General features: G+C 43.1%; 3 protein-coding genes across 5 annotated transcripts; 2 read left to right on the forward strand and 1 right to left on the reverse strand.

The window, feature by feature from the left end:
• Positions 1-28,160: 28,160 nt before the first annotated feature.
• Positions 28,161-33,937, forward strand: LOC128120564 (zinc finger and SCAN domain-containing protein 25-like). Its single transcript, XM_052754725.1, has 3 exons — positions 28,161-28,183; positions 30,489-30,893; positions 33,641-33,937. Exons 2-3 carry the CDS (start codon positions 30,507-30,509, stop codon positions 33,935-33,937), a joined length of 684 nt encoding a protein of 227 aa, XP_052610685.1. The 5' UTR covers positions 28,161-28,183; positions 30,489-30,506.
• A 1,088-nt stretch (positions 33,938-35,025) lies between these two features.
• Positions 35,026-43,954, forward strand: LOC128120565 (cytochrome P450 3A25-like). The gene is made up of 5 exons (XM_052754726.1): positions 35,026-35,032; positions 35,896-36,056; positions 38,613-38,824; positions 40,631-40,793; positions 43,726-43,954. The coding sequence occupies exons 1-5, from the start codon at positions 35,026-35,028 to the stop codon at positions 43,798-43,800; spliced, it is 618 nt and encodes a 205-aa protein (XP_052610686.1). The 3' UTR covers positions 43,801-43,954.
• Positions 43,955-47,639: 3,685 nt separating this feature from the next.
• Positions 47,640-59,924, reverse strand: Rnf6 (ring finger protein 6). Of its 3 annotated transcripts, none has more exons than XM_052754486.1 (5): positions 59,655-59,924; positions 58,922-59,004; positions 57,157-57,352; positions 54,775-54,870; positions 47,640-50,407 (listed from the first exon to the last, which is right to left on the reverse strand). In XM_052754486.1, exons 3-5 carry the CDS (start codon positions 57,332-57,334, stop codon positions 48,660-48,662), a joined length of 2,022 nt encoding a protein of 673 aa, XP_052610446.1. In that variant the 5' UTR covers positions 57,335-57,352; positions 58,922-59,004; positions 59,655-59,924; the 3' UTR covers positions 47,640-48,659. The 3 variants fall into 3 exon arrangements, with proteins under 3 accessions (XP_052610446.1, XP_052610449.1, XP_052610447.1); XM_052754489.1 differs by lacking the exon at positions 59,655-59,924 and adding an exon at positions 59,437-59,550; XM_052754487.1 differs by lacking the exon at positions 59,655-59,924 and adding an exon at positions 59,355-59,477.
• Positions 59,925-67,702: the final 7,778 nt, after the last annotated feature.

Consider the following 67,702-nt stretch of genomic DNA (forward strand, 5'->3'; position numbering starts at 1 on the left):
CTGTTTTGGGTAAGGCTTGAAGCCAATTATTGTATATGCATACAATATACTTCAATATACATGACTGAAATCTGCACAGAATGGTAGCAAGAGCATGACAGCAAGAAACTTGATATGTCAGTGATGAGGTGTCTAGCAGATCCTTTAAAATTGCAGTGTTCACTGGGTCAGTTGTGTATATCCGAGGTAAGGGTGTGTGTCAACATTGTCGGATACCTAGCATGTCATGTGTGATGGAGTCTGTGTTCATGAAATCTGAGATATCCCAAGCAATCTAATGATGCTCTTCAAGGATATAAAAATACTAGAAGAACCCAAACTCAAAACAGTGGATGAGGAATCACAGGAAAGATCCGAGTTGGTATAAGTAAAGTTGGCATGCAAAGAAAAATCCTCAGATCCCTGAAAGAATGAGCTGCTTCTGTTCAAGGATGTGCCACAATGCAAACCCCTTAACAAAACTGATCAAGAGAGATCAGATACAAATTACACTATAGAAAAGTTAATGTTGTAACTGATACAACTGCAGTTCAGAGGGTCTTTCAGGGATGTTACAGTTTTTATGACCCCGGAAATTGGAAAATATGAAAGGAATTCCTAGACATGTGTGAATATTGAATTAAGATAAAATAAAAATGCTTAAACACCTAAGTCATAAGCAACAAGTTTGGATTTGCAACAGAAACAGCTCCAAACAAGGCAGAGCCCAGATCTCATGGATTCCCTGAATCATTCAAAGATTTGTAGAAAAATGATGACCAGGGTTATAGAAAATACTTCAAGAAAGAGAAAGCAAAGGAACACATCCAAACTCATCCTTGTGGCAGTGTTAGCCTGATCCCACCACCAAGTAAGCTCAACAAATGGAGCAAGTGTGAGCTCCTTTCCTTGATGAACATAGATGTGAAAATCATTCACGAGAGTCCCTGAAACTTCACTTCCATCATCCAACACAATAAGGAGCCCGCTAATGGCAGAAGTAACATTTGTAACAAATGGAACAACAACATAGCACATAAGGAGACTGTGGGGAGAATCCACACTCAGCACATTGACTAGAGAACTCTTGTGTTATAAGGAAAGTAGCTAAACTAGATAGAGTTTACAGGAGACAAAGCAGGTCTACAAACAGAAACAGGATCTACTTTGTCTCTCCTGGTCATGAGGAAGGAGAGGGCTAGGCTTGTGTAAAAGTCACAGGATCAGTCACAAAGATATGGTGGGGGACTGACGCCATGCAGGGGAACATGATCAAGTACAGTCTAGGCATGTGTGGAAATGTATCGTGCAATTGCTTATGGGAATGTGTGTATAGTGTAATGTATTATACTTACTGTATGAGTGTGATGATTAAAACTATGATTATCTAATATAGTTCATGAATTCAAACTCTAAACTAGTAGAACTATACCTTATAATATTATACTCAGCATATATTATAATATACACAGTTATAAATATTATATTAAACATATATGTTACCCATAATACACATTATGTGTTTTATATATTTATTTAGTCCAGCCAATTAAAAAATGTTTTCTATAAAGGAGAAAAGAAACCAAAGGGAAATAAAAGACGCAATTTTCAAAAGTGAAAATTGTGTAACACTTATTGAGGAAATTGATAAAATAAGTACAAATTATCACTAAAACAAAAACAAAAATTTAAATATAATCTTATTGCATCTTGTTATTTCATGTTCAGGTGCTCTTCCTTGGGGGCCTGCTCTTTTCTCAAGGGAAACAGAGGAGCATTGGATCTGGTGGAAAGAGGAGCTGAGGGGCAACTGGGAGGAGTGGAGGGAGGGGAGGATGAAGTCAGGATGTAGTGTACGAAAGAAGAATAAATATAAAGAAAAACTGAAAAACATACACATAAATACGACAAAGGAAATCTAAATCCCAGGAGCCAAAACCAACACACTGGAAATCAACTTTCCAGTCTCTACAACTAGCAACAGTGATCTGCAAGTATTTCAGTACTCCATAAAACGGAGGGAAGGCACAGTTTCAAGCAAATTTCATAAAAGAGTTACTCCCCTAATTTACAAACCATATAAGACATTTCAAAATGATCCTAGTATCAGGCAATATCCTTGATGACAGATTGGAAAAACCTGAATGAGGGTAATTGATAGGTCACCTCAAATTCAACACCATGTTAATAAGACGAGACTTTATGCTCAAGACATCTTTAACCAGGAACACTCAAGATTCATCAACAGCCAAAGAGCACAGCATACACACAACATTGAGGTAAGTCCTAAATCAGACATCAGTGGAATGGAATGCCTAATTCAGGCAAAAACTTGGAATTAGTGAAAGTGTTACTACAAACATGCCAGTTCCACAAACATGTGTCACATTTTGTTCACTCCAGGTCATGAGGAGGCAGGGGCATAGCCTTTGTATAATAGGAAGTAATTGTCCAATTTAATGGGCCAGGAAGTGAAGTATAGCAGATAAATATGATCAAAGTAGAGTACAGCCAGATATCAGTCATGATCAAATTCCTCATCCTACGCATTTACTACATAACATTAAATTTGTAAAATACACAAGAACACAGCCAAAAATGACAAAAGAAGTTGATAGAAGGAAAATCAGTTGAAATGAATAAAAAGGAATTACAGGGAAAAATTACTACCCAAACCAATAATGTAAATAAATAAGTAATAGACAATTGCCAAAAGTTCAAACTGAGAACTTGGGAATCAAACTCACTATGTCCTGATACAACAGGTCAGGGAAAAGGTCAAGTGTATGGGAAACAACTGAGTCCAACTGCTCTCCCAACAACCAACCGCTTCTCTGAAGTACAGACAGAACCCAGCCTCAGGCAGTGCCTTTTGATTGGCTAGTATCTAGCTTACCTCACAAGGACTCCATGTGATGTCACATGCAATGGACCAATCATGGCTTGAAAACAACTAAAGTGATTTTTAAAATTATTTTTCATTTAAATTATTAAATTATTTTTTCCCATCCACATTCTTGCCCCAAGGACTAATGCCCTTAGCAGAGAGAGCTGCTATGTATCCCCACCTCACTCCTGTTACTTTCCAAGAAGCCAAGATAGATTTATTGCTGTCACACAGTCACACATTGACCATATCCCTCCCACCCATCCTGTGAATATAATCAATGAGCTCTTCAAGTAGCCTAAGTTCCAGATCCCATTTTCTGTTATGTAGCATAGGTCTCATATTAACAAAGCCTGCTTCTTGGTGTTGAAGCAAATCCTTTCCCCCAAATACCATGAAGTTCATGAAGACACTCTTGGTCTGGTGGGAATAATACTCCCTCAGTTTCCAGTGCATCATTACTAATGACATTTTGTCTGAAAAGAAGATCTGTCCACACATAACTGTCCTTCTGCAAGCTCTGGCCATTCCCTCCTTCCCCTGATAAAAAATAAAAATACATCCAAGAAGGAAGGAAATGATAAGTCAAAATGAAAATTAAAGTTTGGGAAATAAAACTAGATAAAACACTCTGAAAGTATTGAGTATCAAGAAAGACTCATACAGTGACCAGGACAATTCATTGATGAATTCTTTCATCTCAACATCTAACAGCAATGTTCTCCAGATATTTCAGTATCCTATAAGTCTGAGGAAAGGAACATTTTCAGATTTTTCTCATAAAAGATGCATTACCTTTATTCTCACACCAAGTAAATAAAACTTAAAAAGAGGCCAGTATCAGGCAATATCCTTGACTAACAGATTATAAAAATCCTTAATGAGAGACAGCTCACACCAAATTCAACAACACATTAAGAAGACCATACTTTGCCAGGCGGTGTTGAAACATGCCTTTAATCCCAGCATTCGGATGGAAGAGACAAGCTGATCTATGTAAGTTCAAGGCCAGCCTGGTCTACAGAGTGAGATCAGGACATGCACCAAAATGACACAGAGCAACCCAGTCTTGAAATAATTATAATAATAATAATAATAATAATAATAATAATAATAAGAAGAAGAAGAAGAAGAAGAAGAAGAAGAAGAAGAAGAAGAAGAAGACGACAACCATACTTCATTTTCAGGATTCCTTAACCTAGGAACATTAGGACTCATCCACACATACAAATTGACACAAAGCAGAACATACACACAACACTGAGGTAAGTCCTATAATCAGACATCAAAGGAATGGAATGCCTTTTTCAGGAAAACTTTTGGAACTAGAGAAAGTGTTACTTCCAATATTCCAGTTCCACAAACACAACTGTCACAGTTTGTTTCCTAGGAATCCTGAACAAGCAAAGGAAAGAACCTTAGATCATTTTGAAGTACTTGTCACATTCAATGTGTGGTTATGTGAAATAGAGCATGTAAATATGATCAAAATACAAAATAGTCAGATATGGGAAGTCATGATCAAATTCCTCATGCTATAGAGATAATATATACCACTATATGTGTGAATTACACAAGAACAAAGGCAAAAATGACAAAGAAAGAAATTGATAAAAGGAAAATAAGGAAAAAGCATTTAGAGGCAAAAATCAAAACTCAAACTAAAGATGTAAATAAAGCAATGAATAGACACCAAATGACAAAAGCCCAAACTGAAAACCTGGGAAATATACTCACTAAGTTGAGATCTGACAGGCTTTGAAAAGTCCAAATCTAGCAGAAACAACTGAATCCAACTGCTCTCCCATCAACCAACTGCTTCTTTGAAGTACAAAGGCAAAACCCAGCCTTAGGTGGCGCCCTTTTGTTGGCTGATATCTAACTTACATCACTTGGACTCCATGTGATGTCACATGCAATGGTCCAATCAAGGCTTGGCAAACTCCATAGTGATTTTTCATTTTTTCTCTCACATTCTTGTTTCCAGCCACTCAACTACTAATTTTTCTCATGTGTGGTCTAATACTTGGCAAAGATCTACTTACAGGAGGCACAGTTTATTTAACTTCAGATTTATAGAAACACAAGTCAACCCAATAGAAGGAAATAATGGCGTAGACATGAGCAGAGTTGTCCAGTTAGTCATATGGCATTTGTCAACTCAATATTCTTCTGACATGTCTTTGTCCTATCCAAGTAGTTAATGTGATCTTAAGCATGTGTCTCTAGTCAGGCAATGTCAGGTTACATTTTAGGTGCCATGACTGATACAGTCAATCTGTGGTTCTTTCTAGCCCTCTCTCATTTACAGTAAAAAGCATGGGATAAATGACCTTGAACTGACCATGTTTAAAAGTGTCATGTCCTCGTTCAATGAGCATATTCCAAAATTGACTCCAATCTCAAAATATGTAGTTGCCTCCAGATTAAATCCCTACAGTTTCTATGTTCCAGAAGACACTGTCTTCCAATCAATCTCCCCACTCTGCTGAGTTTTCATTTCCAAAGAGTTCTCACGGTAAGGATTCCATCTGTTTATTTCTGGTGGGCAATGAATCAGCAATGAACAGATCCCATAGTCATGAGTGCCATGCCACTTGCCCTTTGGCCTTGGTCTTTAACTTCATTCTTACAATCCATAGACGATCAACATCATTTGGGTGTTGTTTTCCATATGAGATCTTGGTCATTAACATATGACACTGAATATAATTCAAAACAAAGGTGGGAAGGGAGGTATGCTGTGGCCAAGACACAGCTGAAGGTCAATGGTCATGGCATTCCACGTTGCTTTACTGGGGTTTGCATCACTGTGGAGCTGTCCTCCTTAAGTCTCACCAGGTGGTTTCCATAGCCCACTGCTCTCAGAGTGTTTTAACTTTCCTGGGGCCCCAGTAATAGACAAGCTGGGGAGTAAGGTTCTGGGTGAGGTCAGGAAAGGCATGGATAATAACAAGCCTTACCTATCAAGGACAGTTTGCTTCCACAAATGGAGCATCACTCCTTCCTTGACATGGTCCCTGCCATGTGGATTATCCTAATCACCACCCAGATCTTCAAAAGTGCTCACACCCCACAGCCCACAGCCGACAACAGTATCAGCCCAATGACACCAATATATTTCCAGAGTAGTAGCCATGTTTTCTTCTCCATCTGCACACCTCATCTCAGTGTTCTCTATCCTTCTGTGAGTCAGGACTTGTCCAATTGGGATTATACTGAGCAGTACATGTTGGGAAGCAGAGCGGTGCACAGCGGGGACTCACAAATAGGTTCCCAAGAGCCAGCCAAGCCCAAGGGACAGACCCTGCTTCCATTGTTAGGAGTTCCACAAATAGACCAAACTACACAGCTGTCAGATATATGTATAGGGCCTAGTCAGTCTCATGTAGGCTCTCTGGTTGTTGGTTCAGACTGAGTTCATATGAGACAGGTTAGTTGTTTCTGTTATCTTGGGATGTTCTTGACCCCACTGAACCCACAATCCTTCCTCCCCTTCTCTAGCAGGATTCCCTGAACCCAAAGAGGATTAATGTTTTGTTGTGGGTCTCTGCATCTATTTCCATCAGTTACTGGATGAAGACTCTCTGATGACAATTGGGGTAGTCAACAGTCTGATCACAGGAGATGACCAGTTCAGACTGTGTATCCTCTATTATTAGACATCTTAGTTGGGTTCATCCTCATAGATTTTGGGGAGTTCCCCTTGCATCATGTTCTACCTGACCCCATTATGCTCCCCTGTTCCAGTCATCTCTTTCAGTAGAGTACACCTTCATATACCTCCCAAGCAAATCCTCATGTTCCCATCCTCACCTGCCCCCAGTTCACCCAGGAGATCTCTTTTTTTCCCTTTCCCAGGGAGATCCATGCATCTACCATTGGGCTTTCCTTGTTACCCAACCTTGAATTTGGATGAAGTCTCTCTTACTGTTGGCCACTACTTTGAGATTGATCATTTTGGGAGGAGTTATGTTGAAAGGACCAAGCAGACGCCATAACAGGCTGTCAGTCTTCTCTCAGAGATCAGGCCTCAATTTCAGTGTCCTGAGACTTGAGCAAGCAGTTTCTAGGAGGGCCATGACATAGTCCTTGCAGTAGCTCCCCTTCTGCAAGTACTCTAACTGCTCAAGGTTCAGCCAGTTGTTTACTGTCTGGGACCCCTCACCAACTAAGAGATACATGCATGGGTCTATCTGAACCTGTGAGGCCAGCCAGCCTCCATGGCATCTCAAGGACAGAGCCTGGCCCACTGAGTCAGCCCCCATAGTCAGTACATGCTAGGCCAGCCAACCCCCAAGGAAGCTCAAGGACAAAGCCTGGGACTTGTCCATGCCTGCCCCCAAGATGATAACTGTAACCCCCAACCAGTAAATTCAAAGGTTACCCACCCTTACCCAATCATATGATGCCAAGGCTTGTGCCACCCTGCTTGCGGTTTTTCCCTTTAAAAACCCCTCACCCTGAGAGCTCAGGGCCGTCCTCCTCCACCCGCTGTGTTGAATGTTGGACATGGACCAAGCCTGGGCTTGCTTGCTATCAATAAACCCCTGTGTGTTTTGCACCAGATATCAGCTCTGTGATGGTCTTGCTCAGGGGTCTTGAGACACAGCCACAACAACATTGTCCTGGGTCTTTCATGTTCTGCTTTTGTCATGGGCTCGTCTGGATTTAGTTTGTTACTTGAGTGTCTTTGTTTCCTTTGTGTTGGGGAATGTTTAGATTGATGTTTGGTGTTCAGAGTTTGGTTGTGCTTGGCTCATCTGTGTTCTGCTTGAGCTCAAGTGTGGAGACACATGGTGTTGGTTTGTAGGTGGGATAACTTCCTGATGGTGGATGATCTAGAAATGCTATCCCTTCTGACCTCACCAACCAGGCTGCAGGAATTGAGATGAACTGTGTGCTGGGGCAGGATTCAGAATGCCCCACATCCTCTGATCTCATGAGCCAGGTTATGTGTATTACAATGGTTGTGTGTGCTGGTCACAATGTGCTAACATGTATTCTGACCTCATGAGCCATGTTCCACAGAGTGCAATGGGTACATTCACCAACATTGGATCCAGAGAGTGAAAAAGCCATGGTGTTGTCACACTTCTGCCAGCCTCCTAAACTGACCTTCCTAAAACCACTGTTGCTGCTTATATGTCCCATGATTAACTATCTCAAGTCATAGGATTTTACTCCTGTGTTTCTACCCTCTGATTGGTGCTTACCATATTAAAATTACACTCATATTCATCCCCTGTCTCTGTATATATCATCAGGCACTATTTGTTGTATCTACCCAATTCAGCAGTATTTCTCCAATCTGGCTGCTTGAGATGTGTTCTATGATTAACTTAATTTAAATAACCTCACTCCATGGAATTGTATTGTACTGGTCCTTGATTTGTTTTCTCCCTGAGATCTAGTCAACCTTAAACTTCCATTTGTTCATACAGGTTTATATTACATTCTGAAAGCCAGCAGTCAGTAGGTGAAGTTTGGAGGAATACAAATTGAGGCCAGTCCTGCGATTCTGTCCTAGTACACTTTGTATTGTTGATAGACAGGTCCTGACATAACTCAATGTGGTTGAAAGTGTTTATTTGGCCCCATGTCCTGTTCAACGTCCATCATTAGGGAAGTTTTCTAGGAACTCTAGCAGATTCAGAGGACAGCTCTTTACTGGCTTGCTCTTCACAGTTACTTCGGTTTACTTTCTTACACAATTCGGGACCAACACACAGGGGTGGAGGCACCCACATTGGGCCTGGAACTCCCACATTAGGCCCCACATTAATAAAGAAATGAGTCCTGTAAACTGCATGCAACTACAAATCACAGGCCTAGTTTCAGGCACTCAGCACAACAATTCTCTTTGTTTTTAAGTCATCTCGCTGTGTATTGGATGGATGTGGAAAAGATGATCTTGAGTGAGAGAACCCAGATCCAGAAAGACAAATGCCAGAGGTCATCTCCATCAGCTGTTTCTGGCTCCCAAACTTCTGAAGTGAGTATAAAACATAGAGGTACAGAGAGGGGAGGGGATACCAAAAGTACCTGACATCTAGCTTTTTGTGTCTAGCTTTGGCTGTATATATATATATTCCTCTTCCACAGCTAGATACCATGTCCTCTTAGAGGTTCTCCTGAGATCCTTCTAGGGAGATTGTACCTAGCAGGAGTAGAAACCTAGCCCATTGAAATCCTGAATAAGTATCAATGGTGTGGTGTACATATTTCAATTTTCCAAATTCTGCAAAGTGAAACACATCCATCTGCCAGATTTCATTCCTCTGAGTACCCTTTGGGTTACATCCTGCTGGTAATGGAGTCTCATTGTAAAAGGAACAAGTAGGACATTCCCTTACAATTTCCTTGGCTTGTTGCCGGGTTATGGAAAAATTCTTTTTTAAACCTTTACTATTGACGTGATGTTTTTTATGAAATTCTGAGGCCTCCAGCACATTTCCTATCAATAATTTATCAACCTCATCATTACCTTGTGATAGAGGGCCTAGCAGACCCATATGGGATGAGATGTGAGTTATATGTAAGGGATGATTCCTGTTCCTGATTATATCTTGTAACTGAGTAAATAGTGAAGTTAATTCTGACTCCTCAGGGATACATTCTGCAGTCTCAATATATAATACCACTCTTTCAGCATACTGAGAGTCAATAACTATGCTGAGAGGGTCTGAAAATCCATTAATACTAACAGAATAGCATACAGTTCTGATTTTTGAACTGAATTATAAGGACTTTGAACCACTTTACTTAAATTTTCTGATTTGTAATCTGCCTTTCTTTGTTTGTTTGCATCTGTATAAAATGTATGAGCTCCAGATATGGTTGTTTCCCATACAATTTGAGGCAAAATCCAATCAGCTCTCTTTATAAATTCAATTCTATCGCTTTTGGGATATTTGCTGTTAATCTCTCCCAAAAAATTACTGCAAGCTCTTTGCCAAAGTTCACTTTCTGCCCATAATTTTTCAATGTCCTCCTGAGTTAAAGCTATGACAATTTCTGCTGGGTCTATTCCTGCTAATTGATGAAGTCTCTATTTTCCTTTTAAAATCAAGTCAGAGATCTTTTCCACATAAGTTTTTAATTTTTTACTCTGTTTATTTGGTAAAAATATCCATTCCGATACAATATCTTCCCTCTACTTTAAAATCCCTGTAGAAGAATGCCTAGAGGGTAAAATAACCAAAATGCAACCCAGCTTTGGATCAACACGATCCACGTGTCCTTCCCGTACTTTCTTTTCTACCAAGGCCAATTCTTTCTCAGCTTCAGGTGATTCTCTTGGACTATTTAAGTCCTTGTCACCTTCTAAGGCTTTGAACAAATTACTCAGTTCATCATTTTTTACCCCAACAATAGTTCTTAGATGAGAAATGTCTCCAAATAATCTTCGAAAGTCATTAAGAGTCTGTAATTGATCTCTCCTAATTTGTACCTTTTGGGGTCTAATTTTTTGTAGACCTATTTTATATCCTAAATAATTAATAGGATCTCCTCTTTGTATCTTTTCAGGAGCAATTTGTAATCCCCAACAAGGCAAAATTTTCTTTACTTCTTCAAACATTCTTTCTAAAGTACCTGCATTTGAGTCACCTAGTAAAATATCATCCATATAATGATAAATTATAGATTTATGAAATTGTTTACATATCACTTCCAATGGCTGTTGTACAAAATATTGGCACAGGGTTGGGTTATTCAACATTTCCCATGGGAGAATCCTCCATTAATATCTCTTAACCACTTGAGAATTATTATAAGTAGGCACCATGAAGGCAATTCTTTCTCTGTCTTTTTCTTGTAAGGGTATTGAAAAGAAACAGTCTTTTAAATTGATAACTATAAGAGGCCATTCTTTAGGTAACATAGTAGGCAAAGGAATCCCTGATTGTAGATAGCCCATTGGCTGAATTACTTTGTTAGTTGCTCTAAGGTCTGTTACCATGCTCCATTTACCAGATTTCTTTTTAATAACAAATACAGAAGAATTCCAAGAGCTTGTTGATTCTTCAATATGCTGAGCTATTAACTCCTCTTGTACCAGCTCTTCTAAAGCCTGGAGTTTCTCTGTTGTTAAAGGCCATTGATGAACCCATACAGGCTTGTCTGTTAACCATTTTAAAGTTAACCATTTAAAGAGCTGTTGATGTCTTTGGAAGATCATCAGTTGTTGTGCCCTGTTCTTGTATAATATGGATGGCTGGTGACCACCCATTAGAATAATACCTACTAATATTTCTCTCAGAAACATGTGCTAGCTTATGATTTGTTTCTGAGGTTTTGGGATGTTAATCTGAGTATTCCATTGTTGTAATAGATCATGGCCCTATAAATTCATAGCTATGTTACCACGCATGGCTTTAATTTTCCTCTCTGTCCTTCTTGACCTATACATTTGAAACTCTGTTTCACTTGAGATAATGTTCCAATTCCTAACAGCTGAACAGTTACCTCCTGAAAAGGCCAAGTTGGATGCCAAAATTCTGGTGCAATTATTGTCACATCTGCACCTGTGTCTACTAAGCCAGATAACAAAACATCATTTATTTTTATTTTTAATTTTGGTCTTTGTTCATTTATAGAAGTTTGCCAAAAAATTTGCTTTATGGATTTTCCTCAATTTTCTATTCTCTCTGTCTCAGCTGTTCCATCACCCTGAGCAGCCTGGTTTGTTCCAATAGGCATTTGGTTATTTAATTGCTCTGAGTAGGGGTTTCCTCTACAACTGGAGGAAAGGTCTGAACTGGATTTGCTGTGGGGTCCTGCTTGAGGCCCCTCTGGGAGTTTCCTGAGGACAGAGGCAAAGGATTACCTTGTCTGTCCCTTGTTGGTCTACATTCGTTGGTCCAATGTTTACCCTTACCACAACTTCTGCATACTCCAGAAGGGAGGGACATTCTGTTGCCATTGCTACTTGAAGAAACATTGTTTCTAGGAATGCCCTGTTTACAGTCCCTTTTCAAATGACCTTGCTTTCCACATCCAAAACATCTGACATTCCTCAAACCTCTTGATATTGCTTCTCCTATCCACATATCATCATGGTCATGAGACACAACATTAATTGTGTCTCTGATCTAATCCTCCATGGGTGCAAATCTTGCCTTTAATGACCTGATTGTTCTCTTGCATGCTGCATTCATGGTCTCAAAAGCCAAAGATTCTATCATTATCTGGCTACCTTTGAATTCAGGATGATTATATTTACTGCTGAAGACAGTCTTTGTAAGAAATCCATGAAGGATTCTTTTGGGCCCTGTATAACTTTTGTGAATGACTCAGTTTTCTTTTCTGCTTCCTCAATTCTGTCCCATGCATTCATGGCTGCCATGCAGCATAGAATTAAGGTTTGGTTATCATATAAACATTGTCTTTGTATTTCAGCATATTGACCTTCTCCAAGAAGCTGATCCTGGGAGATTTCCACACCTCTAGCTCTCCATTGATTTTCTATGGTCTTAGCCTCATTTCTGTACCACATGCGCCACTGCAGCTGTGCTCCAGGTTTTAGGACAGTGGTTACTAATTCCAGTCTTGAGGAATAATTGATCCTATTACAGGTTGACCATGAGTTTAACATTTGCTTTACAAATGGAGAATGTATGCCATAAGAGACTGTCACCTCCTTAAAACTTCTTAAATCTAACATTTCAACTGGAGTCCAATTAGTTTGTACATGCCCTTGATCAGGTAGTTGCTGTGTGGTTACCAGATAAATTAAGTTTGATTGTTTGAAAACACGCTGTCTTTCTGTAACCTTATAATCCAATCTTGAAATAATTTCACGCTTAAATTATTCTGAGTATGAATTTCTCTATAATTCATTTTAGCAGGTTTTTCTAAACTTTTATCCTGGCACTTAAATTGGCTATCTTTTTAAATTGTAAAATAAGGATAAGTAAACAAATAATATGCATAATTGATATTAAATACATCCCATCAAGATTAATCCTCTCATGTAATTGTTCCATTTTTAGACTGCCTAATGTTTTATCAAACAAAGACCAGTTTCCATCTATTGTAAACATATTTCCCTGCCAAGTGGTGGTGGCACACGCCTTTAATCTCAGCACTCAGGAGGCAGAGACAGGCGAATCTCTGTGAGTTTGAGGCCAGCCTGGTCTACACAGTGAGATCCAGGAAAGGTGCAAAGCTATACAGAGAAATCCTGTCTTGAAAAACCAGGGAAAAAAATATATTTCCCATTTTTTTTAATGTGGGAAAAGTTTTTCTCTTTTAAGTAGTTTCTCCCTTTAAGATATCTGATATCTTAATTGACTTACCAAGTCTGCATAGAACAGTAGAAGTCCGAGGAAATTTCAAAACAGCTACCTAACATCCAAGATGGGAATCCAGAGAGAGAGAGACAGACAGACAGACAGACAGACTACTATCTACCAGGAGAAGAGAAAAAAGCTAAAACCCTCGTATTCTGGCTAAAAGCTAAAATTCAGCCATGTGCTCCAGCTTGAGCCATTTCGGGCCTGACCTGCTTGTAGTACTGGCCCCTTTAAGCCTGAGTGGCTTGAGTTGGTGATCTGGCCACAAGCAGCTCTAGCTGCGTGTAACTACTTGTAGCTACGATTGAGTGCAGCTCTGACCGTGTGCAGCCAGACCAGTAGCTCCAGCCAGGCCTGGGACCTGTAAACTCTGGCCCAGCCAGGGTCTGTAATCCCTGGCCTGTGAGGCCACCAAAGGTTTTTTAATGAATTCTTGCCATGTTGGGCACCAAATGTAGACAAAATTCTAAACAGTCTTAGTAAATAAGAAACACAGAGCCAAATACAGAGAAAATAGCCAAAGAGATCAGAGCAATAGCCATGACTAGCTTTAGCTTACAACCAGCAGTATCCTCCACAGAGAGAGAGAGACCTCTTCCTGCCTAACCTGTGCTTTTATTGCTTTTCTGTTCTGCCTTCTCATTGACTCTAAGCAAAACCACATGACTTCCTCGTCAATGCCTGTCTATACAGACCTCCAGGTCTCTATGGTTGGTACTGGGATTAAAGGCTCCTGTTACCATGTTTGGCTGTGTCTCTGACCACACTGAGACTCTGCCTGCTATGTGATCAGATTAAGGGCATGTGCTACCACTATCAAACTTCTGTTTATGGCTCTCTATGACCTCTATGACCTCCAGGCAATTCTATTTATTAACATACAAATAAAATCACATTTCAGCACAAATAAAATATCACCATATGTAAGGGAGGATTTATCCATCAGGAACTGATAGAGAGCCATATATGTGTATGAAGGTCTTTGGCTGTAGGGTAGGTATCAAGACCTACTAGGTATTACTTCATCAAGCTAAAGCACAACCCCATACACACACACACACACACACACACACACACACACACACACACACACACACACACACACACAGAGTTAAGTCGGGTCCTGATGAACTTCTATTTTAAGCTGTAGCTCTCCACACAGGGCTAGGTGTCAATGGAGCATTGTAGTCCCACCCTTACAGCCAAAGCCATAAACACATACATGACTATTTGTATTCCTGTGAAGAAGAATTCTACAACAATTCTACAACAATGCCACAAACTCAGAGGTAGTTGTCAAGTCCTAGCCTTCCTCTAAATCCAAAACTCCTTTCATGTGGCTAGGGGGAAAACTCCTGAGACTCACAACCTGTGGAGGGTTCCCACAGGCTTGCATTCATGATTGTTTGTATATGTGCATGTGTTCATACTTGCATTTGTATGTTTGTATGTTTGTGTTAACCTGGTGTTTTGCTGTAGGGAAGAAGGTACCTAGCAGATCCTAAAACCTAACCAAGTTTCTGTATGTGGAACTTTGGATGTAAGGCTAGAGACAAAAACCTGAGCCTGACAATTGCCTATATGAATATGAGAGCTGTGCCTGGGGTGTTTGCCTGTGTCTGGGTTCCTAGCAGGATATGACACCTAGCCCTGTGCATGGGACTTTACTCTATGGCAGTGGATCTCTAGGAGGTCATGATACCTATCTATGTAAGAGGAATATTGGCTGTAGGAAAGGGTGGACCTAACAGAAGCTGACACAGTCCTGTTTGGAAGGCTTTGGCTCTAAATCAGTTGGAAATCTAATAGAATCTGCCACATAACTGCACTAGTGTGTGTGTGTATATGTGTGTGTGTGTGTGTGTGTGTGTGTGTGTGTGTGTGTGTGTGTATTCCTTTGTAGGTGTTTGAGTTCATTTGTATTCAAAAGCACTTGCAAGTAATTGCTACATGTGAGTAGGACAGAGGTCAGTTTCAAGTGTCTTCCTCTGTCATTATTAGTGGACACATTCTCACCTTACACATAGAGCTTGTCCTTTAGTTCAGACTGTCTGCACAGAGAGCATGAGGGATCTGTGTCCATCTCCACAGAGTTGGATTAAAGGTACACCAAACTGCCATGCCAGGATTTAATGTGGTTTCTGGGGTTCTGAACAACTCAGGTCCTCATGCTTGTTTGACAAGCATTTTGACTGGGGAGTCCCTCCTTTGCCAATGATGGGATGGGGATAGGAGCAGGTTTCATGGCTATATCCCAACATATTTTCTATGAGGTTATTCTAGTCCACATACAGACGACCCATTGAACCTAAGTGATTGATCCCCTCTTGCAGCTCTGTGAAATAATGACAAACAAATGGCACCAGAGTGTGATTTTTTTGAGCTGTAGTGACTGTAGGACTCATGAGAAGCTGCAAGCTAAGCAAAATATGTGTGTGTGTGTGTACATCTATGTGTACATATGCATCATATACACACATATATAGATATACATATAGCATATATATATATACATATATTTGTAGTCTTGGATGGGAAAAAATTCTTTTTTGACATCTGCTAAGAAGAGGATTTGGTCCTTCTCTACTAGGACCCATTGTTCCATAATAGCATGACCTCAGATGGTCAGAATGGATTCCTGATGTCAGCTAGAACAGATTAGGTCCTGTCTATCCACAGGTCTGCAGAAATTCAGTGACCCTTTACTCTTCAGCAAGGCAAGGCAATGATACCTCTCCCTCTGTGGAGGGACAGCTGGCATAAGACAAATGATGCCTTACTTTTCTTCACTTGGGATGGCACTAAATCAAGGATAGGCTTCAGAATCTCATCTTCTACCATAAAGAAATACTTCATGGATTCAAACTCACCAACAGGTCCACATGTACAGAGATGAGGCCCCTGGATTTCCTGTCATGTAGGGAGTCCTCTATGAGTAACAGAGCTGCATCCTATGTGGAAGGTGCCCTAGAAAACAGTGCAGACCCCACGCTCACCAGTGCTCCACGCTGCCCCCTGGCTGACTTCCACAGCTCCATGTGATCCAGCTGTCCTTCATATCTCGATCCTCTCCTTTGGGCATTGGAAAGTATGTTGTCCGTGTCTACTGCCCTTGTTGAGTCCATCTTTGGCCTCAGGTATTGCAGCCCAAGAGACCAGCTACAAGGACTGCTCCAGGATAGCAGAAAGAAAGGCCTCTGAGTAGTGGGATTTAGGAATAATTCTTATCATCAGAGGGAATAAGATTCACACACATACTGAGGGTCATTTGCTTATTTATCTCCAGCTCTATTCAAACACATTTTGTTGTACACAGCTTATATATACATTCAATGTAAGGGTTGAGGTAATAAAAAAGGTTACATCTGAGGATCACAATGCAGTCCTTGAGTAAACCATAAGGAGCAGATAACATACATGAAGTAAACCTGCCAGCCTTCTGATTAGTGATGCAGCTGGGACTGTGGAGGAGGCTTCAACTGTGTTGCTATCTCCTGTGAAGATAGCCTATAAAGGATTACAAGAGAAAAAGACTAAACTATTGAGAGTCTAAAAAAGAAATCAAGAAGTCATGTACTATTCTATATTTCTTAAATGTCACTAAAATTATGGACTTACATTATGTGATTAAGAGAATGTGAAAGTGTAGGTCTCTCTCAGGCCAGGAGATTTTTGCCAAGCTCTTAACAGGGATATTTACTCAGCTTGTCTGGAAGTGAGCAACCATGGAAACTCGAGGCTGCCAGGCTGTAAGTAAAGGCAATGGCACATGGCACCCAGTGCACAGGCATTGACATTGAAAGCATCCCAAGCATAAAAATACATTTTATTATCCTGCATGCAACCCCTGAGAAAAAGGAGGGAAACTTGTAGCTCTTTATTCAAGTCTATGAAGTTAGATCATCCTCTGTAGCCCTGGCTAATGGTGAAACCTTTCCTGAATTTAGCTGGACATGAAGCTGTTTCTCTCTGAACTTGATCCATTGGTTAATTGGGTTTCCTGTCATCCACATAAATTTTGGGACCTAAACAATAATTAGTTAGTTAGCTGAACCTTGAATCTTGTATCATTAAATTGAGATGAGGCATTCATACAGAGTGCTAATTGCTAAGGAATTAGTGTAGGGGGTTAGCCCCTGGTCTGCGTTATCAGGCCAAACTGCCAAGAGACACTAGCAGAGTAGTTTAGGTCCCTTTGTGTGTAATAACATGGTTCAACAAATCAGAAAGCTATAACTCTGTACTTGTGTATTATCTGTGGATATTTAACTTACAATTCATTTCCAGGGAGGTTTTAAATCAGCTAATTGTATGTAGCTTGTCTTTAAACTGAGGAGAAATTGCTATTTTATGTCAGTCTGAGTTAATGATATTAAATGGAGTCTAAGTGTCTTACAGGCATCATGGAACAATAGATCAAGTGATAGAGCAATTCAATCTTTCTATTTATGAAAGTTATACAACTTAATAATGAGTCATCTTAAGATGGTCCACAGATGTATGTGCCCATAAGATTGAGATATGATCATGAAATTGACACAGTATAGTACAGATAATAGGGAGATAACACAGCTGTTATTGCACATGAGAAACTACAGAGAGAAGCAAATAATATCAGAGTCTGTGGCCTCGCAGCCATGATTAACATGGTAGCCTCCATCAGAGAATTATTCATTTGGAGGGTTGATGTCAAAATTATTAATTGCTATCTACTGTATTTTTCTATGTCCCTCAGCACTCAGACCTGGGAAGGCTTAAGTACCTCACCACATTGGAGCAGAATAATATTAATTACAGTCAAAAGAAACTTGTGAATACTTTTGTTAGATCGAAAAAAAATGAGGCAAGGAGGTAGGATGGTGACTTGGTGGGAAACATGGAGGTCATGGATGAAGGAAGCTGGGAGAAAAAAGACAGAGTTGTTAGCAAATCAGCCAACATTAAGACTAAATGAATTTTCAATAAGAAATCGGATAATAATGGATACTTAGCTTAGACATTCACAAATCAATCCTAGGATATAAACCAATAATATAAAGGTAAATGTGAAACAGCAAACCTTAGCCCCTGGAAGCAAAACCAACAAACCAGAAATAATTCACTCTAGCAAGGTCCAGAAGATTGGAGATTCCTAATCTATGAGCCAATTTTAAATCCAATCGCCCTGTAACCAAAAGGTATTCCAAGACATAAGGACAGGAGCACAGAGCAGGTAGTGCCTAACATGGACTAGTTGCTAGCATTCTTCATAATGCCTCCTTGTGACATCACCACAGGCAACCAACCAATCATGGCTTGTCAGAACTGACAGTGGTTTTGATCAGGTTCTGTACCACAACCAATGCCCTGAGTATTTTTCTCATGTTTGGGACCAGACCAGACCAGAACCAACTCTAGGGAGGAAGGGTTTATTTGTTCAAAGTCTTTCAAGAGAAATTGAATCCATGGTGGTCAGAGATCATCATTAACAGAGTCTGTATCCCCCAGTGACACAGTTCCTATAGCTAGTGCCACATCCGTGTCTTCTACAAATTCACCATCTAGAAACAAATTGTTTACTACATGAGATACATTTAACAAAACACTTGTTGTACTTGGAATTAGAAATGTCTCATACAAATTGATTATTTGAACACATAGACCCATAGGGACAGTTGATGGTATATTACATGGAATTTTTTATGGAGGAGCCTTAGTGGCAGAAGTCCATCACTGGGACTGTCATTAAGATGAGACAGCCTAGTCTACATTTACTCTCTTTTCCTGCTTGAGTTTAAGGATGTGACACTCAGTCTCCTCCTTTTGCGTTCAAGATTACTAATAGTTGCCATGCCTCTGTCCCAACAACATTGGCTCTTGTCCCTTCAAAAATGAGCCAGATATGCTCTTTCTTAAGATTCCATGTTTAGGGGCTGGAGAGATGGATCAGAGGTTAAGAGCAGTGACTGCTCTCCCAGAGGTCCTGAGTTCAATCCCCAGCAACTACATGGTGGCTCACAACCATCTGTAATGAGATCTGGTCCCCTTTTCTGGCCTGTAGACATACATGCAGGCAGAACATTGTATACATAATAAATAAATAAATCTCTTTTTTAAAAAAAGATTCCATGTTTATGAACTTTTATTACAACAGAATAGTAACCAATAAACATGAGCTTAGCAAAGAAGGTAACTACCCATCCCCACTCCAACCGACACGTCCAGAAGTCAAGGCAGATTCTTTACTGTCACATAGTCACACATTGATTGTGTCACTCCTACCCACACCAAACAGAGAACAATGACCCCTGCAAGTAGTCTCAATTCCAGATCCCTTCCTCCGTCATGTTGCACAGGCCTCATATTAAATACCTTGCTTCTTGCTTGTGCTGGACCTCCCCTTCCCAGAGAATTCTTGAAGTCCATAGAGACATACTTTATCTTATTGGAATGAAACTGCTTCAGATTCCCACTTGAGTGGCCATCATTACCAGAGTCCTTTTGCCAGGAAGGAGGATTTCTCCTAGCGTCACAGACCTTTTATCACCGCCCATCTTTACCTTCTTCCCCACTAAAGAAACAAACTCATACAACAAGGAGAGATACAGGAATCAGTAGTAAACTTAAAAGTCCAAATGATAAAAGAAGGCAACACTATCTGAAAGAACCAACGGTTAACAATGTATGTGTGTATGGTATGTTTACATCTGCACACAAGTTTTGGTGTGTGTATGCACACACATGTGTAAGTATGTATATGTGTGGTCTATGTGTCCATTCATCTGTGTGGAGTGAGCATGTGTAGCCATGTGTATGTGTGGTGTATGCATGTGTATGTGTGTGCATGTGTGTTTATGGTCATGTGGTGTCCATATGGGTGGAAGCAGGAGTTTGGTGCCATGTGTCATCCTTAATCCCTCTACTCTTGGTTTTTATTGAGCCATGTTCTCTCACTGAATGCAGTGCTCACCAACTGACAAGACTGGCTGACCAGTGGGCTCTGGGGCCCTGCTGTCTCCTAGGGTGTCTTTGTTTTCTTTTCTCTTGCTGTGATAGAACAGTGACCAAAAACAACTTTGGAAAAGCATTTATTTCATCTACATGCTACAGTCCATCATGAAGGGAAGACAGGGCAGAAATGCAGACAGGTACCTGGAGGCAGGAACTGAAGCAGAGACCATGGAGGAACACTGCTGACTGGTTTGCTCCCCTTGTCTTGCTCTGGTGAACCTAGTTGCACAACAGCAGGTGGAAATATCCACCTGGCAGTTGGAACATCCACAGGCATATATTGCTGCAGGCCTCAGAAATATGTGGCAGGAATAAGCTATGACCAAAGCTATTACCTGGAAGGTCAAGGACTTTTCCAGAGAAATGGGTATTGGTGTTAGGTGTTAATTGACTTTTGAATATGTCAACTGTTTTCTGCTATGATATTCATGTGTGCCTGGCAATGTTGGGTGTCAATGCTATGAATTTGCACTCGAGGGACACAAGGCTGACTGGGCCAAGGTCCACATGTGGGGGAAAACTTGCTGGCATGCTGGGCAGATGCAGTGGCGGACTGGGCAGATGCACGCCATGGGGGCATGGCGGCAGCGGCAGCAGCCAGTAATTCACAACACAGACATGCAGAAAGAGTTTATTAGAAAGATAGAAAGAAAGGAGAGGGAGGAAGAGAGGGAGGGGGTCAAGGGGTGCATACCTCCTAGGAGCAAAAGGAGAAGAGAGAGAGGAGAAGTTTTTGCTTAGAATGAGGCTTTTATGTCAGGATGCAGGGCAGTGCCAAGGGGGTGGGATTTCAAAGGGTGGGTCAGAATATTAACACCTGTGGCCCTCCCTCAGAACCTGGTCTCAGATACGGAATATCTCCAATCCCTGAGGAATTCCACACTGGAGTTTCTTGATTTATTTCCCTGAGGAGTGCACCATCTAAGACAGAAAGAGATGGACCATTAATGGAGGTACCCTAAAAGTTTCCATGATGGGGTGAGCTTCCCAGACTTGGCCTTGCTGGTCACACAAGGTCTGTTTGTGTCAGAAAATCCACAGTCCCCTCTCCCCACAACAGGACCTCTTACCCAACTGGTGTCCAGCTCTGGTTCCAGGCCAGGACATCTGGACAATTCCCTGGTACAACCCATCACCGAAACTACCTCTTAACTTCCCAGGCACCTACCCCAGGCCTCCTCACCCTTTTTGAACTCCTGCTCCTCCAGCTCTGCTCTTGGAGAGTGAGGTCTTTTGCAGGCTTGCCGGGCCATAGATATTTCATGAGCCTCTTGGCCACGGCAAGGTTTGGAGACCGACTGAAGTCCCGGGGGTGTTTTATTCTCCATATTGACAGGAAGGATAATAAGGCACTACAGGGAGGACCAGGTTGGCGGGAAGTAGAGTCAGAAGCCTGGCCTCACTTCACCAGCACAGCAGTGTCCCTTAGATGAGGAAAAGGCTGCCCAGTCCACGTGCTGCTGGGCATGGTGGTCAGGAGGGTAGAGCTGTATGGACAGGGCTCGAGACACTTTCTGTCCCTTGGAGGAGGGACTGGGCCGACTGGGCTGGGCTGTAGTGGGGATGGTTTCCCCTAGGGCCCTTCAGCTTCCATCAATCCCTGTGCTCCTCAGGACCAAGGAGACCATTGGAGATTTCTGTTTTTCTCCACCTACACGTGAAGTCTCTGGTACCATCCCTCTAGTAGAAATCCCAAGAGCAGGGTGACTGGTAATGGCTCAGTCCTCAACCCTAGCCACCCTAAACATCCCACAGTGCAGATAGGTTCTTATGTCCATCTTTACCTAGAGTCCAACTCACATCTCTATTTGCTGATTCTCCACATAGCCATGCTGCATGGATCCATACCTGTGGCATTTCATGATGGTGTCACCACTAAGAACATGTGTCCCCAAACCACCAAGAGATCTAGAGGGAGCTACTTGAATCTGGTGGAGGAACAGAAGCCAGGAAGGGAGGAGGGTGCTCAGGGCTCCTTGCACTGTTCTGACTTCCATGCTGAAGGCCTGGGAATGAGCCTCTGGTCACAGCTCTTCAAGGATCTTGCTAGGATTTTAGGTACAGGACTTCTTGAGTGGCCCTAGGGACCCTTATCTGTTTCCGTTAATCCCTTCAAACCTAGATAGTGTCAAGAACATTTTCTACAAAAGGGGAAAAGGCTCTGCTCAAGGCATAAGAAAGGACAGTGATCAACACTTCTTGGGGAAGTGAATGACACAATCTAGAGCTGTCTCCTCCACCCCTATCTCTCGCCATGTCACTTTGAAGGCCCAGGACCAATGATGCCAGGGTACAATCATATGTGTGCTGTGAGAGCATACAGTCCCAGAGAAGAGCAGAGTCCTCCTCAAACCAAACCAAGAGGCTTGAGAGTCTGCAAGTCCAGCATCTCCCAGGTGGTCACAAACTTAGGGTAGATAGCCAACATGATATACATAAAAAGAAACTTTCTGTCCTTAATGGCTGTTGATACATGGTTAATGAGATCTTTCATGTAGTTTGGGCTCTTGGGATCAACTATTGTGTAGTTATCCAGCTTCCTGTTATCCTGAGGAAAGACCAAGGAAGGAAAGAGGGTTTAAATGTGAAATCTCAGAGACAATAACAACCCAGTACCACACACTGAAGTGACAAGTGAGCATAAAGGATGTTCCTCAGTGTTCTCACAGGAACACTGACCCAGTCAGGAACTGCAGAGGATCAGGGGGACCAGAAAGTTTTCCTGCCACAGACTGACCTGGGTTACCTCGTTTTCCCTGTGGGAAAATGGACAGAGGTTTCACTATATATAGCGTACCACAAGTTGGAAAAGGCCAGGGCACTTAAGTTTTTGGTGTCTGAGCCACTGGAACTCCTCAAACAGGAGAACATCTTGCTTCCAGTGAAGTGGGTCAGTTGAGGCTGCTGCTGACATCTGGTTACCTGGTAACCAGGAGTCTGAGTTCCATCTGTAATAATGCTAAGAACGTGAGGTCACTTCCTGGGAGTCTCCAGCCTGTGCCTCCTCCATATAGGCTTTCTCTCAGGCTGACCAGGGCTGCCAGATTCTCTCCCTCTGCCTTTCCATGTGAACAGTGGGACACAGTGGTGTCCATAGGCCCATGCCACACACTGACCTGGGAAGCCTGGCTTCAGCCAGACCCTCAGCTTTGAGAAGGCAGAAGAGGTTTCCAAACCATTACCTCTATACCACGTGCATCCCAGGAAAACATAATTTTCTCTTAGGATCTTCCCACTGTCCCAACCTGCTCCCTGTAGATCATTCTAGCGTCAGTTTCCTAGTATGTCATCATGGGTATATGATAACAGATTCCCCATGCCTGGAAAACCCCATACCACTGTCACCAGAGGTGAAGGCACAAATAGGGACATGTGCCCATGTCCTCACCGGGCTAGGCTCCTCTCCTTTTCTATGCATGCTAAATGTTTATTCCCTTTGGGCTTCCACAGGCAACAGTGTGCCTCTTCTCAGTTCTGGTTTGCAGGGTGTCAACACCTCTCACAACATTCCTTTCCCCAGGGGAAAAGTATGCACTAACTTTAAGACTTTGGTAAAAGTTTGCGTATCTTCATTCTTGGATGACCAGTTTAAAATTTATTCATATATAAGTTTCAGGCTTATTGAAGGAGAGTCTTAAAAATTCAATGCAAAACCAGAAGGAAGGAGTGAGTTTGTAGTTCCTAGATTTTATAGAAATACAAAAATTTATATTGGTATAAATAGCATGAAATATAGAGGGAGTTAAAAAGGACCAATGGTATTCGAAAGGACTAATGGGAATAGGATGTAAGGGGGGGACATGCTCAATGTGAAGATGTATGTATATGACAATATCCTCATGTTACACATTAGCATGTGCAATGAACATTTACATAATTGATACGTTTTACTTACTTCAAAAATTATCTTACTATTTTACATGTACACGTGCATGTGTTTCTATGCAGTGCATACGTGCAGTGCCCATGGAATCCAGAAGAGGGTGTTGGATCCCTCAAACTGGGGTTATGGATGGTTGTGAGCTGCTGTGTCAGTGCTGGGAATTGAACCTGGTCCTCTACAAGAGCAGCCAGTGATCTTAACCACTGAGTCATCTCTCCAGCCCATTTTTCCTCTTTGCGGTCATAGAGTGGCCCCTTGTAGAAACCATGGTCAGCGTCCAGTGTGACCATCTGCGTTATTCTGTACAACTTGGTGGTGAGTGTCATTCACATCTGTCCTGTTAATTAAACTATTGTACCAAGAATGTTAGCAACCTCAGGTGATGACCACGCTTATTTTGGCTACAGTTCTGCAATTATGGAGACAGGTCAGGGGGGATGGGCAGATGGGTGGAGCTGTATTCCAGGACGCAGACGGGCTGCCCACCAGCTGGGTCCTCAAGGGTCTGAAGCCTTGCTGACTCAGGTCTGCCAAGGGATGCTCTGCTGGCTGCCGGCTGGGACAGCTGGGGTCTGGTTCCCACAGCATAGTGGTGGTGACCCAGCAGAAGGCCTCTCAGAGCCTGGCCTTTGAAGTCAGCCATGCAGCAGGGCAGTGCCAAAAGCCCAATAGCTTCAGGAGAGGGCAGCACAGTCCACCTGTCCGTAGAGAGTAGAGGATTCCAGAAGAAACACTCCTGTCCCCAGATTTGGAAAACTCCAGCCTCTTTGAATATACTTCTAGAACATGAGTTGCTTTGTATGGGGCACACATGTTTTTATTTTTAATTGAGGCTGTGGGCAGGGCCTAGGCCAGTGTCCTCAGTTTTTCTAAATGAGGCAATCAGTACTTAGAGAGAGGCTGCTCACCATGCCTACCACCACCTAGTGAGCTACCAGTGGATGGCATTTCATGAATGTTTTAGGTCAGTCACAGAGGCCTGTAACCATAAAGTCAACCGACAGCTGCACTTGTGTGGTACATACAGGCATCCCGCTGGCTCTGGGGATGGCCCACTATGCTGTCACTTTTCACTTGCACAGGTGGTGCTCACTCTAGACAGCAAGGATGGAGGGATTCACTTAGACCATCGCCCCGGTCTTGGGCTCCCTGCACATTCTGCTTGTTTCCATTTTCCCTTCTGGGCGAGGTCCGTGAACCAGGGGGCCCCGGAAGAGTTTTCAGTGGCCTGTTTGAGAACTGCTTCTCTATCTGATACTGGAAGCCTCTACCCTCATCAAGTAAGGAGCAACCAGGGAGGGGGGGAAAGGGAGGCAGAGCCAATGGAGGAACCAGGGTACAAGGCAAAGCAGGGTAGGGGCAGAGGACGAAACTTAAAAGACCACGATGACGTTTTCTCTAAAAGTTTTCATTGAACTTATTGATTTATTTATTTATTTTAATGAACAAAGGCATTTATTTGGGGGTTAACTCACAAGACAGAAATAAGGGACCGTAGCAGGATCTTAGAAAGGTGAGGCAAGGTCCAAGCTGTTCTCTTGTGACCTCTGCCCTGGTCTGTCTCAGCATCCAAAATCCACAAGGTAGAGCAAGTGCATACATGCATCCTGGGTTTTAAGGTGTGCAGAACACTTTTGACTTAATGGAGTTCTGATTTTCCATGGGTGAAGTTATCATAACTATGACAGAGGTGAGTCTTCACATTTGCCCGTGAAACAAATTTGTTTTTAATTAAAACAATACATTTTATTTATTTGTGTGTGGGTGTGCCATGGTGCAAATGTAGAGGCCAGAGGACAACTTGTGGGACTAGGTTGTCTCTTTCCTCCAAATGGGTCCAGGAATTGACCTCAGGTTGTCAGGCCTGGTGGCGGCACCTTTAATCACTAAGCCATCTCAACCAACCACATGCAACAAAATCTTACTAGGAGATTTTGGTTTTATGTTGCTTATTAAACCTACCATTTTTACTTAGTTTTTTTTCTTTTGTGACAAGAGTCTTGCTATGTAGCCCTGGCTAGCCTGAAACCTGGGCCTCTGGAGAGACAGAGAGGTCAACTACCACTATGTCAACACTATCTCATCCTGTCCTGAAGTCAGAGGTCTCCTGGGTGAGTGGGTTCTCTCTCTCTCTCTTTCTCTCTCTCTCTTTCTCTCTCTCTCTTTCTCTCTCTTTCTCTCTCTCTCTATCTATCTATCTATCTCTATCTATGTATGTATCTATCTTTCTATCTATTTATGTATCTGTCTGCCCCTCTGTCTATCATCTATCTCTCTTTCTCTCCTCATTATATGTAACCCAAAGTGGCCTCACACTCACTATGTAGCGCAGGCTGCATCTGATTTTACTATACAGCTCAGGTCAGCCTGAGCTCACTGGGATTCCAGGCATGCACTACCATGCTCAGGCTTCTCTCTTCCCTTGATGAGTTTGGGGCACATGAAGTACATCAGAAATCTTCTAACATGCCATTTCCTTCAAATATGAATGCCTTTCCAAGCACCAGTCTCTTTTCATTTTATTATTTCTTGTTTACTTATTTACTTAATTGTTGAGACAGGGTCTCACTATGTAGTTCTGGCTGGCCTGAAACTATGTAGACCAGATTAGCCTTGAACTCACAGAGATCTGCCTGTTTCTGCCTCCTGAGTGCTGATATTAAAGATGTGTACCACCATGTCTGGCCTGAGCACCAGTCTCTGGTTTCAATACCCTTGTCTCTCTTTTCCAGAAAGGGAAAAAATCCCTCATGTCTAATCCCAACTGAAGTGTCACCTGCTCTAAGACAACATTCTTATCACAAGATGTATCTTTGTTTTTCCAGAGAATCCAGTATACATGTCTTTTATAGTAATTCTGTTATAGTTAAAACATTAAGGCAGGAGGTGGTGGTGCATGCCTTTAATCCCAGCACTTGGGAGACAGAGTCAGGCACATCTCTGTAAATTTGAGGCCAGTCTGGTCTACAGAGAGAGTTCCAGGAGATCCAGGGCTGTTACACAGAGAAACTCTGTCTCAAAAAACCCACCAAACATACAATCATTAGCCATGCATGGTAGTGGTAGTATTTAATCCTAGCGCCGAGAGGCAGAGGCAGGCAGATATCTGTGAGTTCGAGGCCAGCCTGGTCTACACAACACGTTCCTGAACAGCCAGGCTACATAGAGAGACTTTGTCAAGCAAAAACAGCTTTGAGGAGATTGTGGTTTTTTAGCTCACACATCCAGGTTACAGTCCTCACTGTAGGGAAGTCGAGGCAGCAGGAACTGGAAGCCGCTGGTCACATCACAGCCACAGTCGAGAGCAGGGAGAAATGAATTAATGTATGCATGTTTACTACTCAGCCCCCTTTCTCCATTCTTTCAGAGTCCAAGACCCAAACCCACGAACAGTGCCACCCACAGTAGTCTGGGTCTTCCCACATCAAGTCCACAGGCCAATCTGACAGGGAGGGATTGTCTAGCCCCTCAATGAGATTCTTCCTAGGTGATCCTAGGTTATCAAGGTGACAGTTAAAACTAACCATCACATTTCCCAAAGGAACATACTGTCAGATTGCTGTCTAGATATTTATGTTCAGGGCCAGTGAGGTGACTCAGTGGGTCAAGGTGCTTGTCCCCAAGCCCGATGGTCTGAGTTCTATCCCTGGGACCTACATACTTGGTAGAAGGTGAGAACTGAGTCCTCTGGTTGTCCTAACACACAGTGAATAGTTACATTTAAAATGATAAAATATTTATGTTTATACCCACAGACTAATGCATCTCTTAGCCTAGGACTGAGAAGCTCCTTTTTTTTTTTTTTTTACAGTTTCATTTAAAAAAAAAAGGAAAAATGTGCGGAGGGGCAGTAAAGCCAGGAGAAAGATGGGGAGCCTGCACTGGCCCTGACTAACTATAGAGATATACCTTCTTCTGAGACCTCCCAGCATCCTTGGAGGAAAGAGACATAGGCACATTCTATAGGGCGCCTGCCTGACAGCATCTGCCTCCCACTTCCCGGTCGGCGCAGGTCTGGGAAGGTATTGAGCGCGCAATCAGTCAAGGCCGTGGCTGGGTCTGGACGGGTTGAGATGGAGCTGTTTGCAGCTGGGCAGGGCAGCTGCGGCCCGGAGGTCGCATCTCCATGCACAGCCGTGGTCTCAGGTAAGATTCACTCGGGTCGCGGCCGGGCCAGGCAGGGAGGGTTGGGGGAGCTAACACAGGGTGTCCAGGATCCCCGGGAAGACCTTGTCCCTGCCACTCTGAAAAGCACCTCTAAGCGTTTTAGACGCAGATGTAGGACAGTCAGTCCTTGGAAGAACGGCCACGCGGCACCTTCTGTCTGCCAGAGGCCTGCGTGGAAAGATCCACGAGGGCCTCTTGCCCTCAGGGCACGCGCGGACTTTTGAGAAAGCTCGATGCAGCAGGGACGAGTAATGTAGACAGAAAAATGAGGAGTCGGTTTAAGGGGCGGGTTGAGGAAAACGCAAACATCCAGTAGAATTGACAGCAGAAGGCTAGTTGGCTAACAATCTGAGCGCCTTAGTGCTTGGGGTTAGGGGCCTGTTTCTCCAGCCTGCCCACCTGGAAGTAAACAAGATACATTTTATGGTCTGCTCCGCAGCCTTTTTTTTTTTCCTGGTGTGTAATGTTCGCTCTCCCACCTGCTATTCCCTCCCTCCCTTCCTCCCTCCCTCCTTCCTTCCTTCCCTCCTTTTCTTCCAGCTATGTAGCCAGATTGGCCTGGAACTCACTACTCCAGCCTAAACCAGGTACCGGGATTACAGGTAACTATCACCATGGCTGCTAATCTTTCTTTTTTCGAGACAGGGTCTCACTGTGTAGCTCCGACTGTCCTGGAACTCACTATATAGAGAAGGGTGGTTTCAAACTCTCACAGATATGCCTGCCTCTTCATCCCAATGCTGAGATTAAAGATGTGTGCCACTACACTTACTTATTCGTTCTTTTTTTTTTAATATATTTTATTTTATGTGTATGGGTGTTTTTCCCCCTGCACATTTGTCTATGCATGTGTGCCCGGTGTCCAGTGTCCAGAAGACACAACAGATCTTCTAGAACTGGAGTTACAGATGGTTGTGAGCCACCATGTGTGCTGGGAACTGAACCTGGGTCCTCTGCAAGAGCAGCAGGTGCTCTTAATCACCGACTTAATCACTGCCTCTCCAGTCCCATCTTTCTTCCTTTTAAACCTTCCGTGTTTTGGGAGGCAGACAGCTATATATGCTGCTTGCGTATTCTCTCTGTGTCTCAGCTTTTACCTATTCTCTTGACATTTTTGGACACGCGAACAACGTATCTTGACTATGCCTACCCTAACCCCACCCCCACCCCTGCTCCTCCCAGGATCACCCATACATCTCAGTCCCATTTGCACCTCCTCTTCTCTTTTGTTGGAATGCTGCTGACTGCTTTTACTGGCTTGGTCCTGTGCAGGTCTTGTGCAGGTGACCACGGCTGCAGTAAGTGCATGAGTGCCCTGCCTATGTCACGTGCAGAAGACAGCACTTCACGGGACTCCTGGCCATCTTCCGGTTCTTACATTCTTTCTGTCCCTCTTCCGCTATGTTCCCTGAGCCTTGGCTGTGTAGAGGTGTTGACACAGATGTTCCGTTTAGGAAGGAACACTCAATAGTCACTTAGTCTCAGCCCTTTGACCAGTTGTAAGTGTCTGCATTAACTGTAAGCAGAAAGGCTTCCCTGACCAAGCCTGAGAGCAGCTCTAATCTATGGGTGTAAGCATAAATATTTAGAAGGTGGTTTGGTACCACGTCTATTTCAGCAAAACCACAGTAGTGGGTTCTCCCTTAGGCCCATATTCTCCCTGGCTGTGGGCTTTTGACCAGGTTTACAGTAACAGGCATGAATTCCCTCCTATGGAGCAAGCCACAAATCCAGTCAGAAAGGAATTGGTTACCTCCATAACCTTCATCACTATAACACCAGGGGACATCTTGTCTGGCAGGTCATTCTTCATTATAGCAGGAAGCTTCGCTACTGGGTAATACCAGCAATGATGACTTTTCTCCTCCAGTGGACCGTATAGCACATTCCAGCACTATGAAAACTAGAGAATAGGGAGGAAATTTCAGGTCAGTTCCAGCTTGATTTCTCTGGGCCCTGCAACCAAAATGTATTGGGTCTTCAGCAGCTGACTTTACATCTAGTTACATGGACAGTCAAGAGCAGTGGCAATAGCCCGTGTGGCATTGTCTTTAGACTGAGTGTACTGTCACAGTCAAGCCACTAATGCATTGGTTAGTTTTGACCTCAAAGTTTGTCTGCACCATTGTCTCCAGCCGGACTAACCTAAGCCCCAGGTCAACTGGTAGGATTTGAGGATATACGTCAGCTTCCTGAGAACAGTCACTAGTGTAGACACAGAACTGGATGGGCTGACTCGTGTGTCTTCTGTTCTCAGAAGGGCCCTCTCTGTTGTCATCCTCAGTCTTGCTGGAGCTTGAAGATGCTGAAAGAGCGTCTGGAGATGGCAGAAGATCCTCAGCAGCAGATGGGTGCTCCAGTGGTGAAACTGGAGAAGGAGCTGCCATGGGGCCGGGGAGGGGAGGACTCAAGTCCTGAGGCATTCCGGCTGAGGTTTCGGCAGTTCCGCTACCAAGAGGCTGCTGGTCCCCAGGAAGCTCTCAGGGAGCTCCAGGAGCTCTGTCGGCGGTGGCTGAGGCCGGAGCTGCACACCAAGGAGCAGATCCTGGAGCTGCTGGTGCTGGAGCAGTTCCTCACCATCCTGCCCTGCGAGTTCTACACCTGGATCCGAGATCACAGCCCAGACAGCGGCAAGGCTCTGGTGGCCATGGTGGAGGACCTGATGGAGAGCACACCTGAGGCCAAGGCGGTGGGTGAGAAGAGGGTGTCCAGGCCTTGCACGGTTGGTGTGGGAATCAAAAGTGGAGAGCTTAAGGAAGTGTTGGAGTGGATGAGACATAGAGCCTGCTCCATCATCCCCCAGCCCCCAAGGGCCTTTCTGGAGAGTGGCTACAATTTTAGCAAGAAGAGTCGGGGTGAGGAGATGGCTCAGTGGGTGAAGAGCTTGCTACGCAAGCGTGAGAATCCGGGTTCGGATCTCCAAGACCCATGGAAAAGCCACATAGGCCAATGTGCATGTGTAATCCCAGTGGTGAGATGGTAGGCAGAGAAAAGAGAGCCCCATAAGTTTGTAAGTCCAGGTAGCCAGGCATCCTCAGCAGTGATCAGCAGGAGTCCCTATTATAAGGTGGAAGGTGAGAACCAGCACTGGAAGGTGTGCTCTGATCTCCACACATGCCCATACTCACACACAGGAGCGCACACACACACACACACACACACACACACACACACACACACACACACACATCATATACACATGTAGAAGACTTTTTTTAAAGAGCCATCTCTAGGGAAGATATCCACGGGCAGGAGGGCATGATGCCTTGGTTTGGGCATCAGGGACCCCCTGGTGAGCCTCAAATCCAACGAAAGCAGTTTTGATGGTTTTCGGGGTCCACTGTGAGCTCTGCATGCTCTTGGGGAAGAGGCTAATGGCAGTCCCTCTGCCGGTGGCAACTGGGATTCAGGCACAAGCCCACTCTGTCACCCTGGGATTCCTTACTCACCTTTAGGAATCTCCGATCAGGCTAGCCAGATTTGGGCTTCACTTTGTTGCAGAAAGGAGTTTTAGGAGGAGCGGAGTGGGGTGTATTACAAGACAGTTTTAGGGGTTGGGAGATGGTTCAGTGGATGAAGCATCTGCTATGAAAGGATGAGGACTGGAGTCGTGTTTCCAGCTCCCACACAAATGCTGGGTAGGCATGATGGTCCACCTGTAATCCACTCAGGAGATGGAGTCGGCATCCTCTGAGTGAGCTGGCTTGGTGGACAGTGTAATCGGCAAGCAAGAAATCAGGTGACAGGCTTGGCTTAATCACATAAGGCCCAGAGTGATAAAGGAAGACACTGAGGTCACCCATTGTCCTCTACATATGCATGCACATGCATCCACACACATGCACATGCAAAAAAATAAGACGTTTTAAATATCTTTACATTTTTTATTTTATAAGCTGGGCAGTGGTGGCACACACCTTTAATCTCAGCACTCGGGAGGCAGAGGCAGGCGTATCTCTGTGAGTTTGAGGCCAGCCTGGTCTACAGAGTGAGTTCCAAAACAGGCTCCGAAGCTACAGAGAAACGCTATCTCAAAAAAAAAAAAAAAAACAAAAAATATTTTATTTTATTTTATGTGTGTGGGTGTTTTGCCTGCAAGTATATCTGCAGCATGTGCATGCAGTGCCTCTGGAATCCAGATCCCCTAGAACTGCAGTTATAGCTAGTTAGTAGCTGCCTTGTAGGTTCTGCAAATTGAGCCAGCGTCCTCTGGAAGAGCAGTCAGTGCTCTTAGGTGCCATCTCTCCTGCCTTAAATAAATACCTTAAGGCCAGGAGTTAATAGAAAGATGCTCACATTTTGGCTCACAGATTGTGGGGAAAGTGTGGTGGCAAGAGGGTGAGACAACTGGCCACATTACATCCCCTTCAGGAAGCAGTGGGAATGCTGGTGCTCAGCTCACTTTCTCCTTTTTGTTTTAAAGATGAAAACATTTACTCCTTTTTATTGTGAGTCTCTGTGTTAGAACGTGCACATGTATTCAGGTACCCACAGAAGACATTGAATCCCCTGGAGCTGGAGCTACAGATGGTTGTGAGCTGCCCCGTGTGAGCACTAGAAACCAAACTTAGGTGCTCTGCACGAGCAGTGTGTGTGCTCAGATGCCGAGCTCTCCAGCCCCCACTTTCTCCTTTGATTCTTTGTGGGACTTCAGCCCATGGGATAGTGCCACCTGGATTAAGGTGGGGCTTCCCACCCCACGTAACCAAATCTAGACACATGTCCCCCACAGGTATGCCTAGAGGTTCGTCTTACAGGTGACTCCAGAACCTGTAAAGTTGATGATCAGTATTAAAAACTGTGAGGAGGGGGGAGAGAGCCAGGGCCTCATTTCCATGAGAACGCCGCTGCAATGTTCCACTTTTTGTAGAGCAGCTTTCTCATTTGCTACTTCATTTTGGGAGAGTTTAGCTTTCTTCATGTGGAAGAGGTCAGCAGCTCTCCTTCCTCATCCTCCCACCCTCTTTCTCTTATACCTCCCCTTCTTTCCTTCCTTCCTCCCTCCCTCCCTCCCTCCCTTCCTTCCTTCCTTCCTTCCTTCCCCTCCTTCCTTCTCTCCTTTCCCTCTCTTCTTTCTACCTTTTTGGTTTTTTTAGGTAAAAAAAAAAGCAGGGTCTACTATGTAACCCTGGTTGGCCTGTAATTCACTCATTAGACCAGGCTAGCTTTGAACCCAGAGAGAGAGAGAGAGAGAGAGAGAGAGAGACTTTCCTCCCTCTACTGAGTGCTGGGATTGCAGGCTTGACCACCAACCATACTGGGTTTATGTGGTGCTGGGGATGGAACCCAGGACTTCAGGGCATCATGCATGCAGGCAAGCACGCTACCAACTGAGTCACACCCCCAGCCTTGCTTTCTTTCTGTTCTAATTCAGCTCTCTTTTTAACAGTTTCCAGCAGGTCTCCTTCTAATTGGTATGGGCATTCTTCTTCTTAGGTTCCATGCCATGCCCAGGGAGAGCAGCTGGTCACAGCCCTTGGTGGAGGATCTTGGCAATCAAGCATCCACTTGGGGCCAGTAGAAGTCAAACCTGAGTGGGGGATACTTCAGGGAGACGGAGTTCAAAGCTTAGGCCCAAGCACTGCAGAACAGCTGAGCCAGGGCCCTGGAGACGGGACACAGGCCTTCCAGGAGCAAGGTAAGATGCAGGTGATGAGGATGGGAGGTCCTGTCCACCCCCAGTCTCTTCAGAAACTCAGCACTGGTGCCAGGCAGGGTGGTGCACACCTTTAATGCCAGCACTCTGGAGGCAGAGGCAGGCAGATCTCTGTGAGTTCAAGGTCAGACTAGTCTACAGAGCAAGTCCCAGGACAGACTTCTAAGCTACACAGAGAAACCCTGTCTCGAAAAACCAAAGAGAGAGAGAGAGAGAGAGAGAGAGAGAGAGAGAGAGAGAAACTCAGCACTGGGCTAAGTAGGTGCTGGTAAGGTGTAATTCTGATTTTTCCAGGCCACGTTGTCTGCCCCGGTAGGAAGCAGATGGAATGGTTCTTTACACCTTGACTGGTTTTACAGGGCACAACTAGAATCATGTTCTGTTATCATTTTTTTCTCTCTTCCCTCATCCCTTCCAGAACTACTAGCAGCTACACTGATGATAAGTGGGGAGATAGACCACACCCACGTGAGACTTCATTATTCCTGAGTCTCAGAGAGCTGTCCTCATGAATGCCTCAGGAGTGTGGCTAACTCTGAGGGGACAGGGCCAGGACAATCCTCTCAGCCAGAACAGGGCAGGGGACACCCAGACTCCTGGCTGTGGGTCGTTATGGTCCTGAAATTTTTTTCTCTTTCCTTTTTGTTTTTTTCAGATAACGTTTCTCTCTGTAACCCTGGCTGTCCTGGAACTCACTATGTAGAGCAGGCTGGCCTCGGACTCAGAGAAAGCTGCCTCCCTCTGCCTCCCAAGTGCTGGGATTAAAGGTGTGCACCACCACTGCCTGGCCCTGAAGTAATTCTTTGTGATCTGTGGTTCTGAGATTGTGTGTGTTGGGTGGGGTGCTTTTGAATTGGTGGACGACAGCCCTGATCCTTCTGTGTGTTCTGCTCAGCACTGCCCATTCTTCATGCGGGTCCAGGTCTTCCCTCTGTGAGCACTAGAGACCAAGAGCTTGCTCCTGGGTTCCTTGCAGCAACATCCCAGGTGAGCTAATTTACCTGTTTTGGAGATTTTGTTGATTTATTTACTTTTTGAGACGGGGTCTTATGTAACCCAGGCTACCCTCAAACTCAATGTGTAGCTGATGGGGCCGGAGGGATGGCTCAGCAGTTGACAGTGTTTCCTGTTCTTCCAGAGCACACATGGTAGGCTTCCAGCGTTCATGTCAGGTGGATTGCAGCCTCCTGTGGTTCCACGCGGAGGCTCTTTTCTGTCCTCCCTGAGGACTGCACATGTGTGTGTGTCTCTCACACACATAAAATAGTAAATCTTTAATTTAAAAAAAAAGTAGCAGAGGATGTCTTCACGCTCCGGATTCTTGTGTTTCCACACCCTAAGTGCTGGAATTCTGGGCCTGCGGCACCCCACCTGGTTTGTGTGATGCTGAGAATGGAGCCCAGGGCTTTAGATGTGCTAGGCAAGCACTCTACCAGCTGATCCTTATTCCTAAGCACCATACTCCATTTTGTTTATTTAACATGACTTTATTCTTCAAAAGTTAAAATTTATTACTTATCATCGTGTGCATGTGTATAAAATGGATATGAGGGTGTTCGTCCCAGCCCATGTGTGGAGGTCAGAGGACAGCTTTGTGTAGTTGTTTCTCTGCTTCTGCCTTTATGTGGATCATCAGGCTTTACCTACTGAACAGTTCTTTAGAAAAACATAAGCTTCAGGTGGGGCCTGAGGGGACACACAGGCTTCCAGGCTCAAACTAGAAGAGGGAGAGCAGGTGCATCTGGATGCTGAGGTGGTGGGGGTAAGCAGAGCCACAGTAGCAGGGTGTGAGCATGTTGGCCCCTGCATTAAAGCTGTTGGGAGATGGCAGTTCTCCCAGCTCATCCACATTTGTGGTGGTGAGTCTGATCTAACAGGACAGGTGGGCACCAGGGTGGAATTCAGTCCCAGGGACTCTGAACTGCCTTTCTCTGTTCGTTTCCGGACGGCTGGGAGCACCATTTGAATTTCTTTTCATCTCAACTATGATGTTCTGCTTTGATCTTTTTTATCCACAATGTTCTTTTCCTTTTAGCTCTTTCTGATACGGAGATCACAGCCCAATCAGTTGTTTTCATTTTCGCTGGCTATGAAGCCACAAGCACATCCATTTCCTTCGTGATGTATCAACTGGCTACTCACCCTGGTGTGCAAAAGAAGCTTCAGGATGAGATTGACAGAGCTCTGCCCAATAAGGTGAGTGGGTGGTACCCAGAGAGGGAGGGCAGAGGTAAAGGATTCACAAGCACATGTCTCATCACTTACAATGAGAATGTTTACAGAGAGCCATGCAATTGTTCTTCCACCAGCAAGAGTCTAAAAGAGAAACAAATGGGGGGACATGGGAGATGAATGTGACCTGTAGAAATACATGATCTTTAATACAGTGCTGGCTCTGGTGTGTCTGTGTCTATCATAACAGCTATACCAAGTAAGAGACACCAGAAAACCTGTGTGACACATAAGGGTAAGCACCAGTCCCTCAGATGTGTGGACAGTTATCTCTGCTGACGTTCTCAGGTGCTGTCTGGGCTATCTATGGTGCTAGGCTGGCCTTCACTGGTCGCGGGAGGCTGACCTGACAGTACTCTCAATGGCTCTACTGTCCAGTCAGATAGCATGGCATTTATATGTGTGTATGAGTGTGTGTGAATTAGGGGAGTCTTTCCTTTCCTTTCCTTTTTTTTTTTTTTTTTTTGTTTTTTTTTTTTTTGTTTGTTTTGTTTTTCAAGACTGGGTTTCTCTATATAGTTTTGGTGCCTGTGTTGGATCTTCCTCTGTAGACCAGGCTGGCCTTGAACTCACAGAGATCCGCCTGCCTCTGCTGGGATTAAAGGCGTGTGCCACCGCTGCCCAGCTTTTCCCATGGTTTATAATGGCATTGATAGTATATCAGACTACTTCCTGCCTGAAGCCCTGAGTGCAGTTAGCATCACTCTTGTAAATTGAGTGTCAGTGCCCTCTGCTGACCAGAGCTGGCATTAAAGTCAGTATGCAGGACAGATCCCTCAGGGAGTCTCCAAGTCCAACACTCCTGGGTGGCTAATGGAGACCTGGTCAGGACAATCAATGGTAGGGATACCTTTCTCTGAGCACTTTATTTCCTCAGCCTCCGGCCACATGTACTCTTAAGCTCCTAAGCGTCTAATCCTGCCTCTTTCCATAACTGTCGCTCAGGTAATCTCTTGCCCTAGGGTTGTGGAGCATTAAGTTCAGCCTCCCTGTCTTGTGATAGGTCCCAATTCTCTGCCTCCCTGAGCAGTTCAGTTTCCGAGGGAAGGTTCTGTATGAAGTCATCAACTGGCTTCTCCATTCTGAATCATCCAGAGTGAGAGCAGGATTCCTCTTCACGGTTGCAGGCATTCAGTTTCCAATGCAAGGTTCTGTATAAAGATGTCAGCTGGCTTCTCCATTCTGAATCATCCAGAGTGAGAGCAGGATTCCTCTTCACGGTTGCAGGCATTCAGTTTCCAATGCAAGGTTCTGTATAAAGATGTCAGCTGGCTTCTCCATTCTGAATCATCCAGAGTGACGGTGGGATTCCTCTTCACAGTTGCAGGAGTCAGCCCCCATCTCAGCACACTCCTCATTGGTTTGAAGTCTGTGGAGGCTGTGGGGGTGTCCTGGAGGGAGGACTCCCTGCCCCTTTCACCAGAGCCTCTTGGTTGTTTTGGAGGGGCTTTGCCTTCCCCTTCCCCTTCCCCTGGAACTGGGGAACAAGGCATCCAGAGCCATCTTCAGTTTGGTTTCTTTCTATAAATAATCCATTTTTCCACCATGTGTTTTCCATGTCCTACTACTTCCTCTGTGTTTCTGAAGCTCTTCCTCTCTCCTTGACAAAGATTGTGTTTTGTTTCTTGTTTTCCTGTTGCTCTGACTCTTCTTCACACACAGAGGCAGTTTCTAGTGTGGGTCTTTCTAGAAGTCTCCATTGTAACTTTCTTTCCAACTTACTATACCAGCCACCCCCCAGGGAGTTAGCAAGCAGGAATTGCCTAGTATGAGAAGGTGGGGACACAGCTCAATCATACAATGCTTGTTTTGTGAGGACCTGAGTTTGAATCCCAGAACCCATGTGAGGGGAAAGGTGTAATTGGAGCACTGAGGAGGCAGAGACAGTGTGAGCCTGTCTTCCCCTGGAGCTCACTAGCCAGGCAACCCAGCCTGCTTGATGAGTGTCAGGCCACTGCAAACCTGTTTCAAAAACATATATAAAGTGAACTCCCAGAGGAATGACACCCAAGGTTGGACTCTGGCTTCCACATACAGGTCAGTGCACAGCAGTTGTCCACATCCCATGAATATGAACACACACACTCATGCAAAACCAGAACAATCTAAAAAGCCTGATATGGACCACGAGTGGGGAGTTGTTTCTTGCAATGGTGTTATTTCCTTGGTGTAGACTGGTGTATGCAGATGAGACCTTGACACCAGGGCACTTTGTCTGAGTGTAACTGTCATATTTGTCATATGTGCTCACATGGGAAAGAAATCAGAGCATCACAATGAGGAGGAGGAGGGGATCTGGACAGGGCTGTGTCCCAAATGGCTCCTGTGCTAAAACTTATACTTCACACCCTAATGGGCCATAATCAAGACAAAGGTTGTCATAGGTGCAGAATGATTTATTAAAGCTAAGATCCACTAATGGAGGTTAGTCCTTGCAGCTTCTGACATGCAATAGCACTAGAAACTGAATTGAAATTGGAGTCCAAACCTCATCTGGAAACATCTGTTTCTTCTTCCCAGGCACCTGTCACCTATGATGCCCTGATGGACATGGTAGTGAATGAAACTCTCAGATTGTACCCAGCTGCTAACAGGCTAGAAAGGATCTCAAAGAAAGATGTGGAAATCAATGGCGTGTTCATTCCCAAAGGGACTATAGTTATAGTACCAACCTATCCTCTCCATCAGGATCCTGAGTACTGGCCAGAGCCTGAGGAGTTCTGCCCTGAAAGGTACAGAGACCTCAAAGAGCAGTCCCCCACTAGGAACCAGGCAAATTAAACATATTATGCTGCCTACTGGAAATTTCATATATGTGATTTTGTATCCCTTTGCATCTGTATTTCTTTTGGGAATTAAACCTTTTAAAATTACAAAGTGATAATTCTTGATGCTACAAAAACAGACCAGAAAAAAAGTATTCATGGCCATTCAGAGTCCCAAAATGTTCACCTTAGCTCCATTAATAGTGAAATATGTCCTCAAGGATTTATTTGTATGTATGTAAAGTTTTTGCAAAAGCTAGTGTATTTTACTTGTATTATGAATCACTAATTACTTAAACACTAACCTATTGTAGAATATTACTTTAACTATATTAAGGTGTGTTGCATTTGTTTATGTTGGATTTGTTTAATGACATAAAGAAGTGTTACACTTGTTCATGCTGCATATGTTTAACGATGTAAAGATGTGTTGCTTTGCCTGCCTAAAGCACCTGATTGGTCTAATAAAAAGCTGAACGGCCAATAGCTAGGCAAAAGAGTAATAGCTGTGGCTGGTGGGCAGAGATAATAAGTAGGAAAAGGAATCTCGGCTGGGGGAGAGGGGAGAAAGAGAGAAGAGAGAAAGAGAGGAGAGGAAGATGCTTGGATCCAGCCAGCCAAGCAGCCACCAGCCAGTAGGTCACGAAAAAAGTCATGGAAAAGTAGGACATACAGAATGAAAACAAGGTAAAAAGCTCCAAAGCAAAATGCAGATGAAGAGAAACAGGTTAAATCAATTATAAGAGCTAGTGGGACAGGCATAAGGCTGAGTGTTCATAACTAATAAGTCTCTGAAACATGATTTGGGAGCTGGATGGCAGCCCAAAGAAAGCCGCTACACTAACCTATATACCACACCTTGTCATATACATATATGTCTTATTTGGTGACTAGGTAGTAGTTGATATGTGATATCTAAATTTACATATTTAGGATTCTTGTTCTTTTTTTCATGTGTTCTGTGCTGGTTCCTAAATTTACCATTAGCTTTAAGAACTTTTCCATTGTCTGTTTGGTTAGAAACTGCCTTGAGGCCTGCAGGGACACATGCAGGCAGAATACTGTATACATAATAAATAAATACATCTTTAAAAAAAAAGAAGAGGCAGAGCCAGGCGGATCTCTGTGAGTTCGAGGCCAGCCTGGGCTACCAAGTGAGTTCCAGGACAGGCGCAAAGCTACACAGAGAAACCCTGTCTCGAAAAACCAAAAAAAAAAAAAAAAAAAAGAAGAAACTGCCTTGAAGTTGAGGCAGTAGCATACTTTTCACTCTAATTCTGACTTGTCTTTCAGAATGGGAACATATACCCTTCCTGGACAGAATTTTGGTATTTAAAGATACATTTCCTCTCTAAAACCATTCAGCACAGCTCAGCTCGACACCAGAGACTCCTCTATTTAAGGGACATAGAAAGACCATTAGCTTACAATGTTTTTATTTTTAATCTTTTTTTATGTGTATGGGCGTTTTCCTGTATGTATCTGATTCACATGTGTACCTGGTGCCTCAAAAGATCACCAGAGGGTGTCAGGTACCTGTGCTGGTCATCAAATCCAGGTCCTCTGGAGAAGAAGCCAGTGCTCTTAACTGCTGAGCCATCTCTCCAGCCCCTGACTTAAAATTCGTATGGTGAGACATCCACAGCAAGGGTTCAGTTGCAAGTCCACAAACATAAGCTGCACCATCCTGGTTGAGGGTGTCAGAACGCCAAACACGGAGCTCTTGGGTCTTTATGTTCCATAGCCTCGTTTGCATCCCCACTCTGTCTCCAGGTTCAGCAAGGAGAACAAGGGCAGCATCAATCCTTATGTTTACCTGCCCTTCGGGAACGGACCCAGGAACTGCCTTGGCCTAAGGTTTGCCCTCATCAACATGAAACTTGCTGTCATCAGAGTCCTGCAGAACTTCACCCTCCAGCCTTGTGAGGAAACACAGGTGAGGCAGGAAACTCTCTCTATAAATCGCATTTAGTTGGAAATTTTTTGTTTTTTAATTTAGAGTTTCACCTACAGAAAGGGGAAATTGGTCATTCATCATATTATGCTGCCTTGTATGGAATACAGGATTTGACCTATGAGTTTAAGGACCTTCCATTCTGAGCTGCAAGTCTGTGTCTGGATAAAGCACAAACAGAGAAATTATTTAGGTTTCATGCAGATCAGCATGACATGGTTAAGCATAGTGTCTTTGAGATCAAGTCCAGGTTTTAAATTGTGTGACTAACTGGAGATGGGGAAACTGTTGCACATACTCATAGCTCGTAACAATCACCTTGCCGTGGTTTGTGAATGGAGGGCTTCCCAGCACTAGCTCTGCTTTTTTTTTTTTTGGTTTTTCAAGACAGGGTTTCTCTGTGTAGCTTTGCGCCTTTCCTGGAACTTGCTCTGTACACCAGGCTGGCCACGAACTCACAGAGATCCGCCTGGCTCTGCCTCCCGAGTGCTGGGATTAAAGGCGTGCGCCACCACCGCCCTGCCACTAGCTCTGCTTTTAACTTTGTAACTTTAAAAACTCACTGTGCCTAATCACCTCAGATACATGGAAATGATTTACCCAGAGCATGGCTTTAAGAGATCCATATTGGCTAGGCAGTGGTGGCACATGCCTTTAATGCCAGCACTCTGGAGGCAGAGGCAGGCTGATCTCTGTGAGTTCAAGGCCAGCCTGGTCCAGAGAGCAAGTTCCACGACAAGCTTAAAAGCTACACAGAGAAACCCTGTCTCAAAGAGAGAGAGAGAGAGAGAGAGAGAGAGAGAGAGAGAGAGAGAGAGAGAGAGAGAGAGATCCATATTGGCTGCAGTGAACACTGATTTCAGACACTACTATAGTACACAAAGATTCAACCCTTCATGACCATCCTGACCATTTGATCTCATACTTTCATAACTGTACTACATGAAGACTTCTTTTATGTTCTCTGAAGTCTGTCTTCTACTGTCTGGACTCTTCATTCTGTCCTTATTCTTCAAGTTGAAGTAGGTGACTAAGCCATTCAAACGAGCTGTCTGTCCATGGCCCACCTACTCCTCTGCTCTAGTGATGTCTGCAGCCTCTTTTCATCACTAAGGCAATGCACCCAGTTTTGTTCTCTGCATGGAAGAATTATGTCTTTGAATTTCACTTTGTTTTTGTTTACTTACTCTACCAAGACCGCTTTGCTGGAACGACTGCAAATATCCTAAATACATTTTAAGGACCATTTTACAACTGTTCTGGAGTTCTTAAATACACATTTAACCTATTTTTATGTTTTAAATTTACTCATGGAAGCGTACATGGGCATATAGGCCTATCTGTGTGTGTATCTCTGGAGAGAATAGATGCATGCTGTTAAAACACAAACAATACACTTAGAGAAGCTGACATGTTGCCCCCTCCCCAAACTTAAAGGTCAATTGTCTTTACTTCCAAATAAAGCAATGAATGACAAGGCTAATTTCTAGTCATGTATGTAGTTACTCAGCTCCTCTCATCAGCTGTCCTTTCTTCATGGCCATTAGTAGAGAGGTCATTATCCCCTCATTTGTCACCCATGGCAACTGTGTAGCTGTCCTGTCTATACAGTGCTTCAGAAAGATGGACAAAGACTTTAATCTTGAAAGCTTCCCATAAGCTGACATTCTTCAGTTTCCTTGAAAACTGTTTCCCCACCATCTACAGAGACCAGATTACTCTCTTGGCAGATTCTCTTCTCCCATAAGGCTGAAGAGACTGAGGTAAAATGATTGGTGGAAACACTGAATGACTCAGAAGTTACCCATTCACACTACTAAGAGGAGATGTTAGGAAACATCACAAGTTCTTGCCCGCCATTAAACTGAACAGGCACAACTGGACTGAGAAGTTGAGTTGTACCCACAGAGCTGCACTGTCTGACATCTGTTCAGGATTATCTTCTACGTGTTAACAAATGTAAATTTACCTTTATACTGCCTATCAAAAACAGTCTTCCACATACTTAAAATGTGATCCAGAACTTTTTTTTTGGTGGTGGTGGTGGGGGGGGTTCAAGACAGGGTTGCTTTGTGTAGCTTTGCGCCTTTCCTGGAACTCACTTTGGAAACCAGGCTGGCCTCGAACTCACAGAGATCCGCCTGCCTCTGCCTCCCGAGTGCTGGTATTAAAGGCGTGTGCCACCACCGCCCAGCCCGTGATCTAGAATTTTAAAACTCAGCCTTTTCACTTAAATTCGAATCAATGAAGAACGCGCATCAACATATTCTTCCTCCTCAGGTCCCATATGAAATAATTACTCCAAAATGACTTTATTGCATGAACAGTAGACTTGGGTGTTTTCACTACCCAGTCCTAATGAAGATGTATGTATAAAGAATTCAAGACATGGGCTGGAGAGATGGCTTAAGAGGTTAAGAGCACTGGCTGCTCTTCCAGAGGTCCTGAGTTCAATTCCCGGCAACCACATGGTGGCTCACAACCATGGCTCACAACCATCTACAATGAGCTCTGGTGCCCTCTTCTGGCTTTCAGGCATATATGCAGGCAGAACACTGTGTGTGTGTGTGTGTGTGTGTGTGTGTGTGTGTGTGTGTGTGTGTGTGTGTGTGTGTGTGTGTGTGTGTGTATAAAATGAATAAATAAATCTTTAAAAAAAAATTCAAGACATGAAGCTAAAGTGTTTTGTGTATATAAAATACCACTGTCCTGCAGGCAGAACACTGTATATATATATATATATATATATATATATAAATGAATAAATAAATCTTTAAAAAAAAAAAAGAATTCAAAACATGAAGCTAAAGGGTTTTGTGTATATAAAATACCACTGTCCTGAATGGATTTTGTTCTGCTTTGCTGTGATTGCTGGCTCATTCATTGCTTCTCAATGCGCTTCTTCAACTACCAGATTCCCTTGAAGTTAAGCAAGCGAACAATTTTTCAACCAGAAAAACCCATCATCCTGAAAGTTGTGTCAAGGTGAAATCACAAATGGAGCTTGAGTTTCCCTCAAGATTTCTGCTGTTCTTCAAGGAGGCCGTGCCACCCAACATCAGAGAATCTAATTTGCCTTTGAATTAAATCAGCTTAATTGCCCTTGATGAGTAGGTGTTCAGTAATTCATTGAGCATGCTCAATGTCTGTGCTGAGTATCATGTATTGTGTGATTTACAGGAAATGATTAAGTCAATGATAGAACTGAGATATTTCTCTGATTCTAGGAGCCATCCCCATTGAGCTCCAGCTTGCTCTCTGCATTCTGATTGTACTGAGCATTTCTCTGTAATCTTATCAATCATTTTTTAATGAAATGGGAGGTACTGTGGTGATTCTGGTAAGAAATCTGTATCAAATGTTGTTTATAATATTACAAATAGAAATCATCTTTCCATAAATATGTGATATCTTCCTATGCATCCATAAAACAGAAACACGGCATGTCTGATCATAATCATTCCTTGTTTGAATCTGTTTGGGTCTCCATTTGACTTCTCAGAGTTTGGTGATGTTCACTTTGGTTTGGTACATTGCTTGGAAACTTATTTAGTTTATTTAACTTTCAAGCTTTTTAAATTTAATTAAAATGGGGGGGGGGGGCGGGCTAGAGAGATGGCTCAGCAACTAAGAGCACTGACTACTCTTCCAGAGGACCTAGGTTCAATTCCCAGCACCCACATGGCAGCTCACTACTGTCTGTAACTCCCATTCCCGGGGACCTGACACCTTCACACAGACATACATACAGGCAAAACACCAGTGGACATAAAATAAGACTAGTTAAAAAATATATCTAGTAATATAACTAAATGGGGTGAAGTTTTTCTCACTAGGTTTACCTTATTTCTGCCTGGTGTTTATAAAGGGCAGAGATCATGTTTTCCTTTGGAATCCATCACGAGCTCCTCCCTGTCCTACGACAGTGAACATAAAATAAAAATGGCTGACTGGTCAATGGCTTGGGCACCAAAGGCTAAAGTGTTCCAGTCTTATCCAGTATCAGAAGCTTCATGGGTTCCTCCACTTTAGTTTATACCCTTCCATTCCCTTCCTGAGTCATTTGGTCTAAAATCACTGCACAGGGCACATGGAGGTGACTACATATTATACTGGAAGAGAAAATTATGGCAACTTCAAGTGAGATCCAGTAGTACAGGGAGGGTCTTGCCTGCCTGGGTGTGGGGGTCCAACAAGGGGTGACTTTACATAGTCAACAGGTGAGATGCAGAAAACCAAAGTCAGGTAAGGAAAGCATCCATGATTGAGAAGGATGGATGGAAGTTGGCTCTATAAAGAACTGCCCATGAACTCACTCTGTAGACCAGGCTGGCCTTTAACTCAGAGATTCACCTACCTCTGTCTCCAAAGGGCTGGGATCAAAGGTATGAGCCACCACCTCCCGGGCAACTCAAAGAAAAGAATTTAACTGGGGGCTTAAGTTTCAAAGACTTAGTTCATTATCATCTCGATGGGGAGCATGACAGCATGCAGACAGACATGGTGCTGAAGAAGCTGAGGGCTACATCCTGATCCACAGGCATCAGGCAGAGAGAGACAGAGATGGCCTGGTGTGAGCTTTTGAAACCTCTTAAGTCCACCTCCAGTGACACACCACCTCCACACCAAGGCCACATCTACTCCAACAAGACCACACCTCATCCTTCCCAACAGTCCAGCAACTGGGAACCAAGAATTCTATGGGGGCCACGCTCATTCAAACTACCACAATACTGACAGGAGTATAACAAAAATAGCAGTCACAACAATACTCGATACTAGAAAAATTCAAAGAAAATACTAAAAGAGATGTAAGTCTATGTTAGAGCAGCCAGGAAGCTGCAAATCTCAAAATACAAGTCTTGAGGATAGCTGCAGTCTAGTATAGAGCCCCATCTCTCCAGACATGCTGCAGATCACATGTTCAAACAATGCATCCAACCATTAGCTTCTTCCTGTATTAGACCCACAAAAGACACAATCATTACTAAAGAGAAATTACAGTTCTACAGCCTTTGGCTCTGCCAGCTTTGTCTACTGAGAAATGAATGCAAGCATTACAGAAAACTTTTGTTCTCCACTGCAGTACCAATTTATCAACCTCATTCAGCCACACTGACTTCCAGGGAATCTCCCAGACAGTACCCACCCCTTTGTGTTTCAAGTGCCTTCTTGAAACCCCTTCTAGTGCTGTTAAGGCCATCCCATCTTACAGAAGACTTAAGTGCAGTTGGGTGTCATGGGGCATGGGAAGCTGATTGTGAGGACAAAGTCAGCCTAAGTTACATAGGGAGACTTTGTTTCAAAAACAACAGAAACTAAGTCCAGCAAAATATCAGGTTTCTTTCTTTTTACCACTACCTTTTTTTAATTTATTCTCATAATTTTCCCAACTGATCAGGTTAGAGGAGGCAAAACTTCCAACATTCCACATAAGAAACAGACGCTGGATTTAATCTCTACCCTTAGAAAGGACACACTGAATGTCCGTGGGAGCTCTCTGGGACTTTGTGCAAGCTATCTAAACTGGCATCCCTGTATCTGTGCTGTGTCAGCACACTTTCCTCCACTCGGGGTGGCTGGTTCTAGTCTCTCCAAGAATATGTGAGTCTCTCTACCTTTCACACTAGACACCAAATGTCTTCCTGGAGAAAAACTGAATGTCTTCTTCTTTCTAGTTCCTCTTTTCACACTAACTGATAAGCATAAGTGACAGAACGATGGTATGTTTTCTGAGACAAGGTTTCTCTGTGTAGCCCTGGCTGTCCTGGAACTAGCACTGAACACCAGGCAGTCCTTGAACTCAGAGATCCACCAGCCTCTGCCTCCCAAGTGCTGGGACTGAAAGGTGTGCACTACCACTGTCTGGCTAGTTTTTGTGTTTTCATGTGCTGGTTCTCATTTATGTGGAGGCCTGAGGTCAACTGCAGTGTCTTCCTCAACTGCTTTCTGCCTTAATTTTGAGACAGGATCTCTCACTGAATCAGTTTGGCCAGACTGGATGACCAGTGAGCCCTGAGGCTCTGTCTCTGTCCCCCAACCCTAGGAGTACAGGCATGCACCACTATGCCCAGCTTTTACAGGTTGCTAGGGACGGAACTCAGTCATGGTCTCCAGACAACCAGGCAAGCATTTTACTGACAGAGCTATCTCCACAGCCCCAGGGGTGCTGTTTTATTGTAGCACTTCCTTTATGGTTTGTTTCCCTGTCTCTATAATCTGCTGTGACCCCTACATGGTACTAGAGCAAACTTCTTTAAACATGAAAAACTATCCTGACACTTGTCCCTAAAATCGTCAAGGGATAATTGTTGTCATGTAATAGCTACGAAATGAAATGAAAATCTCTTACTTAGTCTGATACATACAGGCCTTCAACCCAGGCCCTATCAACCTTTTTTGACTCATGCCCCGTAAACCTGCAGAAGTTATTTACCCAAAGTCTTAACTTTGAAAAAAATCTTTCCCTTTGGTGAACCCCTCTGTGTCATTTCTGGGCACACAACTAACGTTCGGAATCGAACATAATCACTAAGTGAAAAGCAAAGCTAAACACGGAGGCATTTCTAAACCTCTCAGGATTTGACATGAAGTATTTTCTTGAGGTTTGCCCAAGTGGTACCCGACATACGAAAGAGACCGCTGTCATATATTCACAAGTAAACATCAAAGTAAAAATGGTTTGTTCCTTCTAAGAACAATGTCTTCTCCATGGAGACAGAGTCTTGGTCTGCCTGTCACCTAGTGAACTCAGCCCATCTGTCATGCACGTGCCACCCAGTGTGGAATTAAGTGGAACAACGGAGAGAAACGAGTTCATACACAGTCTTCACGTTTACTGGTGGAAATAGACTTTTAATGCATACTTTGTGTTTATATAAACTCTACGTTCTTTTAAAGGCTTTTATTATATTTGGAGCTTTTTGGCATCCAATTTAATATTTTTTTCTTCTATGCATTTCACTACTTAATAGATTTTAAAATATTTTAGATTTTAAAACTAAATTTGAGAAATCAAGCATGCTGTAAACCCTACCTAACCCCGAGAAGTGTTTGTACTTCTAAAAAAAGTCACAAAAAAGATGAACTTAAACTATCTGTCCTAAAATTTTCCACATTCCATTTATGAATAAAGAAATACTAAGTTCATTATTATATGTCTCTCGCTCTCTAGTAAGTCAGATTGTCAGACACGCTTCAGTAAACAATCTCTGTTAACCTGGATCTTAATTCACTTCCTCTTAGAGATGGTCATGTCAATGCTAACACTGTGTCAGATGCTGTCTAAGCCCCAGAGCTTAAGTAACTCTCAAACTTGTAGTTTTTAGCGTGGATATGTTCACCATAGTTACATATCTGCATACACACGTACAGTGTGCTATGTCTTAAATTATTTCAAGTAACTGAAGTCTATCTAGCAGACATTCAGCCAAACAGTCTACACAGACTTAGACAGTAGTGTCCAAATACAGCACTGAGCTGAAACTGGAAAATCCCAGCAAAACCTACTGCAGTATTCAGAGAAAGAATCAAGATTCCTAACATACTGAGTTGTGCAGATACAAAAGTGCTTAACATGACAAAATTACCAAAATAAAAACATTTTGAAGGTTATTTGGTTCTAGCAATATTAACTATTCTTTACTTTTGGATAATTTAACATCTGCATTTTAAATTTTATATAAACAACCTCTTTGTAACAAGTTTTTTTTAAAAAAAGCACACAAAAAATAGTGCAAGCTCTACTCTGCTAGTTTTTCATCTTGGTCACCTCATCACAAGTAACTCAAGAAGAAGCGCTGGACTATGTGGCTCCGGGACATCCGGCACTGACCAGATCCCGGCCTCTCACCCATTGTTTGCGGCCCCCAGCTCTAGAACAGGCCGCCGGCAGACAGGGCAGGTGCAGTTCTCTGACAACCAGCGATCAATACAGTGGATGTGGAACTCATGTTGACACGGCAGCTGCCGGAGCTTGTTCCCAGCCACATAGTCACTGATGCACACGCTACAGACTTTACCTAACTCACTCTCAACCCCATTTTGTTCATAGCTCCTGGTAGAAAGATTGTCAATCTGCTCTTTGGTTAAACCACGAATTGGATCCTCATCGCCTTCATTCAGTAAGAAGAAATGAGCAAGGCGCAGAATGGGTAATGTTCCAGTCTCGACTACACTGTCTGCCCTCCGTAACCGCCTGCTATTTCTACTGCCCTCGCTGCGGGCCTGTGGCGGGCTGGGCTCACTTACATCTAGCATTTCAGCACTGTCTTCTTGGGCCTGCCTGGCTTGTGAGGAATCTCCACCCTGTTGACCGCTGTTGTTAGTCACATCTACGTTATTCAGTTCTAGGTACAGCTCTGGTGAACGCTGACCGTTTCCTTGATTCTCTGACTCAGGCTCCACTTCCATTAGAGAACTCAGCTCTCCAAACCCAGTCATGATCTGCCTTAAAATTGACCGAAGAGCCATGGAGGATGGCTCAACTACTTCATTCTCAGAAATCCTCCGAAGAGGAACTGTTATGGTACTCACGTAGGTTCGGACACCTGACCGCTCTAAATGAGAAATGGTTCTGTGAAAGCCCCCGCTGTTGCTTTCAACTGTACTTTCCGCCAGGCCTGCCCTCGACCGGGTTCTATTTGCAATGCTATCCCTATCTCTAGTTTCTCCAGGACGAATCCTCCTGACTTGCAAGTCTAGTGTGATTGCTGGATGGCGCTGTGTGGCAGCTGAGGACCTGGTGGTTTCTCCTTCTTCTACTGTTATTCTTGACACAAGTCTTGAGTTGGACAGCGGCGTATAAACAGTACCTCTGCGTGCTCTATCTTGTTCCAGAAAGACTTGAGTTACACCTCTATGCCTAACAGATCTGTTCCTACCAGTCTGTTGTAGTGGTCTACTCTGCCTTTGGGAATTAGGATATACAGTACCATTCTGTGTCTGAATTGGGGATCGGCTTCGACTACTGAGAGCAGGACGTAATCTTATTGGCTCTAATCTTTGGTTTGTGTTTCTCACTGTAACATTACTTCTAGCCCCGTTTTCCCAAATATGTGCTGCTCCAAACCGCTGCCGTTCCCTTTGCCTGAGATTACTACCATCTGACTGGTTTGTGTGAGCGTTGATGACATTAGGGCGATGGCCACTAACTCTAGGCACACCAAGTGTTCCTCCAATTCCATTTCTTAACCTTCCCCGTGCTGAGAACAATCCTTGCACTGAACCCTGCCCCCTTGCACCATGCCTACCCCCTGGGACCCTGGAGTCACCGCCACTGGAACTCCTGGAGGTTTGGCTTCTCGTTCGCATAGCCACAGGACTAGATGATCTTTGCTGCCTAGGATCTCTGCTAACACCTGACACAGGAATGTCTGTATAATCCTCTCCATGAGCTCCAGAGCCTCTGTTGTCAGGATTTATATGGATTTCCAGGCTGAACCCAAACTCTCCACTGTTTGGGTTTGTTCGGCTCACAGCCCTCCAACTTTGGTTCCCATTCTGTCCACTTCGAGTCACATTTCCAGTGCGCCGAAAAGTGTTCAGCCATCGTAGCAGAGAATCCTCATCTGAATGTTCTCTAAGGTTTTCTGAGTCTGAAAAGTAAATCAAATCAACTTAAGGTCAATTTCTGTAATGATAAGATCTTATCTTTATTGAAACATTGCAAGAAAGACAGTTCTACTGAATTAAACATCTGAATTACTTCAATGAATGAAAAAAAACTTTCTAAAAGTATATTAAAAGCACTTTAGAGAAATTAAAATACTGGACTTATGATATAGTTCAGTGGGTAAAGGCACAGGCTGTCAAGCCTAACTGACATGAGTTGAAGCACCAGGACCCACATGGTAAAAGAACTGCCAGACACAAACTGTCTTCTGATACGCACGCACAAAATTATGTTTAAAGAAAAAGTCTACTTTCTAGATTCAAGAACCTTCAACCCTCCACAAGGTCCAGCCCAGACTCCTGTGGGCCCCATAAACCAGTCTCTCCCCTTGGCCAGCTGTCCTACTCTGCAGCCCAACTGGGTAAGGTAACCTCTCCCCAAAACCTGGCTCCACCCCTCTCCTGCTTTGAGAACTCCCACCAGCCACCTCCATCCATGAAGCTGGCCCAGATGGATTAGTGAGGGGCCTCTTCCCCTAGGCTCCACTCACTCAGAACTACCCTGGGTACTCAGACCAACTTGGAATTCTGGCCTTGGGTACTAAAAGCACACAGTAAAAGACATCTAACAACCTAACTCCAGATGCCCAGGGTTCACTGCAAAAACAAAGTATAGAAAAAACCAAGACAATGTCTGCTCCAAAAATACTAGCAATCCCATCAATGAAATGGTCCCAAGAGGGACCACTTAAGGTAAAAATTTCAGGCACAGAAGTCTACTATCAAAGAGTTAAAATAATTTAAAGAGGACAAATAAAAACACCTGAATGAACTTGATCTTGATGAGAGTAGGAATAAACACAAAGCTAAATGAAACAATGAAAACAGAGTGTGAAAAAGAAAGAATATTAAAATCTAATCTGAAATAAAGCTGAAAATGAAAAATTAATCAATTTAGATGACACAGTAACATCAAAACTTGAAGGCAGGCTAGAGAAAAAAAGCATGAACAGAACATGCAGGATCTTCAGACACCATAAAAAAAATCAAATTTATAATTATGGGCATGAAAGAAAGAGAATTCCAGGTCAAAGGCATTGAAAACATTTTCAATAAAATCTCAGAAAATAATTTCCCAATCTTGAGAGATGGCCTTAAAGACCAGCAGAGACGTGACACGACACGTTCTAGTGAAAACACTGGGGAAGGCCCAAGTCACAGAAAGGCAGGCCACCACAGAACAACTGGTTATTGGATAGACACCATTAAAGCCAGTAAGTCTTGGAAAGACATTACCTAAGTTCTGAAAGGTCATAAATGCCAGAATATTATACCCAGCAAAACTCTTCTATAAATGAAAAATAAAAATGTTCCATTATAAAAACAGATCAAACCAATTGTGACCACTAAGCCAGCTCTACAGAGGATACTTGAAAGAATACTTCAGACTGAAGAGAAGGATAAACACATTCCACAGGTCACAGGATATAAATAAATGATACCAAGATAATTAATCAAAAGATGTTTCGCTGGGCAGCAGGTAGTGCATGCCTTTAATCCCAGCACTCAAGAGGCAGAGGCAGGCTGATCTCTGTGAGTTCGAGGCCAACCTGGTCTACAGAGTGAGATCTAGGACAGGCACGGAAACTACACAGAGAACCCTGTGTCAAAAACAACAATAAATGAATGAATGAATGAATGAGGGTTGGGGATTTAGCTCAATTGTAGAGCACTTGCCTAGCAAGCTCATGGCCCTGGGTTCGGTCCTCAGCTCCGAAAGAAAATAAATGAATGAATCAAGGAATCAATAGATGAATGAATAAATAGATAGATAAATAAGTAAATGAAAAGATGTTCATCAAAAGGACAAAAATTAATATACACCCTTCAATAATAAAGCTGAACTGGTCTCAGTTCACCAATTAAAGACTGTCAGACTAAATTAGAGAACAGGATTTATCTTTTTGCTTCCTCAAAGAAACATGCCTAATCATGAGAAAAAGGTAAAACAATAAGAAAAAGTACCCCAAGCAAATGGAACTACGAAACAAGCAGGTGTAGCTAGCTATTTTAACATTTGACAAAATAGATTTGAAACTAAAACTAATCAAAAGAGATAAAGAAGGCCAGATCACACTCTTTAACCAAACTTACACCAAACACAGGTGTGCCCAATTTCATAAAACAAACACTATTAAACGTAAAGCTACAAGATTAACCCAACACAGTAATAGTGGGAGGCTTCAACAATGCGCTCACCAACAAGCAGGTCATCCAAACAAAATATAAAGAGGCACTGGATAAATAACATCGTAAATCAAATGGACCTAACAGACATAAATGGAACATTCCACCAAACTTGAAGAATACACATTCCTCTTAGTAACTCACGGTACTTTTCACAAAACAGAGCACACAGTAGGACACAAAGCAAGCCTTAGTGAATATAAGAAAACTGAAATAACACCCCATGTTCTATATCACCACAAAATAAAGCTGGGCATCAAGAGCGAGAAAAATGCAGAAAGTACGGAGACTAAACACAATACTGAGAGATGAATGGGTCAAGAAGAAACCAGGATGAAACAAATAATCTGAAATGATACATAACTAGCAATGAGCTTGAAGTAGTAATTAAGTCTTTCAACTAAAAATCTAAACCAAAACCAACCAACCAACCAACCAACCACCCCAGACCAGATGGACTTGATGTAGAATTCCACCGGCCCTTCAAGGGAGCACTAACACCAACACTGTTCCAAGTACTCCAGGGGCAAACTCTTTATGTCGCCAGGTTTATTTATTCTGACACCAAAACAAGAAAGACAAGCAAAAGAGAGAACTAAGGCACAAACAGCACTCAAAACGTTCAGGCTCTACTCTAAGGCCATTTATTCCCTTGCCAGAGGAACAGAGAGACGATCTCTGTGCTCTGGGTTAAATGGATGAGTGCCTCAAGCCACTCTCAATGCCCAGCGGCTGAGTTTGATCAGTGGGACACTAACCACTACCGAGGGTGCTACACTAACAGCACTGCCCGAATTCGAGGAAGGTTAAAAAGCAACAACTCATTTTTTTTTTCCCTAAAATTGCTTCATTTGAACACAGAACAGTAACTGGGATTAACTCTGCCCAAAAGACACATAATGGCAAGGGTCAAAGGTTGTCTCCCTCCTCAGACTTGACTGATGGGCCAGGAACCTAAAACAGCAACACTTTTGCTAGCCTTACCTTGTAATCTCAATTGTTAATCATATACCCTGTATATTACTGGTGCTCACAACCACTACTTCTACACTGGGAATCTGAATTCCACTACCCTTATTGCTAATTACAACAAACACTAAGGTTTACAAAATAGGAACAGCACTTCAAAGGCCGTAAATGAAAAGACCAAGCCTGAAACAGTTTCACTGTCCTATCAGAGGACTTGAAAATGGGCACTGGCTGTATCAGATGGGGCACAGCTAAGCTGGGGCTTGGCTTTCAAAGGAGACTCTAGAGAGGCTCCTGAGAAGGTCCTTTCCTGCCTTCTTCTGGACTGGCAGCTCTTCCTTGAGAAAGTATTAGCTCTGAAGACTGCATTATGTAAACAGATTTATCTTTTGAAATAAGTGATAGGTATTTTAAAGACTTACATAATAGATTTTGAAAAAAAAAATGAAGGTTTTTATGTGTGGGTTACCTATACACCTGAATTCTTGAAAACTTTCCTGTATCTGAACCACTAAAGTTGCCTTAAGAGCTGAAGTAACAGGCAGCACACGTTTGTAACTGAGGCGATAATCCAACATTCCCACTGTTCCTCTTCAGGCCTTTACTTCACGAATGCAGGGGTCTTAGGCTTAGTCAAAGACCACTCGGTTCTAAGCATGGAACTTAAAAACCTTCATCCTTGGCTCAGCATCTACCGCTGCGTGAAGCTAGGAAACTACCCAGTGTCTGGACCCTCAGTCAGCTGACTGTCGACAAGACCGCGAATGACGAGTATCTTGGGAGGAGGCAGAACATGGGGCCCCAAAGTTGGGCTTGCTTTTAATTCTACAATCTCCATTAGTTTGAAGGGATTTTCATTAGTATTTTCCTTATTGCATGAATTTTTATATAGGATTTAGGGTTTGCTTGGCAAAATAACAAGCAAACAAAACAAAACCAGTTTCCCAACTGTCAGTCTCTGTATTATGCTGCATATAAATTTTAAGTCACATCAATATAAAAAAATATAGTGTGTATATGCTAAGATTAAAAAAAGCTTCATTTGGCTACGGGTTATAGCTCAACAGTAGACTATTTATCAAATACACACAAGGCCCTGGCTTCTCTCTGGGGATGGAGGAAGGGTAATGCATACCTCCGTCACTTGACCCACTCCTGGAGCCAGGCTGGGATGCCAGCTGCTCCTTTGCTCTATCTAAGCGCTGCTGTAGCTCCTCTGATGTTATGTCTCCTGAAACAATGAAAAGAGTGCTTATTTAAAAAATTTCAATTACCCAGTTTTATGAGAACTCGTGAAATACAAAACTTTAGCAGCAGGGGCCAGTGAGATGACTCAGTGGGTAAAGGCACTTAATGCCAACCCCAACAACCTGAATTCAAGGAACCACATAGAGGAAGGAGAAAGAAGATTCCTGCTTGTTGTCCTCTGGCCTACACACACTCACTTCCATTTACAAACAGAAATACACACACACAAAATAGATTTTAAAAAAATGTAATTTAAAGATTAAAAAACCTTAACAACCTACCGAAGACAATCATTATTTTCATGTTCTATAAACTGGACAGTTAGTATCTGACAAAAATATACACTAACTTGGTTACATCTCATTTATTAATATTTCATTAAAATTGAGATATAATTTGTATTATTTTGGTAAAAAAAATCAGTAAGAACCTATAAGCTCAGGCTGTAGACAGAAATGGCATCCAAACACTCACAACTCCCTCTTAATGCCAGCTCCTGGAGATCTGATGGACTTGGATCTGATGGCTTCGTCTACCCTCCTCAGACACTTGCACTCACGCACTCACATAAGTCCACACACACCCCACACATACAGAATTAAAAAGAAAATGAACCCTAAAAACAACAAAAAAAGGATAAGCTCTAATTATATGCATTTTTTTTCCCTTAAGAGTTAAAAAGAGCCGGAGGGTGGTGGTGCATGCCTTTAATCCCAGCACTCAAGAGGCAAAGCCAGGCACAACTCTGAGTTCGAGACCAGCCTGGTCTACACAGTGAGTTCCAGGACAAGCCCAAAGCTACACAGAAAAACCCTGTCTCAAAAAACCAAAAGAGTTGAAAAGAAATTAGGAAGGAAGTAGTTTGAGGGAAATGTTCAAGTCTCTGTGCTTGAATTCTACCCCAATATTTTATCATATGAGCCACCAACATACAAATATGCAAACATACATACACACAAATTTCAGCTAGTTTATTGTAAAGTGAATTTGAGAAAAAAGCTTATAGACCACACTGGACTTTTGGGTGGTCATTATATAGCTGAATGTTACACCTCAAATTAAGAATTAAGTTTTAAATAACATTTTATTTATGCAAATATTATATAAGAGAAACAAAGAACTAGGTACAATGGATATAAGATAAAAAGGTCAATTATTAAAATATAAAATCTACTTTTAAAAAGGAACTACTTGTTTTAAATAGGATAAGTAATGAAAATTTTTGTCTGAGTTTATCAAATGTTACTGGACTGGACATTGTTATATAATAATGAAGTTTTTCATCTGAACCTGTCAAATGTTAATGGACTAGACATCATTAATGTAATTCTTGACTGCATATATTGATACACTTCTTGGATATAGTTTTTCTTGTATTAGTTATAAGCTTTTTTTAATTTTAGACAAAAAAAGGGGAAATGTGGTGGTATTGTGTTCCCCAAAATATTGTGCACGCCAATAAACTTATCTGGAGTCAGAGACAGAACAGTCACAATATTAAACATAGAAGATAGGCAGTGGTAGCACACGCCTTTAATCCTAGCATTCCAGAGGCAGAGATCTACCTGGATCTCTGTGTGTTCAAGGACACAGCCAAGCATGGTGACTCACACCTTTAATCCCAGAAAGTGAGCCTTTAATCCCAGGGAGTGGTGGCAGAAGGCAGAAAGGTATATAAGGTGTGAGGACCAGAAACTAGAAGCATTTGGCTGGTTAAGCTTTTATGCTTTTGAGCAGCAGTTCAGCTGAGATCCATTTGGATGTGGACACAGAGGCTTCCAGTCTGAGGAAACAGGATCAGCTGAGGAATTGGCGAGGTGAGATAGCTGTGGCTTGTTCTGTTTCTCTGATCATTCAGCATTCACCCTAATACCTGGCTCCAGGTTTGATTTTATTAATAAGACTGTCTAGGTTTCATGCTACAGTACAGTTCAATTGTAGCACACTTGCCTAGCATACACAAAACCCTAGGTTCAAATCCCAATCCCATCCACATGGGGAGAGTTGGCAGTAGAAGGTGGTGAGAATTATACATGTGAACACTTAATGGTATGTACATTAACTTTTTAAGTTTGGCCTGTTTATAAATCCACACATCCAGGATTCTCATATATTTATAAAACATAGAAGGCAGTGATTTTTGTTATACTGAATAATTCTTAGACTCACAAAATAGTGCTTAAAGGAAGGCATTCTCTTTACTTTGAAATTCCTCCTCCTTTCAATGATAGAAAAAAAAATGTGTTTTCCTTTTTTGCCCATTTCTTACCAGGGGTGCCTAAAAGGTTATGGTCTCTCATTAGCCGATAATCTTCATCACTGAGCTCATTAATAAACTGGTAATAGGCTTCTTCTCTGTGGAGACGCTCTTGCTGCCATCTTCTCTCATTTTCTTGAAATGAGATTTCTTCTCCACTACCACTTGATCTAGGTCTGGATGGATTCATGCTGAGACGTCTAGCTTCCTGTTCAAAGAATATACACAAATTCAATGCCTTAGTCTTGAGCTAACATAGCTGTGCACTTTTTTGTTGTTTCTGCTGTTCGTTGTTTGTTTATTGAGATAAGCTCTTACTATGTAGCCCTGGCTGGCCTGAATTCACTGCATAGACCACTAAGAATCCTTTCAATTGTGACATATCTACCTTCAGAGACTTATATTCTAAGATTTATGAAGCTAAATTATATTCCCTAACCTCCTTATCAAGGTAAGGACTCTGCTTCTCAAGGATAGCACTTATATGTAGCCCCCACATTCAAAAATTCCCCGCTGAAGGATGGTGCCTGATACAGAGACAGAGCTCTGGTGTGTTCTCTCAATCCTCAGAGCCATGCATGGCATAATGTTGCCTGTTGGTTTTCAGTCTTAGGGAGATCAACTCCTGAATCTCTTCGGCAGACACAGTAGGCAAACTATTTTCATTTCAATAAAGTGTCATGAGATGGTGGTGGCTGTACTACATTCGTGATTTTTTTCTGAAAGAAGTACGGTACAACATCATCTACAAATATAGTGGACTATATTCCTAACTGTCCTGGGGTGCATGCAACAACCCTTTGTACATTAAGTAAAGAACACACAAAATTCAAGACTAAAATTTTAACACTATGAAGGCTTTTATACCCAACATTTTTGAGAGACAAAGAAAAATTTTAAAAAGCTGGTCAATTTGATACTCCGATATGAGAAATGTATGCTGAACTGTGTCTGATTCAGTGGTAACCTTGGAGCATTAGGTTAAGTAATAAGCCTAGTTCTGTCAGCTCCTAAAAGCTGTTTATGTGTGAGTTCTTCAGTGTAAGATTTGGATCAAGTTCCAGGACAGCCAGAGCTACACAGAGAAACCCTGTCTCGAAAAACAAAAACAAAAAAGGACAAAAACAAACAAAAAAAAAAGCAAAGAAAAAGAAAAAAACTAATTTTAAAATGCAAAGCTAGGTAGGTATGGTAGCACCTGTCTTCTATTCCCAGCACTCAGGAGAAAGAGGCAGGTGGGATCTCTGTGGTTCAAGGCCAACCTGGTCTACAGAGTAAGTTCTAGGACAGCCAGGGCTACACAGAGTAAAACCCTGCCTCAAATCCTCCCCACCCCCCCCCAAAAAAAAGTAAAATTCACTCAAGATGCTAATTAATAACATTAAAAACTAAAAGTTTTCCATTTGTAGGGTAATCAGGGTAATTAGCAAAGAGGATATTTGGTGGCCACAGCAGTCACATGATTTTTTAAAAATTTATTTATTTATTTGTTTGTTTGTTTCATTTTTGGAGATAAGGTTTTTCTGTGTAACAGCCCTGGTTGGCCTTGAACTCACAGAGATCCGCCTGCCTCTGACACCGGAGTGCTGGGATCAAAGGTGTATGCCACCATCGCCCTGTGATTTTTTAAAACAGACATTTAAAAAGTAGAAATCTGACCAAAAAAAAAAAAAATCAAGCTCCTTAGATATTATTCAAAACCTAAGACCTTATCCTCCAAGGCAATATTCTTGGATAACTAACCATAAATAATACCATAAGTAACCAAAGTGAATACCTTATTTTCCTTTTAACATTCTTTTAACATATGAAACTGTATCCATTCTTCTGTTGTTTGTGCCTTTTTTGAGAGCTGCTCATCTGAAGTAATAAAAAGAAAAGTTGAATTATTCAGTAACTGACTCTTTGAAGCCCAGAACACCTGGTAGTCGCCCAACTCCTTCACAAAACCAAAGCTAAATTCTCCGGAAGGTCTGTTATACGTTCACCTAAGGAAATTTAAACCTCATGTAAGTAGATAACAAAACCCCCCAGAAGGCCTCTCCTATACCGTCACTGCTCCAAGGATTGCGCGTCCTCCTTTCTCAAAGGCCTTCTATCACGTTCCCATCTGGGTGTAGCTACGTTTAGGTGAGGAAGTTAGTTTACTTCTAAACCTTCACTTTCTTGTCACCTGCCCCCACCATCCCGCTACTGGTTCTTCTTCTTACCCTGTTAATAGAGGCCCCGGGGTGGGAGTAGAAGTCCCCACTCCAACACACAAACTGGACTCGGAAACCCGACCAATCTCACCTCAATCTAGCCTCGAGTAACGCTTCCCCAGCGACCTAGATTGGCATTTTGGGCCAATCAGCAACTAGAAAAGCTCACCCAGCAAGCAGTTAACCAATGGGATAGGAGGTAAGTGGCCCCCCACCCTAGCATGTCCTGCTTTCCGAGGCGTCTCCCGGAAGTAGTAGTGAGACCCACAAGATGACCCTGTCCCCAGCGCCCCCTCCCCCCGACCCCACCTCCAGCGGGATGACCCGCAGTTGTCCTCTCCGAGGCAGTGAGGAGGCGGAAGGTTCTGCGGCCGAGCCTTTGAAGGCCGCTACGCCCTCCAATCGTCCCCTGAGGCGAGAAGCTCAGAATCTCTACAGCTGTTCGGGGTCGACCCACCGTAGAGAAAGCTACGAGAGAGGACCGTCAGGTGTCGGGCCTCCTCTCACTACCCAGACAAACACAGGCGGGCGCGCCACCACCTGCGCAGAGCTCGCCGGTGCGTCTGGAAACGGCGCCCGCCGGAAGCCGAGCTGCGGCGCATGAGTTCCGCTTCCGCAGTGCGCAGGTCCGGCTGTCTCTGGCTCCAGTCTAGGCTCTCAGCGGGGTGGCTGCTCCCAGTCCCGAAGACGGCACCTCTTTTCCACGCTTTGGAAATGCCAGCTCCTCGTTTCGTACCTCTGTGTCCTTTGCCAAACTGTCGCTTTGTACTGTTTGGGTGTAACTACTTAACTACCCAGTCTGAGCGTTTCCCTTGTGTTAATTCACTGGAACGAAGAAACTAAACGCTCAAGTGCTTATGTTGGGAAAGTACTTTGAAACTCCCAATATTAACCATTCTCATTCCCTCTCTCCCGCTATCCTTCCCGTCACCTCCTCCCTCTCCTCTTTCTTCCCACCCCTCTCACACTCTACCGTCTCTTCCTCGCCTCTATTTCCTTTTCCCATTATGTGACACCAAACTTACCTAACCATTACTGGTGGTCCTGGCAGAGCCCTTTCCTGGTTCTCCCATCAGCCAAATGACTTAGTCACAGTTTAATCCGCTCATAGTGCTGTGACTCGTCAATCTTTCTTCCCTTCTTTCATTATTTGGTTTTAGGGTGTCCCGCCTGGTGATTCCTTTCCCTCTCTTACTATTGGCCCAAAATGTCTATATTTCCCTTTTACATTATTGTTCTGAGGATCAGAGTGACTGACTTTCCTGTGACTTACCTTCTGGAAGCAGCTTTGGAGTCCCTTCCCCCAACCTCATCAGAGAACTACATGGCTGGGGCAGTGTTAGGCTCACTTATCTATGTAGCCCATCTTTGGTTTTGCCTTTTCCAGTGTCCTTTTGCTTCGTGAACTCCAAGGCTTTCCTTGTATGTCTCAATTTTGGATATAGTCTATTTTTTCCCTTATTCTGGCTGCACCTATGTTAAACATTCTGCAAGGCCGACTGACTGATTGAAACTTGCATAATTGTGGTACAGATTGAAGCCAAGCTGTCCTGGGCTCTCTCCCCCCCACCCCCAATAGCCACTTATTGCCCGTTTCTTTATGTGACCTAACATCCTTGTGACTAGTAGATTAGGCCTTTTGGAATGTACAAAAAGTTGCCTAGCTTTCACCAACTCAATGAATAATGTCAGCAGATAGTATCTGTGGACTGTAGCAGACACTTGGCTGCTTTTCTGTAATCTACCTGCCTGTTTCTACCAACGGATTCCTTCCTTCCGGCCCCACCCCCCACCCTTTCTTTCTTAGTTTCTTTTTGTACTAGACAGGGATTCTCTGTGTAAAAATAGTCCTGGCTGTGCTAGAACTGGCTTTGTAGACTCACAGAGATCTGCCTGCCACCGCCTCCTGTGGTGGGATTAAAGATGTGCACCACCACACCTGGCTTTTCCACCAAGGTATTTTTAAATTGTCTTGATTTTGTTTTTGTTGTTGTTGTTGTTGTTGTTGTTGTTCTGTTACTATAAAAACATCATGAATCTATTACTACCATGGAACATGGTATTTGGAGTAATCTAAATCTGCCCTCCAAACCATGGTAACTCATATTTGGCCCCAGGACAAACTATCTCTTACTCTTTTGGAGGCAAGAGCTGTTTTTGCATTAAGAGGTTTTGGTGGCTGAATATGGAGCCCCAAGGATGATCTACTTCTGTTGCAGGAGTCCGTGGACTAGTGCCAGGATGGGCCACTTGTGCTGACAGTCTGGTATTGACTCCACACCTGAATGCGGGTGAATTCTCTCTGGGGCTTGGGCCTGCCTTACTTTGGTTTATTCTGAGTTGGTTGTAAGGATCCTATTTGTCTAGATACTTTTTGGGTTTTTTTGTTTTGTTTTACTTTGTTTAGAGAGCATTTTGTTTATTCGAAGTCATCCCTTTTGTTTGGTTTCTGACTGATGAGTTTGTTTTTGATTTGTTTGCTTTCAGGACATTTGGTTCATTCATTTGCTTCTCCTGCCTCTCCTCCCACATCTAATTCAAGGAAGGAGGAAATGTTTGGGGAAAAGCTGCCCCGGAGTTCTCCAGCTGGCTTGACGTTTGATAATTGTGTTAGTTTAACTTATATGTATTTGGAAAATGAGGAGATCTAAAGATAACTTAGCTTTATGCCTCTCTTTGTGGAAAACAAACATTTGGTCCTTCAGGACAGCAGAGGGACATGTGTGAGCATGAGTGTAGAAAGCAGACCAGTCGGTGGGGGTCTGTTTTCCTCTAGAAAGCAAGCTGGGCGGTGGTGGCGCACGCCTTTAATCCCAGCACTCGGGAGGCAGAGCCAGGCGGATCTCTGTGAGTTCGAGGCCAGCCTGGGCTACCAAGTGAGTTCCAGGAGAGGCGCAAAGCTACACAGAGAAACCCTGTCTCGAAAAACCAAAAAAAAAAAAAAAAAACCCTCTAGAAAGCAGCTTTCTGGGAGCAGAAATAGTCCCCCCCATCACACACACACACACACACACACACACACACACACACACACAAAACACACACACACACACACACACACCCCTAGAAATCCTAGACAACAGAATTTAAAAAATCATTAATAGGCAACCTGCTTTGATTTAAAAAAACAGCCAGGCGGTGGTGGCGCTCGCCTTTAATCCCAGCACTTGGGAGGCAGAGACATGTGGATCTCTGCAAGTTCAAGACCAGCCTACTCTACAGAGTGAGTTCCAGGACAGGCTCCAAAGCAACAGAGAAACCCTGTCTCGAAAAACCAAACAAACAAACTTCTGTAGGAAAGAAGCGATGAAACTGGTAGTTAACAAAAGTTAATGAGTTATAAAAACTATTCCAAAGTTAAAAAGAGCTATTAAATTAAAAATCAATAGGAAAGTTAGAAAATGGTGGCAGAGGCAGTGGATATCTGTGAGTTTAAGCCAGCGTGGTCTACAAATCGAGTTCAGGGTAGCCAGGACTGTTATACGGAGAAATCCTGTCTCAAAAACCAGAACAAACAAACAAACAAACAAAAATCAATAGGAAATTGGTAAGAAAATGTTAGAGGTTATGTTAGAAGAAATTTTGAGAAATTGAACTCTACTTGGCTCTTATTTCCTGTTTTTGTTGTTGTTTTTGTTTTTTGAGTCAAGGTGGCCCTGTCTCAGAACTCGCTCTGTAGACCAGCTTGCCTCCTCAAACTCACAGAGATCTGCCTGCCTCTGCCTCCTGAGTGCTGGGATAAAAGGTATATTCAACCTTGCCTGGCTTCAAATCTCTACTTTCATTTTTTTTTTTTCTGACCCTGATTTTTCTTTCTTTTTTTTTTTTCTTTTTTTTTTTTTTTTTTTGGTTTTTCGAGAAAGGGTTTCTCTGTGTAGCTTTGCGCCTTTCCTGGAACTCACTTGGTAGTCCAGGCTGGCCTCGAACTCACAGAGATCCGCCTGGCTCTGCCTCCCGAGTGCTGGGATTAAAGGCATGCGCCACCACCGCCCAGCCGTGATTTTTCTTTCTTAATCTCCAAGTAGAACAAAATTCTATATGGAAAGAAAAGATTTTTACAGTTTATTTAAAGATAAAACTTAGAAACTTCACGTTCTGGCGAATGTCTTTAATACCCCAAAGAGGGAGACAGAGGCAAGCGGATCTCTGAGTTTGGGGCCAATGTGGTCTACAGAGCAAGTTCCAAGACAGCCAGATTGCACAGAGAAAGCTTGTCTCAAAAGGCCAAAAAAACAAATCAACAAAATTAGAAGAGAAATTCCACATTATATATAAAACAGGTATTTTTAAAATAATTTTTTATTTGTTTTTTTGTGTGTGCATGAGTGTTTGCCTGCATGTATGTGTGTGTACCATGTGTGTGCCTAGTGCCTGCTGGAGTCAGAATACAGAATACAGCCCAGTCCTTAGCTGGAATGTCAGGCAGATGAGCCTCTCCTAATTCCTCATACTCCCTGTTCCCCTCTGAAGCTTCACAAGCCAGGTCTCATCATTTCTGTTTTCCAGATTTCCACCAGAATGGCCCATTTAACTCTAATTACCATATTCAAGGTCTTTTCTAGCCCAAACTCCCAAACTCTTCCACATTCCTCCTGCAAACCAGCTGTAAAGATCTAAGAACTGCATGGTCAGGTTTATAATCTCACCTCCTCCACTCTAGGTACCAGTCTGTGTTAGGTACTTGGCTTGTTGTGTAATAATTATCCTGACAGTTTGATTTTGATTCACAATTCCTTGGTACAGTTCAGCATGATGGGAAGATTGTGGTGGCAGAAGTTTGAGACAGCTGATCACACTGCATCTGCTGTCAGAAAAAGGGAACACATAGTGTTTCTGTGTGGTGGTGCACACCTTTAATCCCAGCTCTCCCAAGGCAGAGGCAGGAGAGTCTCTGTGAGTTCCAGGCTAGGCAGGCCTATATAACTAGACCTTGTCAAAAAAAAAAAAAAGAAGAAGAAGGAAGAGGAGGAGGAGGAGGAGGAGGAAGAAGAGGAGAAGGAAGAGGAGGAGGAGGAGGAAAGAAAGAAAGAAAGAAAGAAAGAAAGAAAGAAAGAAAGAAAGAAAGAAAGAAGAAAGAGAAAGAAAGAGAGAGAAAGAAGAGGTTGTATGGTGACCCACAGAGCCTTTCTAGTGAGACCTTACTCAGGGTCAGACACTCTGAGTTTGCTTTACCCAGCAGGGCTGCATAATGGGATGGTTTGGCTGGGGACGTGTTTACCAGTTGTTTGGAAGGGTCTACACTTGGCTGTACAGTGTGCTTTGATCTTGCAAGGGGGAGGTTTTTTGCCTCTCCCCTTGGCATATTATAAAAAGTCCTTTTGAATAAATAACTGGGTGAGTGGGTATTGACTCAGGGCCCTCCCGAAGATATCCTGTGTCCCTGTCTTTCTTATTGTCTCTTTCTATCTTTCTATCTTTCTCCCTAATATTCTTCATTCCTCTCTCCTCCTCCCAAGAGCCCTTCAACAGGTCAGAGCTGGACTCTGGCAGACTCCCACAAAGTAGACGAACCATCCCAGGCCCCACCTTATGGAATGGTACTGCCCACATTTAGGGTGGGTTTTCCCACCTCAGTTCATCTCATCTAGATACTCTCTTATACACAGGCACAGAGGCTTGTCTCTTCAGTGATTCTAGAGCCTAGAATACTGTATCCTAGACTCTGTCAAGTTAACAGTCAATGTTAACCATCACAGAGAGTACCGAAATCCCACCTAAAAAGCTTCACCTTTGATTCTTCTCCTTTATCTAGGCCTTTATTATACCTGGGAGGTATAAAGGCACAAATTTTTGTGTTTGTTTCCCTAAGAATACTGCTCAGGGCTGGAGAGATGGCTCAGCAGTTAAGGAGACATGCTGTCTTTACAGAGGGCCTGTGTTCAATTCCCAGCACCCACATGGTGGCTCACAGCCATCTGTAACTCCACTTCCAGGGGATCCGATTCCCTCTTCTGGCCTCCATGGGCACCAGGTATAAGACCTACAACCAGGCAAAACATCCATACACATAAAACAGTGAGACCATTTCTCAAAATAAATTTAAGGTCAAAATTCAGTATCCCAGTAAAAGCTTGTTTCTGGTTCTCTATTTACAACAAGATATTTTTAAAAATATTGATCTATTCTTAGTAACATTTACAGAAAAGCTGAATTAGAGAACAACATTTCTATGTTTTAATTTACTCTTTTACTTGAAATTTGATTAGATTTTATCCGAATGCTGTTTGCATGTTTCTCCAAGTACAGAAGCCTTCATGAGTGGACTGGCTATTGCCTTAGGAATAGGGGAAACTCTGAAAAGAATAGGACATTCATGCTAAATTAAATAATTATTATTATAAAACTTCTTTTAATAGACAAACATTTAAATCCATGTGTTCAAACTGGCTGATTGTGCCGAATTCTCACTGTGCCTCCGGTCTTTGATCCTCTACATCTGTAGTTAAGTATAGACAATTAACACTGTCAAAATTTGCTAAAGCTTTTAGCTTCCATTGCCGGAGACACTCTCATTCATTCTTCTTAATTTGAGATCTATCTTTTGGAAAACTTCTATTATCTCCTTATGAATAAAGTACTGAGTATCCTCTTTAAAAAATCAAGTAAAATCTGTGTCATCGCCGGGCGGTGGTGGCGCACGCCTTTAATCCCAGAACATTTAGGAGGCAGAGAGGCAGGCGGATCTCTGTGAGTTCGAGGCCCGCCTGGTCTACAGAGTGAGTCAGGACAGCAAGGACTATAACACAGAGAAACCTTGTCTCAAACAAACAAAAACAACCCAAAAAGACAAAAAAAACCCACCAAACCAAACAAAAAAAAACCAACCCCTACCCCTCAAAAAATTCTGTGTCATCATTCTCTATTGATGTGAGCCATACACTATTACAGGGACCTTTTAAACATGATAACTGAAAATTCAGAATTAGTTGACAGAGTTTTTTCCCACAGGGAGGTCCCAGGAAAGAAGAAGTAGAATGCCTTTATTTAATTGTTAAAAAAAAATAAAGTAGAAAAGATAACACATCAAAGACTTCCTTTGGCCTTTGTAAACGGATTCCCTCAGGAACTTGTAACCGCCTCCCATGCTGCAAATTGCCTGGAGACTTGTCAATTCTAAGTTCTCACCTCAAACTTCTGCCAGTTCCTGCAGACATGTTCAGGACTATAGAAAACAGGTGATTCTCATCTTCAACTGCGTTGACAGGATAGTCCCCCATGTGTCTAAACTCAAAACTTCTTGACAAGATTAATACTAAAAATGCTTTGTATTTCTTAAGTCCTTTTTAAAATTTAGGTTCTTATTTTATAGAATCATTTTAATTATTATTTTTAAAATAGACATTTGCTTGCCATATATAATAGTGGTTTTTCGAGACAGGGTTTCTCTGTGTAGCTTTGCGCCTTTCCTGGAACTCACTCTGTAGCCCAGGCTGGCCTCAAACTCACAGAGATCCACCTGTCTCTGCCTCCCGAGTGCTGGGATTAAAGGCGTGCGCCGCCACCGCCGCCGCCGCCGCCGCCGCCGCCGCCACCGCCACCACCACCCGGCTTGCTTGCTATATTTTTATAACTTAGGAGCCTGTCTTTAAAAAAAAAAAAAATTTACTTAACCGTGTGTGTGTGTGTGTGTGTGTGTGTGTGTGTGTGTGTGTCTGAGTGTATGTATGTGTGCCACTATGTGTGTGCAGTGCACACAGCAGCCAGAAAAGTGTGTCAGCTCCCCTGGAACTGGAATTATAGAGGGTTATGAGTCACCATGTGGGTGTTGGGAATCAAATCCGGGTCCTGTAGAAGAGCAGCCAGTGCTCTTAACCACAGAGCCATTTCTTTACCCCAAGCACCTGTGTTTCCTGAATATTTAAGGTGTGCTATAGTAAAATTAGCTGGGATTTTAAAAATCAAACAAATTTTTTTTTTTTTTCAGTTTTTCAAGACAGGGTTTCTCTGTGTAGCTTTGCGCCTGTCCTGGATCTTGCTCTGTAGACCAGACTGGCCTCGAACTCACAAAGATCCGCCTGGCTCTGCCTCCCAAGTGCTGGGATTAAAGGCATGCGCCACCACTGCCCGGCAAACAAGTCCTATTTTGCTGATAAAAAGTGAATGGACACTGCTAGGCACATGCTTTTAATCCAGCACTCGGGAGACAGACAGACAAATCTCTGAGTTCGAGGCCAGCCTGGTTTACAGACTGAGTTGCGGGACAGCCAGTGTTAAACAGAGAAACCCTGTCTTAAAAAAAAAAAGTGAATAGACAATATTACAATGTGACTCCTACTGAACTTTTCCCTTTTCTACTATAAAATAAGATTTGATTATGTAAATAAAATTAAAAAGTATTAATTATGCTTACAAAATCT

This window comes from Peromyscus californicus, unplaced genomic scaffold (genome assembly GCF_007827085.1).
Source record: "Peromyscus californicus insignis strain IS unplaced genomic scaffold, ASM782708v3 Scaffold_2__1_contigs__length_46816999, whole genome shotgun sequence".
Lineage (NCBI taxonomy): Eukaryota > Metazoa > Chordata > Mammalia > Rodentia > Cricetidae > Peromyscus > Peromyscus californicus.

What these genes read in the sequence shown, in the direction of transcription:
- LOC128120564 (XM_052754725.1), top strand. Translation starts at nt 30,507, where the DNA reads ATGCTGAAAGAGCGTCTGGAGATGGCAGAAGATCCTCAGCAGCAGATG. An exon ending in GCACACCTGAGGCCAAGGCG is followed by an intron (nt 30,894 to 33,640) that starts GTGGGTGAGAAG and finishes TCTTCTTCTTAG; the next exon opens with GTTCCATGCCATGCCCAGGG.
- LOC128120565 (XM_052754726.1), top strand. An exon ending in ACAGAGCTCTGCCCAATAAG is followed by an intron (nt 36,057 to 38,612) that starts GTGAGTGGGTGG and finishes TCTTCTTCCCAG; the next exon opens with GCACCTGTCACCTATGATGC. An exon ending in GAGGAGTTCTGCCCTGAAAG is followed by an intron (nt 38,825 to 40,630) that starts GTACAGAGACCT and finishes CTCTGTCTCCAG; the next exon opens with GTTCAGCAAGGAGAACAAGG.
- Rnf6 (XM_052754486.1), bottom strand. Translation starts at nt 57,334, where the DNA reads ATGAATCCATCCAGACCTAGATCAAGTGGTAGTGGAGAAGAAATCTCA. An exon ending in TAACCTTTTAGGCACCCCTG is followed by an intron (nt 54,871 to 57,156) that starts GTAAGAAATGGG and finishes TCATTGTTTCAG; the next exon opens with GAGACATAACATCAGAGGAG. An exon ending in GAGTGGGTCAAGTGACGGAG is followed by an intron (nt 50,408 to 54,774) that starts GTATGCATTACC and finishes TTTACTTTTCAG; the next exon opens with ACTCAGAAAACCTTAGAGAA.